Below are 68806 nucleotides of genomic sequence, written 5' to 3'. Positions count from 1 at the left end.
GAAAATAGATTTATATAATCAATTTTGGGTCGAACTGTTGTTACAATACTCTCTCGTTCATGTACGAATATTTTCTTACAGAGGCGCCATAATAATATTCCATACTTATCAAAAAAACGACAATCTCTATGCAACAAACATTGAAAAGAGGTTTGGCTGTACCCCACGTATCTCTCCGAATTAGTAATTAAAAAAAGACTTAGTTTTGAAATAATAAATAGATTTAAATAAGATTATCCAAATTAACTTTAATATTTTAGAGATTTGGTTGCATGAAATTCTCAAAGTGTTGAATTAAATTTTAATTTTTCACGCCCGGGGTGCCTTTCAGTTTGAAAACAAACGGAAAGCGGTGAAATTGTTTGTTTTTCTTTTTTTATGATAACGCCTGACCCCAGGAGTATTCCAGATCCGCAGCCAAACTACAGGGAATCCACTGTTCACCGCACGGAAGAGTCTCCGGCCCTATATTTGCCGGCTGACCACAAGTAACACGGAAGTCATCCGAGGCAACAAAACACACACAACAAATGAACGTCAATACCAACCAAGTATCTATTCAGTACCACCATTCACCACAGATTCATATTTATACAATTCGATATTTAAACATCGAATCCAATCTATTCAGTTAAAATGTTGTCCAACACACAGAAACAGGTTTTCTTGAAAGTACAGAGGTGCCAGAATCCACAGAAATCTTTTGAAACTGTTCCCCGACACAGAGAGGAACTTTATCTTTTAGAAAGCTACGAGAGGGGTAGAAGAGCCTTTTATTGTATAAAATTCAAAAGCCAGTTTCATTATTCATGAACCCATGTTTTCAAATAAATAATACTGAACCATATAAAAACACTCTAAGCTATATATCACAAAATAAACAAGGGGGTAAGAAGCTAAACCGAACAATGGGGGGTCGCAAGATCTATTCAACCGTACGTCGTACTGCGTCTGTCGCCAATACAGCATCGCCTTGCGAGATACCTGAGAAAATGGTGGGGGAGTGAGAAATAACATTGTTCTCCCCTTCCAGTTCTTTAAAAAATGATGATAGGAGTCTTGTAATTAAGATCAAGAGTATAGATCTTGTTTTAAATAGTTTAAAGAATTTTCTAACAAAAATTCAATTGATTTGGATATCTTTATACCGTTAAACGAGAAAACGCCTCATATCGACCATTAAAATTACAAATTTTGAAACCCTTTGATTATTAGGCAAATAATGTCGAAAAGATTTGAAATTTGATTTCTAAACACTTCAAGTGGTATAGATCATGTTTAACAGTGCCGATCGTCGATTCAGAGGCTTCATCATTGAAAACAAATGGGTGGCAACGGAGTCCATTTGCTATCGATAGTATTCTAACTCAACTCTCTCTCTCTCTCTCTCTATATATATATATATGAGAGAGAGAGAGAGTTGGACTGGGCTACTATTAGTAGCAAAATCCCATTGTTGCTACCAGTTTGTTAGCCTTTGGATCAACTCTTTTCATCATTTCTAACAATTGGATTAAATACTATAACCCGGTGGGGACCACTCAACCCTAGGGGGACCACTCAACTCTAACTAACTAATATCATCCTAACCCTACAATTTTTCATCCAATGGTTAAAAACATGATAGCAAAAAGAGGGTTTTACTATTAATAGTATTCCAGTCTATATATATATATATATATATATAAAATTTTCTACTCATTTCTTTTTAGGGTATAGGTACAGTATATAAACTATCCAGACACGACCCAGTCCACGAACATCTTTATTCAAAACTTCCAAAATATCTTATACAAATATACCTCAACTTTTTTTATTTTAAATATATTTCTTGTATGTTTCTCCATTATTCAAAAATAACCCTTCTATTAGTACCCGTTAAGTCATTTCGGATTAAATTCGTATAAATTTTTTATCACAGTTTAAAAAAAGTCAAAATACTTATTTTATCCCTAATTGAAGGTCAAATGAGAAAAGGAGGTGATAGCAGAATGACATATTTGAAAGGGCAAAAAATCAAAATACTTATTTTGCCCCTAGTTTAATAGCAAATAAGAAAAACTGGTGATAGTAGAAAGATATATTTGTAATGGCAAAATAATAATTTTGCAGAGATAACGGCTGTAAATAATGGTTCACTTAACACAATCTACCCTAGGATATATTTGAAAGAACTTAAAACATTAAAAGGACCGACCATCACTAGAGCAAGTGGCAAAGGGCTTGGTGGTTGGTACCCGAGACTCAAGTTCGAATTCTAGTTGATTCACATTTTCAGCTAAGTTTATTTCTAAACGAAATAAACGAAGCGGGTAGCGTGCTATCTATCTCTCAAAAAAAAATAAAATTAAAAGGGTATTTTTTATATTAGTCTTCTAAGTAGGACAAATAAGCAAGTCCGAGGGCCTGTTTGGCATAAATTCTGAAAAAGTGATTTCTCCATAATTGATTTTGGTTTGAAGAACTAAATTTGATTAAAAACTGATGAGCGTTAGACTAAGCTTAGATGGAAAGCAAATTTTTTAAGTAACTTTGTAAAGTTGCTTGGCAATAATTTTTTGTTGTTTCCAAATAATAATTTTTTTACTAAATTTTATTTTAAAATAATTTAAAATTTGAATTTAAAATTAAAATTAAAACAACAATTAAAATTAAAACTAAATTAAAACAAAAATTTTAAATTTTAAATTTAAATTTGCCAAAATTTAAAATTGATATTTCAATCTGAAATTAACAATGTTTTATTCTGAATTTAAAATCTAAATTTAAAATTTTAATTCAAAATTTTAAAATTTAAAATTCTGAATACTTAAAATTTATTGAAATATTTAAAATTTTGAGTACTTAAAATTTTGAATATTTCAACTTTAAAGAATATGAATAATTTCAAAATTCAAATTTTGCAAATAGAATAATTTTTTACTGTATATGTTTTTATACATAGATTGAAAATGTTGAATTTAAATAAAATGAAACCTAAATTAATTAAAATTTATTTTAGAAATTAAATTTGACAAAAATTAAAAATTTGATATTTTTAATCTAAATTTAAATTTTTATTTGAAAACTAAAATCTAATTTAAAATTTGAAAATTTTGAAATATTTAAAGATTTTAAAATTTGAATACTTAAATATATAAAATTTTGAATACTTAAAATTTTTGAACATTTAAAATTTAAGACCTAAAATTAAAATTCAATTCAATTAGAAATTTTACTAAATTTTGAATTTTAAATTTGAAAGTTTAAAATTTGATGTTTGAAATTTAAAGATTGAGATTTGAAACTTTGAATGTTTAAAACTTAATACATAAATCTATTAAATTTAAGTAAATTTAAAAATTTGACATTAATATTTGAAATTTAGATTTAAAATGTTAAATTTAAAATTTGTGATTTAAATGAAAATAAAAGTTGATAGGATTTGAGTGTCAAAGTCAGAACATCAGATTTAAGAACAGCGTTTTAGCTGTTTTCTTTTGGGCTCTCGAAAATCAAGAAACTAATTCTAAATTCAGAGATCCATATTCTGCAAAACGCAGGTCTCAACAGTTCTATCGATTAAAAACGATTTTTTGGGTTCAAGATCACTTTTTCCCAAAAATTAGGCCAAACATCACTCAGACTTGTTAGGAATATACAGTAATGTGTAACTTTTTTTTATTAGAATAGATTATTTAAACTTCTAAATTTTTATTGAACTGTTAGGGCGCTGTTTGGTTTCCGTAAAATAGGCCCCGAAAAAATTTTCAGTGAAAAAATGCGATTCTTAAGACATTTGTTTGTCCGTAAAAAATTGTTGGAAAATTTTTTTTTCCAGCTTAGCAAGGAAAACAGAGGGTTTTTCGTTGTCGCAAAGCAGACCAACTGGGATTGGGGCGGGTTCACAGGGGCGGCCGTCCACGAGGACGCACCCCACCTCGTGCGACGCGAGAGAGGGTGCAGCTGATTGCGGTGGACTCTCTCCCCCATACTTCTTTTTTATAATATATAATATATATAATATAAAAAATAAATAAATAATATAATATATATATTTAAAAATATATTATTATTTATAATATTTATTATATATATATTTTATATGTAGTAATTTATTACTCATTATGATATTATATTATATGATTTAATTGTTGCATATATATTTTAAATATATTTAATTTATAATATAAACTTATACTAATATAGAGAATATGATAATAATATATATATATATATTAATAATATATATAATAATAAAAAAATATATATTAAATATCTTTTTATAAATTTTTTCCTTTCAACCGAACAACAGTCATGAAAAATTACTTTTCTTTTCCTACAAACCAAACATAAACAACATAAAATATTTTTTCCACCAAAAACTTTTTTTTCACAGGAAATTATTTTTTCCACAGTTTTACATAGAACCAAACACACCCTTGCACTGACGCTTTCAGAATGATCTGTAAGTTCAAGCTTTCTTATTTCCTTTATCATAATTTTACTTTAATATAATAATATATTTTTAATGCATGCATGGAAAATATTTTAAAAAAAGGCCTATAGGTGAAAGGGGAATCTTCCTACATTTTATTTTAAAATATAATAAAAATAAAAAAGTAGGAGCTCAATGAAGTCACGTCACACCGCACTCTCTCCACCGAACCTCGTACCCTAATATTCGAAATTATTGCGTGAACCCGGTGCACCGTGAACCGCATTTGTTTGGTTGGTGCCTTGGTGGTGTTCCTGGAACAAGGGAATATCCCCCATTATATACCCAAATGCAACTTAAAAAAAAGAAAGATAAACTTTAAATATTACCCCTGTGGTTTCGCATTTCTCACTTTAGTATCCTATAGTTTAAACTATATCAATTTAATACCATGCATGTGGTTTCATTTTTCTCTTTTCGATCATTTAAATATATAAATAGATAAGTAAATATATTAATAAAATATTAGTTTAAGTATAGTATATTTTTTCACCAAAAGCTTATCATATAGTATAAATTGTATGGATATGATATATTATTTTGATTATTAAATTGTATTACATATATTATTATTATATTATTTTATTAATTTTATATAATATATATATTGAATATTACTTTTCTAAGGTTGTATTAAAATTAATACTATTATTCATTAAAAATTATATTATGGTAATATTACACATTATTAGATAATCCAATATAAAAGTTTGAAACTTTAATATATTTCCCGTAAATTTTATAAAAAAATAAATAATATTTTTGACCTTTTTAAATATAATTAGACCATATTGTTCTAAACGTTTTATCCATATGCTAATATCGTCCGGAACATTTCCGAGTGCATTCAAATATAAATTTACAGTCGTTCTATTTTTATGAGGATATTTCATACTCGACTAAGTCAGGATCATACAACAGACAGAGTGCGACTCTCCAGCTGATGACTATTGTAAGTGGTGGAGTGTGGCTATCCACAAGGTCACAAGGCTAATAAGATAAGTCTCATATCGCTTGGTACTTATGAGTTTGCTTGAACTAGATGAGGATGTCAGGATTTAAAGAGAGGAGGAATGTAACAACCCCAGATTTAGAATATTCTATATGTCAGATATTATAGGATTAAACCCCTTAATCTAGCTGTAGCATTTGGGTAGTGACTAGGCCCAAAAAATAAAAAAAATTAAATATATTATAACTTGAGTAAGCGTCACAATTTGTTCTCTAGCCAATTGCATTCAAAAGTCACGGCATCAAAAAGAGCAACGCCAACTGTGCACAGTAAAAAGTAAATCTTACAATTAAATCATAAAATGCAATCAAAAGTCTCCATCTCAAAAGGGACAGTGCCAGCTACACACGTAAAAAAATAGATGCAAATCTTACAATCTAATCATCCAAAAGCTTTCATGTTTGTAATATATATATACTAATTTCTATCAATATATTTTAAAAAAATATTAAAAATTTTTAAAGGACTGTCAAAACTTTTGAATGAGTGGATATAATATTTATACTCTATTTTTGGATGCAGTAGTATTTCTCTATCAAAAATCATAAATATGGTTAGGATACAGTTCTAAATGCTAAATTCTAAATCCCTATCTCCATATCTTAAGCCTTAATACCTTTTTTTCTTATGAAAACAGGCACGGTTAATACCTAAGTAAGCACGCTTTTGTTTTAATAGGGTAGTTCCTCAACTTTATCAGGAATTTCATTCTAGTCCTTATGCTTTCAAACTCAGCATTTGAGAACTTGAGCTTCTAATAATGTTTCATTTTAATCCTTATTGCGAGTAAAGTTATTGCTTTGCACTTATTCTTTTGAGTATTAGTGCATTATTGTCGTGCCCTGGCTCCTTTTTATAAAGCTTTTTCTGTCATAATACATTGCAAGCCAATCAATAATGAAAACAGAAGGAATATTTTCATGCCATAGATCTCGCGGTGCAATGGATAAAAGGAGAGGAAAAGAAAGATAATGAAACTCAATATTAAAATACAAATTATTATATATATAAAGGATAAAAAAAACCCCTTAAATAATTGTAGTAATTTTTTTAACTTATGGTTATCTAAATTTTGATAGCAGAAAGATATATCTTTGCAGACAATAGGACTTTTAAAGGAATAAACCTGATATCTTAAGTTTTATAAAAATATATTTACTATTTGGTATCATTGTGAGGAGTCATTGTAACAACCCAGCCCACTAGCAATAATAACTCGTTGGGCCCAACCACAGCCCAAAATGCTTAAGCCCAGTTATTATTACTAGTGTCTAAGTCTCTTATAAACCCAATGACAACCCCTTTCCCACCCGATGTGGGCCTATTAGGGTGTCACAGTCATATATAATTATCCCTAAATTAAAAGGATCATCTCATCCACATTTTAAAATACACCTTTCCCTATCTTCATTCATTGTCAATAGAACATAAGTTAGGCAACCTAAAAAGATGAACACAAAAGTCATTATCACGTACATACACAAATAATATACTACTATGCTTACAAATTTGATCTATTAAAAAAATAAAAAAAAAGAGCCACAGGTGAGTAAACATTGTTAGCAAAGTATTTTTTAATAAATCAAAATATATGCAAATTAATATAATTGAGCTTTCTGCAGAGCTGCAAATCAGCAAAGTATTTTTTAGTATCAGATTTCCTGGAATTTTCTGCAGAGCTGCAAATCAGGAAGCCACGGTCTCACAATGCTGGAATGAAAGAAGATGGAGATGGCGTTTCATAACTAGAGGTTTGGCGGCAAGTTCCACTTCCCTTATCCGTCATCAGACTACGCTGCTCAAAACCCTACTAGCTCAGTATAGCCCTTCGAACATACACGACAAACCAAAGTGGAGATGGACCAAGAACCAAATTTTTACAGTTAAGTCCCTTTACGATTTTATCACCGACGGAGGACAAATTAATCCTTTGTACGATAATCTTTGGGGGCTTAGAATCCCGCTCAAGCACAAAGTTTTCGTTTGGATCCTCCTTCGAAAAAGATTACCCACAGCGGACAGATTGATACGCCGAGGATGCCCTGTAGACCAGCTTTGCAAGTTCTGTGCGTTCTTTTCCAAAACCTGCGATCACCTTTTCCAGGATTGTATCTTTGTCAGATATCTTCTAATTACAGTAGGTGCTGTTATGCCAGCTGATTCGGACGCGGGGAATGTTCGGGGGCTTTGGACACAGATCTCCGAGAATCCAGATGCCGAAGTTCAAGATCGAAATGTTTAACCATTTGCGGCAATCTGGTGGGTCGTCTGGACGGAGAGAAATGGTATTTGTTTCCGCGATGTGACTCATACGCTTTCTGGGCTTCGACGCGTCGCTTCGTTGATCAGAGCTTGGAACGAAGCACTCTGAACCTCCCGGGTTTTTTCATCCGGCTGCCTAAGCACATTTGTTGTCCCGTTTTGTTGTTTTTCTATGTTTTATTTGTGTTCCTTTTGTTTTCTTTCAGTTTTTCCTCTGTCGCCGATTCATCTGGAGGCCCTAGCTGCTTCCATCATGTATGCTAAATTCATTTTGCTTAATGAATGAAGCAGGTAGCTTGCTACCTATTTCTAAAAAAAAAAAAAAAAAAAATATAATTGAGATTTTATACTTTACTATTTGGACCACTTTACTGTAACACACTCGACCTTTACAAATTGCGAGGTTCGAGTGTTTGATCTGTGTTCTGAGCCTTTCCTAAGTTTCTGGAGGGTCGTAGATAGCGTTCCGACCCATGGCTCGCATCCCGAGAATTGTGATTTAAAACTTAATACCAAAATCCAAAAGTTTGGATTTTTGGTCTGCTCTCGGGTTTAGCTCTGGAGGACTGTGTACAGGTACACCTTGATGGTTGTACCGGAACAAGCTTTTGTACCGGTACACCTTGATGGTTGTACCGGTATAGAAGGCCGTATTCAGCCAACCCGAGCCTAGGGTTTGCGCGTACATGATTTTATACCGGTACACTTTCCCGTGTACCGGTATACTTTGCTAGACTGCAATATGAATATTTTTGAGGAGTGTTTTTGCTATTGTTGCTTCTCTATACATACCCCACGCCCCTTAGAGGGTTCCCTGAGCTGGGAAACCGTGGAGACAAGGTAAGGAAGCCTCTCTCTTCCCCTCTTTGGATTTGATCTCCATTTTGCATGAATTTTGGTGGATTAATCCCTTCTTTTTCTTCTTGGTGCAATTTTCACCTTGGGAGAAGCTTGGACTTCGAGATTGAAGCTTGATAGGAGAGAGATCTTCAAACCTAATGGACTTTGATCCTTGTTTGAAACTTCTAAGAGGTTAGCAACTTGTTTCTTCCTCTAGATTCAAGCTTTGATGGTTTATTTTAGATAAAACCCTAGAAATGAAAACTTAGGATTTGTTTGGGCATTTTGGATTTAGGGCTTTTGGAGCTTGATTTCTTGGATTAGAACTTTTCTCTAGGTTGGTTTGGAAGGGTTCTAGCTCCCTTTTAGAGATCAAGAGAGACTATCACCATCTTAGGTGAGTTTTGCCCCTTTTCGTGATATGGTTAAAGATCAGCCTAAGGGATGTTCGTAACGTTCGTTTTACTCTCCTTTTATTACCTTTACAGTGCTAGGAGAATTGTGGACAACTCCTTTCGCGCAAACGAAGGATTCCGAGAAGACTTGGTGGGTTTGGCCTCACCAAAATGAGATAAAATTCTCATACGATGATCATATTTGTCGTAAAATGAAATTTCATGCATTTTCATACTAGATGGAATATTTATAAATTTTAGAATGCTTAATATGCACATGTTATGTATAATGCACATTTGGACCTCTATGTAGTAGAGAGCTATTCATGTTGGGATCATGCATCTGGTTAGCATTCTTATACTTGGATTGAGATCATGTTTCATTTAGTAAAAATGATAAGTATATTGTACTCTTGGACGTAGAGCTCATGCTTGGCATATGTATGAACTTAGTAAGTTAATGTCATAAAGGGGCATTAAGATTAGAATGTGCTCGGGACATAGTAAAACCTAGTGTCATAAAAAGGTACTAGTGTTGGAACAAGTTTTGGACATAATGAGATATATTGCCATAAAGGGGCAGCGAGTATAATGAACGGGTAAACCTTCACTTTAAGACATAGAACTAGACCGTTGGGTTGCTAGTGACTATTACCATATTAGAGACATGATGATCGAGTTCTTGAGACGATGACTATGCTTGCTTGCCATTTGTGCTCATTCGCACATGCTTGTGAGGGTCGCTCCCTACAAGCCGGCACTCCGGAGTTAGCCTACGCGACTTATGATCGCTCGTGTGGTATTGAGAAGCCTACGGGGCCGGGTGGGATAGACTCATTCCTCGAGTGGGAATGCTGGGGCTACCACGGGCACTTAGGCGGCACAAGCCAGATTATCTTGTGTAGGTCCTTAATTGGACATAAAAATCGACACGGAGTCATATAAGTAATAATCACTACTATATAGTTCATAGTAGTTGGATTTATTGGGCATTTGGACATGTAGTGTACTTGATAGTATTGCTTATTGCATTATAACCTACTTGTTTGCCATGTTGGAACATACTAGTCATGTATTGGCATATCGGACTATGATAGAATAGATGTACTCCTTGTTGACATCCTGTTTATTTGTGGCATTGTAGATTAGCATTTCATTACATGCTTTTTATATTCGCAGCTTACTAGTAGTTTTTTTTATCTACTCATGCTTTTGGGCCTAGTGGTGCATTTTGCTCAGGTCAGTAATTGCCCACTGGGAACTATAAATTATAGTTCTCACGCCTCCCCTGTTTTATGTTTTATTTTCAGAGCCTTCTGCTCCGGGAGAGGCTAGGGACCGCGACAAGGGTGTCGCCTCGAGCTACCGAGCGAGAGGTCTTGCTAGGTGGATCATTTTCTCCTTTTTGGTTTAGTCGGAGAGAATGAGAGCATTTGTACCCTACATAGAGACTACCATTTTGGATATTGTAGTACTTGCTTTGAGACAGTTTGATGTATTCACTTTATGTCTTATTTTAAGTTGTTAGTTTCATTTCTCTCTACTTGTTGTTAGAACTTAGCTGTTACTTGCTCTGATATCTCTAGATACTTGTTTATCCTTATTATTATCGCTATTGTTGTAGACGCCTTATATGTGCAGGCATATGGCGGGTCTGGGCATGCTACCGGGAGGGCCTCCGCCGGTCCCGGGGCGTGACAGATTAATTTGGTATCAGAGTCTAGGGTTGAGTCTTAGTGGACCTAGCAAACCTTAGGCCGGTTGGACTATAGGAAATAGGCTCGTGAGAAACGAGGTCTATTTGATTTGTAAGCGAAAATATTATGATTGGGTTTTGTGATAACTCTAAAAATGTTGGAGTTGATCGAAGGTATAGCTTCTAACTTCGCGGAGGGTTACGTTGGCGGCCGACAACGTAACATCAGGAGTTAGTAGTAAAGAACACTTCCTTACTTTCGCATGATTTGGGTACTTATTTGTTGAGCGGGGTTCCGATAGCGTGGGTTTTACTAACTTGCGCTTTTTTGTTGTTGTAGTGATAATGCCGATTACACGCTCTAAGTCTGTTCGGGCGTACAATGCGGCAAACTTAGAGGAGGTGGAGACTTCCGTTACCTCCGGATCCGGCGAGGTCCATGAGTTGAGGAGCCAGCTTGCGGCCCTCACCGATTTGGTTACATAGCAGGCGGCGGTGGCTCAGCAGCAGGAGGATGCGGCGCGTCGGCAGGAGGCGCGGATGAAGCGCCTGGAGGATCTTTTGCTGCAGTAGGCGGCAGCCAGGGAGGCTCAGGTCCCTACACCACCCGCGCCGGTAGAGGTGGTTGCACCCAGGGTGTCGTCCCCTCCACTCGACACTTCTCGGATGGCCCCTGCGGTGGCACCTCGGGAGGAGGACGTTGTGGCACCACCAGCTCAGGTGCCTTTGCGGTGGCAGTTTTTCCCGTGATGGTTGAGGGAGCGGAGCCGTATAGGCTCATGGATCGCCTCAATGAGTTCAGAAGGTGTAACCCCAGGATCTTCGATGGAGAGAAGGTCGACTACTGGATTGTAGAGAAGTGGTTGATGCATATGGAGAAACTACTCTGCGACACCTTCGTGGAAGAGAAAGATAGAGTTTGGCTCGCCACTCATCATCTCGACGGCGAGGCCTACAGTTGGTGGTTGGATATCCAGGATAACCCCAACACCGACCTTGTAGCGATCACTTGGAGGAAGTTCAAGGAGATTCTTCTGGCGCACTACTTCCTCGATAGCGTCAAAAGAAAGGTGGAGCAGGATTTACGCAGGTTGCGTCAAGGGGACAGGACTGTGGCCGAGTATGAAAGGGAGTTCTTTTGGCTTTTGCATTGCGTGCCTTTTGTCTGACGGGACGACGAGGACAAGGCCCGCATCTTCGAGCGAGGACTTCGGCCGTCGATCTTTCGACTTGTGCAATCCTCCAACCTCCAGACCTACCGAGATATGGTGAACCGCGCGCTCATAGTGGAGAGCGGCATGGCGGAATTGCAGGAGCGCCCTGAGGGCTTGGATAAGGAAAAGGGCAAAAGGCCCGCGGCTGAGGGTGCGAGCCAGACGCACTCTGGGAGCCCGCCGAGACATTTGAGGAGCCGGAGCCAGTCGCAAGGACGTGGCTTATCTACTCAGTGTGGAGGATCGGATTGTCGACAGGCTCAGTGCTGCGTGATCTGTGGTAGTCCTCATCAGCCACGGCAGTGCCCACGCAGTCGGGGCAGGTGTTACTTATGTGGCCAGAAGGGCCACTTCCAGACGGACTGCCCGAGGGGATCTGTTCCAGCGCCATCATCAGCATCGGCACCAGCTTCACCGGGTCCCAGCTAGCGGACGCCTTCTGCTCACTACCAGGCCGGGCGGCCACCTGTTCAGAGGCAGACGGAGAGGTCCGGACAGGCCCCGAGCGCACGCATATATGCGGCCCAGACCTAGGAGGTGGCAGCGGCCAAGAATGTGGTTGCAGGTATCATTTTATTAAATGACATTCGAGTTCGTGCATTATTTGATACCGGTGCATCGCATTCATTCATAGATCGGTTATTTACCGAGTTGCATGGCATCCCCTTTGTTTCCTTATTGCATCCGGGACATGTTGTTGTCCCCGACCACTCCTTGGACATTAGAGAGTTTTTGCCCTGGTTGCCCTGTTCGGGTAAGAAATTGGATCATATCCGTGGATTTGCTAGCTTTGCATAAACTCGGAGAGTTTGATGTTGTCTTGGGCATGGATTGGTTAACCAAGTACTTCGCCACTATCGATTGCAAGAATCGAACCGTGACGTTTAGATAGCCGGGGCAGGTGGAGGTTGTATATCGTGGATGCCAGAGTTCGCTGTTTGCAATGACGATTACCTCCTCTCGAGCTAGGCAGTTGATCAGCAGAGGGTGCGTAGCCTACTTGGCTACCGTGGTGTTGAGGGGTGATGCCGACGCCCCTAGGATTGAGGACATCCCTATTGTGCGGGAGTTTGGAGATGTGTTTGTAGCGGAGCTTCTAGGAATGCCACCTGATAGAGATATTGAGTTTGTGGTAGATTTCGTCCCCAGGACTACTCAAATCTCAAAACCACCCTATAAGATGGCACCAGCTGAGTTGAAAGAGCTGAGAGCATAGATGCAAGATCTTTTGGACAAGAATTTTGTTCGGCTGAGTGTGTCACCTTGGGGAGCACCGGTTCTATTTGTCAAGAGGAAGGACGGATCACTTCGCTTGTGCGTGGACTATCGTGAACTTAATAAAGTCACGATTAAGAACAAGTATCCGTTGCCGAGGATCGATGATCTTTTTTATCAGCTCCAGGGATCTAGTGTGTACTCCAAGATCGACTTGCAGTCCAGATATCACAAGTTAAAGATCAAGCCTGAGGATGTGTCGAAGACGGCTTTTAGAACACGGTGTGGACATTACGTGTTTACAGTTATGCCGTTTGGGCTTACTAATACTCCGACAGCTTTTATGGATCTAATGAACCGTGTTTTCAAGCCTTATCCAGACAGGTTCGTCGTGGTGTTCATCGACGACATTTTGGTCTATTTCCGAAGTGATACGGATCACGAGGAACACTTAAGACTTGTACTTCAAGTGCTTCGAGAAAAGAAGCTCTTCGCCAAGTTGAAGAAATGTGAGTTTTGGCTTAGAGTGGTGGCGTTTTTGGAACATTTGGTTTCAGGATCAGGTATAACCGTGGATCCTAGGAAGATCGAGGCAATCAAGGATTGGCTGAGGCCGACGAGTGTTATGGAGATTCGGAGCTTTCTTGGCTTGGCCGGCTACTACCGGAGATTTGTTGAGGGATTTGCAAAGTTATCTACTCCCCTCACAAGGCTCACGCATAAAGGCACCAAGTTCATTTGGAATGATGCGTGTGAAAGGAGCTTCCAAGAGTTGAAGCAGAGATTGACGACCGTCCCGATCCTAACCTTGCCAATTGCTGGAGTAGGGTATGTGGTTTATAGCGATGCTTCCTTTAATGGATTGGGTTGTGTTTTGATGCAGGGTGGGAAGGTGATCTTGTATGCTTCTCGCCAATTAAAGAATTATGAGAGGAATTATCCTACGCATGATTTAGAGTTGGCGGCCGTAGTCTTTGCATTGAAGCTATGGCGCCATTATCTTTATGCCGAGCGGTGCGAAGTATACACGGATCACAAGAGTTTAAAGTATTATTTACTCAGAAGGAGTTGAACTTGAGGCAGCGCAGATAGTTGGAGCTACTCAAGGATTATGATCTGACGATTCTTTACCACCCGGGCAAGGCTAACGTGGTGGCTGATGCGCTAAGTCGGAAATCGACGAAAAACTTAGCGATGTGTATGGTTACTCAACCGCCGTTAATCGAGCAGATGAAGCGGTTGGAGTTGGAGGTGGTGACTTCTGACACATCTTTGATGTTGATGACTTTGGTAGTGCAACCTACACTTTTGGAAATGATTAAAGAAAAGCAAGTTCACGATGTCGGGTTGCAAAAGATTAGAGCTAAAATGGTTGGAGGTTGCACCGGTGACCTTACCGTGGATGATCGTGGATTGATGCGTTTCCGTGGGCGGATTTGTATACCGGCGGAATCGGCACTTAAAGAGGATATTCTTCAAGAGGCACGCCGTGCACCCTATGCTATACATTCGGGAGGCACCAAAATGTATAAGGACTTGAAGTTGCTTTATTGGTGGCCCGGGGTGAAGAAGGATGTTCGTGAGTTTGTAGCTCATTGTCTAACTTGCCAATAGGTGAAAGCTGAGCACCGAGTTCCCGAAAAAAAATTGCAGAGCTTACCGATTCCAGTATGGAAATGGGAGAAGATCACCATGGACTTCGTGATGGGATTACCTCGCTCGCAGGCCGGGCATGACGCTATTTGGGTGATCGTGGATAGGTTGACGAAATCAGCTCATTTCATACCTATTCATACTACTTGGACTGGTGAGAGACTCGCACAGGTATATCTTGATGAGATTGTGCGATTACACGGGGTACCTACTTCTATTGTATTAGATCGCGATCTCCGGTTGTATCTCACTTCTGGAGGAGCCTATAGGATGCTTTGGGCACGCACTTGGATTTTAGTACAACTTTCCACCCTCAGAGCGACGGGCAGTCAGAGCGCACTATACAGACGCTAGAGGATATGCTTCGAGCATGTGTGATAGACTTCCAGGGAGGATGGTCGCAGCATCTACCGATGGCAGAGTTTGCTTATAACAATAGTTATCAAGCAAGCATCAAGATAGCACCTTTCGAGGCACTCTATAGACGGAAGTGTAGATCACCACTTCATTAGAGTGAAGTTGGCGAGAGATTGGCTTTGGGCACTGATGTGCTCCAGGAAGCTGAGGACAAGGTTCGCATTGCTCGGGAGCGATTGTTGACAGCCCAGAGTAGGCAAAAGAGTTATGCTGATAAGCGTCGACAAGACTTGGAATTTCAGATTGGAGATCACGTCTTCTTGAAAGTCTCGCCGACCAAGGGAATTAGAAAATTTGGAATCCGGGGTAAGTTGAACTCCCGATTCATTGGACCATATGAGATTTTGGAGCGTGTAGGCCCGGTGGCGTATTGGCTTGCTCTACTGCCGAACCTATCGGGCGTACACAATATTTTTCATGTATCGGTCTTTGAGAAGTACATCCATGATCCGGCTCATGTATTGAATAATACACCATTGGAGCTGAGGGATGATTTAAGCTTCGAGGAGCAACCTATGAGGATCTTGGCTCGCGAGGTGAAGAGCTACGGAACCTTGATATCCCGTATGTGAAGATGCTTTTGAGCAACCACGATGCACGCGAGGCCACGTGGGAGTTGGAGAGCGCCTTGCAGGAGCGCTATCCCTATCTCTTTCAGATAGAGTTTTGAGGTATGTTGCTTTTGAGTTTGGCGGACGAAACTCCCTCTTAGGAGGGGTGAATGTAATACACTGGACCTTTGCAAATTGCAAGGTTCGAGTGTTTGATCTGTGTTCTGAGTCTTTCCACGGTTTCTGGAGGGTCGTAGATAGCGTTCCGACCCATGGCTCGCATCCCGAGAATTGAGGTTTAAACTTAGCACCAAAATCCAAAAGATTGGATTTTTGGTCTGCTCTCGGATTTATCTCTGGAGGGCTGTGTACCGGTACACCTTGATGGTTGTACCGGAACAAGATTTTGTACCGGTACACCTTGATGGTTGTACCGTTGTACCGGTACAGAAGGCCGTATTCAGCCAACCCGAGCATCGGGTTTGCGCGTATAGGATTTTGTACCGGTACACTTTTCCGTGTACCGGTACACTTTGCCAGATTGCAATCTGGATGTTTTTTAGGGGTGTTTTTGCTATTGTTGCTTCTCTATACATACCCTACGCCCCTTAGAGGGTTCCCTGAGCTGGGAAACCGTGGAGACAAGGTAGGGAAGCCTCTCTCTTCCCCTCTTTGGATTTGATCTCTATTTTGCATGGATTTTGGTGGATTAATCCCTTCTTTTTGTTCTTGGTGCAATTTCCACCTTGGGAGAAGCTTGGACTTCGAGATTTGAGCTTGATAGGAGAGAGATCTTCAAACCTAGTGGACTTTGATCCTTATTTGAAACTTCTAAGAGATTAGCAACTTCTTTCTTCCTCTAGATTCAAGCATCGATAGTTTATTTTAGATGAAACCCTAGAAATGGAAATTTAGGGTTTGTTTCGGCATTTTGGATTTGGGGCTTTTGGAGCTTGATTTCTTGGATTAGAACCTTCCTCTAGGTTGGTTTGGAAGGGTTCTAACTTCCTTTTGGAGATCGAGAGAGACTATCACCATCTTAGGTGAGTTTTGCCCCTTTTCATGATATGGTTAAAGATCGACCTAAGGGATGTTCGTAACGTTCGTTTTACTCTCCTTTTATTACCTTTAGGGTGCTAGGGGAATTGTGGACAACTCCTTTCGCGCAAACAAAAGATTCCGAGGAGACTTGGTAGGTTTGGCCTCACCAGAATGAGATAAAATTTTCATATGATGATCATATTTGTCATAAAATGGAATTTCATGCATATTCATGCTAGATGGCATAGTTGTAAATTTTAGAATACTTAATATGCACATGTTATGTATAATGCACATTTGGACCTCTATGTAGTAGAAGGCTATTCGTGTTGGGATCATGCATCTGGTTAGCATTCTTATACTTGGATTGAGATCATGTTTCATTTACTGAAAATGATAAGTATATTGTACTCTTGGACTTAGAGCTCATGCTTGGCATAGGAGTGAGCTAATGTCATAAAGTGGCATTAGGCTTTGCATATGTATGAACTTAGTAAGCTAATGTCATAAAGGGGTATTGAGCTTGGAATGTGCTCGGGACATAGTAAAACCTAGTGTCATAAAGAGGCACTAGTGTTGGTACAAGGTTTGGACATAATGAGATATATTGCCATAAAGGGGCAGCGAGTATAATGAACGGGTAAACCTTCACTTTGAGACATAGAACTAGACCGTTGGATTGCTAGTGACTATTACCATGTTAGAGACATGATGATCGAGTTCTTGAGACGATGACTATGCTTGCTTGCCATTTGTACTCATTTGCACATGCTTGTGAGGGTCGCTCCCTACAAGCCGGCACTCCGGAGTTAGCTTACGCGACTTATGATCGCTCGTGCGGTATTGAGAAGCCTACGGGATCGGGTGGGATAGACTCATTCCTCGAGTGAAAATGCTGGGGCTATTACGGGCACTTAGGCGGCGCAGGCCGGGCTACCTTGTGTAGGTCCTTAATTGGAAATGAAAATCGACACGGAATCATATAAGTAATAATCACTACTACACAGTTCATAGCAGTTGGATTTATAGGGCATTTGAACATGTAGTGTACTCGATAGTATTGCTTATTGCATTATAGCTACTTGTTTGCCATGTTGGAACATATTAGTCATGTATTGGCATATCGGACTATGATAGAATAGATGTACACCTTGTTGACATCATGTTTATTTGTGGCATTGTAGATTAGCATTTCATTACATGCTTTTCATATTCGCAGCTTACTAGTAGTTTCTTTTATCTACTCATGCTTTTGGGCTTAGTGGTGCATTTTGCTCAGGTCAGTAATTGCCCACTGAAAATTATAAATTATAGTTCTCACACCCCCCTGTTTTATGTTTTATTTTCAGAGCCTTCTGCTCCGAGAGAGGTTAGGGATCGCGGCAAGGGTCTCGCCTCGAGCTAGCGAGCGAGGGGTCTTGCTAGGTGGATCATTTTCTCCTTTTTGTTTTAGTTGGAGAGAATGAGAACGTTTGTACCCTACATAGAGACTACCATTTTGGGTATTATAGTACTTGCTTTGAGACAGTTTGATGTATTCACTTTATGTCTTATTTTAAGTTGTTAGTTCCTTCTCTCTTTACTTGTTGTTAGAACTTAGCTGTTACTTGCTGTGATATCTCTAGATACTTGTTTATCCTTATCATTATCGCTATTGTTGTAGACGCCTTATATGTGCAGGCATATGGCGGGTCTGGGCATGCTACCGGAAGGGCCTCCGCCGGTCCCGGGGCGTGACATTTACTGTCCAATTTTTAACTCTTGGATGAAAAATTGTAGGGTTAGGATGATAGTAGTACTTTAAGGTTGAGTGGTTATCCCCTTCGGTTTAATGGTAGCTGGTTAAATAATATTTGGTCCAATGGTAGAAATAATTAAAAAATTAAATCTAACGGCTAAAAACTTTATAGTAAAATACTCCAAATACTATTGATAGTATAGTAACCGAATTCTCTCTGTATATATAAACTTATAGAATATTTTAATTCGACTTTCAAAAAGATGGAATATTGAAAAAAAGAGAGAGAGAGAGAAATAGTAATAAGGGTATTTTAGTTAGTTTATTAAAAATTCGGACCAAATCTGCAAAATCTAAAAAGACGACCTACTTTTGCAAAAACTCAAAATCGATGAATTTTTTATGCAAATTAGCCAATCTTTTTTTGAGGGGCCTAATGTAAAAAAGCCCTATTAATCTATATTTAGAAAATAATAACAACACCAAACTTGTGGTTGGTGGACCAATTAATATTTAATTAATTCAAACTTTTAATAGGATCCCTTCATATTAAAGTTAGTTATGTATTTAAACAAAAAGCACAAGGTAGTTATGGATTTAAATATTTTTTTTAAAAAAAAACACTTCTCATCCACACATCAAGATACAACTATTATTATATTATTGGATTCACTCCCCGTAGAGAGAGCTTTAGTTAGGCCACCTAAAAAGATCTACAAAATAGTCACTATCACCTACAGTAATGTGCTAAACTATGTTTTGCAAATTATTGGGAAAAAGTCAATAGTGACTGAAAAATAATGATTGAAAAGCTTTTCTAATAAATCATGCAGCAAGAATAGATATGATAATATTTTAAAGGCTAAATTACAGAAAACTCTCTGTCAAAATTCGATTTTTCACTTTTTCTTCTTATCATCTAAAAACCTACACTTTGTCTCCTTGTAAAATAAAAAATATTCACAAGAGGTACGGTGTGAACTGTGATGATAAAATGACTATTTTGCTCCTCACCATGTTCACATGAGAGAAGACTAGGGGCATTTTTGGTATAAAAAAAAATATAATAATATTTTATAAACGGAACCCTAACAGATTACTAACGGTAGGGGGCGAAGTGAACATTTTTCATTTTACAAGAGGGCAAAGTGTAGATTTTTAAATGATAGAGGGAAAAGTGAAAAATCGAATTTTGACAGAAAAGTTTTATGTAATTTAGCCTATTTTAAAAGGGCAACTGTCTACATATCTCTGAAAAGTTTCAAAATTTCTTATTTATCCCACTTAGATGGCTAATATTAAAAATACTCTTTTAATATTCCAAGTTTTTTCAAACATACCCATAAAGCTAGATTCTATCAATGAACAGTTAAAAATAACTGTTATATCTGTGAAATTACTATTTTGCCATTTCAAATATACCTTTCTAACGTCACCAATTTTTCTTATTTGCCCTTAAATTAGAGACAAAAGAGGTATTTTAACTTCTTTTTAACAATGGTAAAAATTTAATCTAGATTTAACCGAAGATAATTTAACGGGTATTAACGGCGGGATTATTTTTAAATAACAGAAAAATAAACAAGGGATATATTTGAAACAAAAAAAAATGTATATAAGATATTTTTAGAAGTTTTGAGGAATATATAGATAATTATTCCTATTTTAAAAATAGTAGGCAAAGCGATTACTTGTAAAATAGTGCTTAAAACAACTCTCAACCAAGCACTAAGACTTTCATATTTATACATTAAACTATCTCTAAACTTAATTTTTTATTTAGGAATCTCACTTATGTCATAATAAAATCTATTTGACCATTGAGTCTTAATCCAATTGGTTGTGGTCTTTATTGCTATCTAAATGCTCTAGGTTCAACCTTAAAAATGTGTTTGGATTTACGCGCCTCTCTTCTAAAATAAAAAAATAAAAAAAAAAATAAAATTGGACCACTTATTCCCGACCCTTTAACGATTTCATCGTAAATGATCCCTAAACTTTTAAAAGAGTTTTCTTAGTCCTTATATATATTTATTTTAGAGATAATTTACTAAGATTCTCCAACATATCTATATATTTATGTTGCATACATTTATTGACTATTTTTCTATTGCATATGATATTTTGCAAATCGATTCGAGCAATGAATTAGAAAAGTTATTGGTTTAAAACTCACTAGTTGGACACAGCTCAAACAATCAAATCAATAACATAAACATAATATCATAAATAATTATTTATTTATTTTAAATTGTAAATATTATGAATAAAGGTTTCTACACTCCTAGTTTGTTAGATATTCCACTATTAGCTTACTTATATGTTGGTCAAAATTTGAGAATATTTTGTCAAGCTAAAAGCATATTTTGGGCCCTTAGATCATAAACCAAGTGCTTCGAAGAGAAATCAGCGAATTCACTAGAAAGTAGGGCTGGCAAATGAGCGAGCCGGCTTGCGTTCGACTCGCGTTCGACTCGATAGTTGGCTCGCTCGAGCTCGACTCGAAATTAAATGAGCAGAGCTTGAACAAAAAAAAAGTCTCGAAATTCATTTCAAGCCGAGCTTGAGTATTACTCAGCTCGTTCGAATTAGGCTCGAAAAGTTTCGATACTAGTACTATATATATATATATATATATGATATATTATATTATATACTATAAATATTATTAAAAAATATAAATATTTATATTTAATTATACTATAGGCTTGAGTGAATAATGTGAGGTATCTACTTAAAATTGGGCAATATTTTGTTTGGCCATAAAAAACAAACCATAGACATAAATAAAAGGATAAAAAATTCAACTAAATTTATACTTCTTTTTTTCTTTCTTACAGAGCTCTAAATTTTTAATATGTTTCGTCTCTTTCTCTTTTTCTGGTCTCTCACCTAAGTGGTCAAGCCTGGAAGCCCTCCAAATTACAAGTAACAGTATATACCCGCCATTGCTCCCTTACTATTAATTGTTGCTTGAGAAAATATACAAAATATTTTTTAAAGTAAAAATTATTGTTCATTAGAGTGATTGTTTTGTTTTGTTATTGTGTCTTTTTTTTTTTTTATTTTAGTCTATATAGATTGGTATTTTAATCCAATATTATATCCTTATATAATTTATTTATTTTTGATGTATAAATAAAATGAATACATATGGAGATTGAAGACGAAAAAAAGGACATGTGAGACGGGAAAAGATTAGAATATTCAACTCATAATTTTTTTCCCATATCCTATAATACTACTATCTTTATATAATTGATTTTGTTACTTTAACTATTTGACATATTTTTGTATCAATTATAGATAATGTTCATACAAATTTAACTATGATCGTATGATGTTGAGAATTTCAAAGCGGCTCGTTTAGGGGCTCGAGCTCGCTCGGGACTCGAAATTTAGGCTCGCTCGAGCTCGGCTCGAATTAATTTCAATCCAAGCTTGAGCTTAAATTTAGGCTCGAAATTAATTTCAAGCCGAATTTGAGCCGAGATAAGCTCGCTCGAGCTCGGCTCGTTTCCACCCCTACTAGAAAGAAGTGTTGTTCAACGGTTCAACTAAAACTAGCTGATTCGATTAGTTCACCTCGATTTTACACCCTATCTCATTTTAAGGGCCAATCTAGATCATTTATATTATTGGTTTATTATCAGCCCAGACCGATCGGTCGAATATGAAATGACTTTTAAACTATTGAAACGTGGCGACTAAATTTAAATCTTACAAAAAAAAAATTACAATATCAAATTCCAAAATCAAAATTGACAACCTATATACATTGACTAAATAATGTATAACAAGAAAAAAATAAAAAGAAATTACCCAATTTGAGATTAAGTTGCACAATTTTAGACTAATCTATAAAACCAGTCTCAAATAGGGCAACTTCTTTTTCTTCGTTCTTATTTACTTCTTCTTTGTCTTGTTATGTATATTATTGTTGTTATTGTTATCACACTATGAAAAAGCAATATATGGTCAAGTAGTGCGCAGCCCCTTGCGCTGCCGTCTCACCCACGTTTTCATTATTTCCTCCACCACAAATCTACTGCTGAGTAGGGCGTCGGCGGATTGCCCTAGGAATGAACCCTTTGGTATGTAGCAGTATGCCATTACTATCCCTGTATAGCAAGAAAGGATTATAAGGTCAAGTTTTGCCTCTACTACCACGCAGGGCGGAGATGGTGGCAAAGACGAAGAGGGCGAGGGAGGCGATGGTGATGGAGAAGAAGAAGGAGATGTTGGAGAGGTTCTATAGCACTAGAGTGCGCTGTGGGTAGAGGTGGTGGAAAAAGAGGAGAAAAACAAACGAGAATAAAATGAGTGAGATAAAGAAATAAGGACAATTTTGTCACTTTACTTAAAAATTAGATTGAATCTACAACATTCAAAAAAGTGACCCACTTTTTAAAAATGCAAAGCAAATAAATTTTTCAGGCCTTTTTGTATTAAAAAATATACTAGTTTTGCTTTTTTACAAAAGTGAGTCATTTCTTTTGTTCTACAGATATGAGTCGAATTTTTCAAAAATTGACTAAAATACTCGTGCCTTAAATACTCCACCTCTCCCTCCCCTATTCTCTCCTTGCGAACCTATGTCTCTCCCGATGGCGGCAGCCTTGAGCACTTACCCCTCCTTTGCTTGCTGTGCACCAACTTTTTTATCGCGTCTGTATCATGGTGTTCCTCACGAATGAGAGGAAGACGATGAACTTGTTCCGCTCGTGGTCTTGGCTGTTTGGAGCTTTGTTGGAGACAGAGAATAAGGTGGCTAGGAGGATATCAATGATCTTTGGTCAAGGATGCTTTCAAAGTATGTTCATGAGTATAGTCGACGATAGTGAGGTGATAGCAGTAGTGAGAAAGAAAAATTTGGTGGACAAATTAATATTGCACTATTTGACAAACAAAATTGCACTATTTTATCGTTTATTTTACTTATCAAAGAATATAACTTTTTTTAAAAAAATAATGCAACGTCGCACTGTTCGACCAATTTTTCTTTCTCAGTATCGCCATTGTCTTGCTGTTGCGGACATGCTCACAAACCCATGTGCAAATATACTTTTTGAGCATCCTTGACTAGTAACCATCGCCCTTATTTCCGTCTTAGGCGATGCTCTGAGCGGCACCGCCTTCGTCTCTATCGCGGCGACCTCGCAGAAGGAGGCTGAGAGCAATCACGGCGGCGAGCAAGTCACGTTTCATCATCATTGTCTCGCTCATAAGCGAGGTTTGGGAGAAGCGTGGCAGCGATGTAGGAGCGGTGGAAGAGTGAGAGAAAGCGGAGAAGAAGGAGAGCAACGAGGGAGAGAGAAAATAGGGCTATTTTAGTCCGTTGTTAAAAAATTCAGTCCGAATATGTAAAAATAAAAAATTGGGCATGTTAAAAATAAAAAAAAAAATAAAAAAAAAACGAAAACTGGTGAATTTTTTAAGCAAAATGGCCAATTTTTTATGCAAAAAAAGCCAAAAAAAAACTATCTGCAGAATTATTTCCAAAAGTTCTCAAATTAAAAACAATTCTAAAACGGGAAGAATCCAGCTACATACATTTGTTTTGTTTTGTTTTTTCTGCCTTCGTCTTCCCCACTCCTCACCAGCTACCTCACCTGCTCCACAGTCCCCCTCCTATTTATTTATTATCATTCAAGAAAAATACTATCCTTTGCCGACACTACTACTCCGCCTCAAGCAAGCATACGAACCACCCTTTTTCCCCCTTCCTCTTCACAAAAACAGCAAAAACAGCTGTAATGCGTGATCACGAGCTCAAAACGAGGCCCCAAATTAGAACCCAAATGAGAAAATTCAGGTGAGGAGAATGAACAAAGCTTAACTTATCATTTCAAGATTACCCACCACACTCATGGCCACATTGCCGGCTGCACATGCCCTCATTCTCCTCCTCCTCCTCCTCCTCGCCGCCCCGGCGGCCGAATCCGCCACCGACTCATCCGACGGTAAAACCCCTCTCTCTTCTTCTGACAGACAGCATTCTGCTGACAGCATTCGTGCCAATTGATCGGCGCTAGTTGGTTGTCTGTTGTTCTGGCAGAAGGTTTTGTGTGGGGTTTTGGAGTGAGACTCATGATCTTGATCTTGCAGCTCAAGCACTCACTGTGCTGTACAGCTCCCTGAACAGCCCACCGCAGCTGTCCGGCTGGACGTCGAACGGCGGCGATCCCTGCGGCGGCGGGTCGTGGAAGGGGATCTCGTGCTCCGGCTCGGCTGTCACTGCCATGTACAAAAAAAAAAAAAACGTTCTTGAATGATTATATTTCAATTTCTTGATTCCTGCCATTCTGATCTTAGCTGCATTTTTCTGTTAGGTAACCAAAAAAAAAAAAGAAAAAATGATTATCTCTGATTGGCATCCTCTCAACTTCGAATTGTTTCGATTTGAATTTTTTGTATTTACCGACGGATTCTCGTTGCTATTACCTGTTAACTGCTGTTCGAGTTTCATTCGTGAAAAGTAATTAAAGTTGATGGAGTCACCGATGAATCGATAAAAGAATCTCCAATTTTTTTGACTCAAATCACAAAATCAATAATTAGGGGGGTTTCGATTGAAAAAGATAAAATGGCCTATAGTTGAGGGAGCCATAGCACCTCTTATTAGTTGTCATGGAGTTCTTGTTTGTTTCTTTTTATTATTATTATTATTTTTAATTTTATTCTTATGTTTGCTGCAACAGCAATCTCGCTGGATTGGGTCTAAACGGCACCCTCGGATACCTTCTTTCAAACCTTTTATCGTTGAAGACGCTGTGAGGATACTCATTTGTGATTTTTCTGTATCTATTAGATTCATGCAATCAATTCGTTATTGAGTTACAATCTTTTTGCATTTTTGCCGATAGGGATATAAGCAGCAACGGTATACATGACACCATTCCTTATCAGCTGCCGCCGAATCTCACTTACATGTATAAATTATCTTTTGTTCTTCGCACTACTCCTCGTTTGAAGTCTCTTTTTAACTCTCATGGTGTTACTGTAACGGACTCGTGATGGTACAGGAATCTTGCAAACAACAAGTTTAGTGGGAACCTTCCTTACTCTATTTCTAAAATGTTTTCACTTAACTACCTGTAAGTTTTTTTTTTCTTTTTTTTGGTTTTATTTCGCGTATTGTAGAACAATTTTGTTTCATTAGCTAAAAATTTGTAACTATTGTTTGCAGCAATATCAGTCACAACACACTATCTCAGTCAATTGGAGATATCTTTTCAAACCTCACGAGCTTATCTCAGTTGTAAGATCTTTGGTAACCCAGGAATCTTCATCTATATTTTCTTTTTCGACTTATTGCATGTTTACTCTCAATCTTCATGATTACTAGTAGCGCCGTGTGGAACATCGTTGGAATAATGTACTTTATATTCTATTTTTCTTATGAAAGTTATTTCGTCGTAGATGAATCTCTGGTGTAGTTGCTATATATTTCTTACACAAGCAATGGGCACCAGGTTTGAGAATTATTATACATGTAGTGTTACCTTTTTTTCCCCTTATTATTATTATTATTTTTTATCCTTTTGAAGGAATGAACTCCATATCTAACATTGAGGCAACATGCTATGTGCAGAAGACGGAGCATGTAATGGGTTGAGTTGGTAGTGGTTGCATAGTTGTCTGTGGAGCTTTTTTCTTATGCTTGTCTAGAGTGATTAGTAAGCAACGAAATTGGGTAAATTTTTTAAGCAGGTTTATTTCGAAAGAGACCAAGTCCTCCAATTTAGGCAAGGCAAACATATAGAAAATGGTGCAGACAAGTTCGATGCATTTCCTATGAATCGAGCCAACACACACAACAAATTTTAAGATATTAAAAATCTAGTTTATATTATTTCTCTCACTGAATAATAGACTATGATATTGTTCATGGCAGCTTCCATCTTATTTAGAGGTCTTCTGTTAGAGCAAGAGAAAATGTAATAACTCGGTGAAGTTAAGAGGGTTGAAAGGTCAGAGAAAATTATATTCCTGTCAGGCTGTCACGTACATTTCTCTCTGGAAGATTAAAGAAGATGAACTAATTAATTTGAAGGTTCTTGGCAAGCAATCTGTCACATCTCGCATTGGTATTGTTTCGTCTATGTTTCGTCTCCCTAGTTTGAATATTTTAATCTGTCTCAAAATTACAAATGATGTGACCAAAAAAATTGGTTGGTACTCTGGGTTCTTTATGTTGTCTTTATCTGAGCTTAACAAGGAAAAGATAACTTCAACCAAGCAGGGTATTGTGTGGTCCATAGCCCTGTAGAGCTTGAACATGATGGATACAAATACAACTTTGTTTTAGTCTTAGTGATTATCTATCCTTATAATTGTTGGTATAGTAGATCAAATACTCAGCGACTGGTATAGAGATGGAATTTTTTTCAAACTGTTAGAATTTTATGATTTTCATGGCTCGTTATGCTTTTGGTACTTCTTTCTAGTTTTCTGAAATTTGCCGTTGTACATGTTCTAATCGAATGTAGTGCTGAAATTGTGTTGATGTGAAATAAGGCCCCAGGGGCTTGTAAACCAAATAACTCCAAACCATCTTAGGCCCTAGGTACTGGTTTGGACATTAGAGTTGTTTTAAGGCTCTTAGATGGTCGACGGGATAGTTTTAAATAACTGGTCCAAATCTGCATTAAGAGGGGAAAGATCTGCATCAAGGATGGGAAAATAAATTCTATCATACATACCTCACTCGAATGGATGGACCCATCATCACCGGTGGATACCAGTAACACTGCTTTGAGATTCGGACCTAGTGATATTTGATGGTGATGAAGGGTGTGTATGAGTGTGATATTTTTCCTCTAAGATGGGCTTTCCAGAAGGAAAAGAGAACAGAACTCTATGTCTTCGTATGATTATTGTTCATTAACCATGTCCGGAAAGATATTATGGGCCTTTATGTAGTCCTGGAAAATCCTAACTGAGAACAGCTAACAGTTTAAAGCAAGCCGTATCTGTTTAAAATGAATCAACATAATGTTAGGTATATTATGCTCCTAAATTATGTAGCAATATTCTAGCATTCTAATTCAGTTGACCAACTATCTCTCCATGATTGCTACAATACCTGTGCTATAGCACTAGTCTTATCATACTACCGCAATACATTAGCAATATTATCGTACAATTTTTCTGCAGTTCTGCAGTGTCGCTATAGTTTGTTTTGTATGGATTCTTCCTCTTCATGACAAAAACCTTACACTAGACGTTACTGAGCATGTCAATGCTTCATTGCCTTTATAATTTCACCTTCAAGGTTACGTAGCTTGGCATCTCATAGAGTTTTTATTTGTGGTTTTTTTCCCCCTACTTGTATTGATATATTAAAGTGTCTTTGATATCATGCTTAAACGTGAATGAATCAAATGACACGTTCTATATATGTGGCTCTTTGACTGGTTTTGACATATTTTTGTTATGCCTTTTGGAACACCATGGCAGGGATTTGTCTTTCAACAGTCTGACAGGAGATCTTCCAAATTCTATGGGTTCTCTATCAAATCTTTCTAGTCTGTGAGTGCTTCATATACTCAAAAGCCACTGCAACTTTGACAAATCTTTTCCACCATTGGCTGAGAATTGCGTCCGTCTTATATATCTGGTAATTTTATGTCTCTTGCAGGTATTTGCAAGACAATCAATTAACGGGCTCAGTGAATGTCCTTGCTAACCTAAGCCTTAATACCCTGTATGTTACTCGTTGTGGATCAGACTTGTATTTTGCATACCCACGATGTATATAATATCCTGTTTTACAGGAACATTGCCAACAACAATTTCAGCGGCTGGATACCTCAGGAATTCAAATCAATTCCAAATCTTGTGTAAGTTGGTGTATAGAGTTTGACATCCTTTATTTTCACTTAGGTTAAGACTTATCCTATTTCTTGCTCCAATTCTTGTCTAGTATCGAGGGGAATTCTTTTACTAACAACCCTGCTCCGCCGCCACCTCCATTCGTCCCATCTCCACCTGGTATACCACATAATGATCGTAATTCGACCCAGCAACCGACGAATACTCCACAAAGTTCTTCTGGCCAATCACCTGCTCTAGAACATGAGGATACGAAGCAAGGCTTGACAGCAGGTTCAGTTACTGGGATAGTCGTGGGCTCAGTATTTGGTGCATTGTGTGTATTACTAGTGATTGTTTTTGGTCTCTTTAGTGTCCATAAGAAAAGGAATGGCGTGAGAAATGATGCAAATGATTCTTCAGCATCTGTGGCATCTTTGAGCGTTCGTACATATGGAGGTACCATAATTTTCTTTTATCTTTTGACGATTTATCGTTTCTTTCCGCTTTTCGTAATACATGCACTTATCTTTTTTCCTTTAATTATTATCTTTGTTCACTTTGAGCTTCATTAATGCTATCCTTTCATCTGGTATACATCGTATATTATGGTAATTCGTTATGTTTACCCTCTCAAAGTTTTTTCTATGTTGATTCATTTTACAACTTCATAAGATCGTTTATTTAGTATAAATATCATCACCTGCATTATTGGTGTACTGTGGTACAGCAGATTCTTAGCGTTGCACCACATTATTTTACTTCCATATATATTTCAGATTGATAGGAATGCTAGCCAAGCTGTATTGGTGATTACTTGTTATCAAATTAATTTAGTGTTCTGGGGGAGCAAACTTTTGAACAAGATGGTGCTGTCAATGATATGAACAAAAAAACTACATAGAGATGTCCACTAACAATTCTCCAGTGCTGATTTCTTGCTTTCGTTTTCTACTATCTATCACTAACACACGTGGTATATAGTCTAGATCATAGTGTACCAGTTGACGTGTTACTATTCTACCAAAGACAAGAAATTGTTCGAGAAATTTTATCATGTTATTTTTATTTGCTTGCCATGTTCAAGGTTCAGTTTTCAGTTTGATTTTCTAAGTAGTATACTCGTCTTTTTTTTTTTTCCCCTTGCATCTCCAATGTCTGAAAGTTGCCCCTAGATTGTGAACAGTGAAGCCCCAATGTGGCGTAGTTTGTGAAAGTGAAGCCCCAATGTGGCGCCTATAAGAATACAAGATCTTAGGCGGTTTAGCAACAAAATTACTACATTTATTATATTACTTAAGAGTCTGTTTTTGGGGCTGCAATATGTGTACTGTATGTGTTGTTCTCCTGACACCTCTATTTTCAGCTTAATGTAAAATTAACTTCATTACGTTCATTGTATTGCATGATATACAACTCTATTATTACCAACATATGCAATTATTTAGATGCACATATGTGTGGAAGGGAGCATCAAGTATTATCAACCAATTTTTAGATATTAAAAATCACATTTTGTAGACAAGGGGGTTATGATATTACAAGTAACATAGTGCTACGATTATAATGCACAGCCTTAATAACAACTTTGTTCCGGCAATAGAATTGGTACTTCTGGTGTCATCATTTTTCGCCAATAATGATTAGCGCGATAACCAAAGTGTACAACTTGTAGGGTATTCTAATTTCGAGATATCTACTAAGGACTTTGGGCCAAGTTTTAAAGTTTCAGAAACCAATGGTCTCATAGTCTTAACATTTTGGATTGTGCAGCGACCAGTAAGGAGGCTCAAGTGGAGAGGCTCCACGGTGCTTCTATGACGAGTTTGAAACCTCCACCTGCTGAGAAAATAGTGGCTGATAGGGTTGACACGAAACATGGGTCAGGGAGAAGACCGAGAAGTCCCATAACTGCAACTTCTTACACAGTTGCTTCTCTTCAGATTGCGACAAATAGCTTTAGTCAGGATTGCCTTGTTGGTGAGGGTTCTCTTGGTCGTGTTTACAGGGCAGAGTTTCCCAATGGAAAAGTAAGGAGCAAGTCTTAACCTCTCTTTTATTTTTTATTGCATTATGCAATATTTGAATCCTTTGAATTAGCAGAAACATATTTGAAGACCCTCTATTTCTTATATCTTGTCATCTGATAAATATAACTGAAAATAAGGATCTAAGACTTTATGAACTGCTGCATGGTAAGTAATATAACCTAAAGATCTGTTGTAAGGCTGACAGTGATATTACTCTGCTTTATATTTCATTGTCCTTGTCTCATCTTAATCCATCGCATATGTTAAATGACTTGTAGATTGGTAGTTCTTTCTAGCTAAACACTGCTTCATGTTAGAAATTAGTTTAATTTACTTTTTCCTTCTAGTTTTCGACAAGAATTGTTCTCAGTATAATATATATTGATGTAAGGAAATGACAAGACATATTTAATAGAATGTTTGCATCACGCCTTTAGTTATTACATAATGTGGTGGGTTTGTCTGTCGATTGGATGCAATGCTGTTTTATATGCTGGTTATCTTATGCAATGTTTTTGGCTTTACTCTTTGAATTCTCACAATACGTTAGCTTTACTTTAAGGCTTTACGGCTAGCTTTATAAAGTTTTGGCATCAACAGATTGACCTGATATGATATAATTTTGCAAACGTTAGGTTGCCATGTTGTTAATGCTAAAATTTCTCACACCAAGTAGAAAGGGAAGAAAGCAATGGGCATTTGTGTACAACTTTATGCTACTCATAGGCTGCATGCTTTCAACCCTGAATTGGCATGTGTGCCAAAAAAAAAAAGTCGAAAATAGTATTGCTCTAGATTTGTTCTTAATTTGGTTTAAATTGAGTTCATGACCAAACTAGTAACTAATTGGGCCTAATCCACTAACCCAATAATAAGACCATCTAAATAAGTTCACTCAAAAACTCTCTCAATGACTTAGAAATGTCCTTGTCTACAGACTAAACTTTACAAATACAAAACATTGAATAACTTCAATATTTTCTTAAAAACAGCGCGTAAAGTTTAAGGAAAACACTTTCTATCCCTAGCTCTAGCATTGCGATGATGATCTGTTGTCTTTCTATGCCTGTTATCCTTTTGAAATTTCTGAACCCTTGAAAGTAAAGCTTTTCTTATTCCCTTTTTTAGTTTTATCTGCATCTCTGCTTCAAGCTTTCATCATAATTCTAAGAGGCCGTTTGGTTCAAGGTTTGTAAGATTTCGGAAATGTTGTATATTTTATATTTGAAATGAAAAGTTTGTTAGTAACTTATCAAGTCATATGGGTTGGGAGGTTGTTAAGAACTAGTATATTCTTATTAATGAACTGCTAATGATTCCGATCAAGTATAGAAATGAAAATACCTCCTAAACCATGATAATCTAGTTATCCTATCACCTAGAAATCTACAATGACTTCGCTACTTTACTAACACCTTCTACAACTGCCAACTTGAGTTGAATGGTAATGATTTGAATATTTTCAATAGAAAATATGGAGAATCACCGGAATATTAGAAACCATGACCAAACGGGGCCTAAGTGTTTAAGTGCATGAACTACAATTAAATCTCACTAATAGTTATATATAACTTAATTTTATTTGGCGGCGGTGTTTCTTATTGTCCCATACAAAATCAAGATGCAATCAATAGTTCGACCATTCTCTCTATCCAGGTTTTGGCTGTCAAGAAGATCGACAGCGCAGCACTTTCATTGCAGGAGGAAGATAACTTTCTGGAGGTTGTTTCAAACATATCACGACTTAGGCACCAAAACATTGTGAGTCTTGTAGGCTATTGTGTTGAGCACGGGCAACGGCTTTTGATTTATGATTACACTGGGAATGGAACACTGCACGATATGTTGCACTTTGGTGATGACGGCAGCAAGAATTTAACCTGGAACACACGTGTGAAGATAGCACTTGGGACTGCTCGGGCCCTTGAGTAAGTTGCCAGTGATTTTAGTTTAACTTTGCGAACCGGAGTTATATACACGACTTAGTTAAGCATGTACTTTTGTAATTTCTCTCTAGGTACCTTCATGAAGTATGCTTGCCTTCTGTCGTACATAAAAACTTCAAATCAGCAAACATCTTACTAGATGAGGAGCTTAATCCTCGCTTGTCAGACTGTGGATTAGCAGCCTTAACACCAAATACGGAGAGACAGGCAAGTCATTGTGCGTCCATTGTATTTCATTAGCATCATTAGACTATTCATAATCTCTAATCATGCCATATGCTATCAACATCGCCTTCTCTGACATTTCAGTGCTTCTTAGTTTGTATTAGAAATTGGTCTAATTTACTGAACTTCTTACCTTGAAATTTTAATAGGTATCTGCTGAGATCGTCGGTTCATTTGGTTATAGTTCTCCTGAGTTTGCAATGTCTGGAGTTTATACCATAAAAAGTGATGTATACAGTTTCGGAGTAGTTATGTTAGAGCTATTAACCGGTCGGAAGCCGCTAGACAGGTATTTCGTCCTTACCATCCCTTATATTTTGATTGAATTGAAACACTATTATTTAATACGATATTTTGTTTCTTCCTTTCTCCTTTTTTGGTGGTATTTCAGTTCTAGAACACGATCGGAACAATCTCTCGTTAGTTGGGCTATACCACAGCTCCATGATATCGATGCACTTGCAAAAATGGTTGATCCTGCATTGAATGGAATGTACCCAGTAAAATCTTTGTCGCGTTTCGCAGACATAATTGCGCTATGCGTGCAGGTTTCTCTCTCCCCCCCCCCCTTTCGTATGCTGTGCTTCTTCTAGATCTACTCTGGGGCCTGCTTGGATGAATAGCTTGTTTTGCATTTCTTTCTTGTTTACTCAAGGAGCACGTGGTAACTGGTTTAGAGCCAGTTTGGTAGAGCTGTTCTGTGTGATGCATTTATTTGGGATGCACATTGAAATAAGCATCTTGGAAGATGCTTCCACAAAAGCAGTGCGTAACAGCATAATTGTATGATAATTGTTCAATTGCGTAAGTGGAATGCTATAAGCTATCCAACAAGGTCATTTCCTGGGCACCGTGTGCTGGATGTAGCTTTCATCCATGCGACGCACACTCAAATGGGCCTTAATGTGATGAAAAGATGTTATAACTGATAAATCACCTCGTAGGCTGAATGTGTAATTCTACATGCTAGCAAAATTAAAATTTTACATAGTCAAGAATCAAACTCATTGGTTGCAAGCACAAAAGCAAACAACCTGATCTGCATAAACCAGGTAACTAATCTACAACATCTTACTTATAACACTCTCCCAAATATGGTGATCATCTTTCATCCTAAAATGTTTCTATATTAGTGGCACAGTATTTGTGGCAATTATTCAGTGCGATGCTCTCCTGATTTTTGCAGCCGGAGCCGGAATTCCGCCCTCCTATGTCCGAAGTCGTGCAACAACTTGTTCGGCTGATGCAAAGGGCAAGCATAGTGCGAAGGCGTTCCGGGGAGGAGCTCGGATATTCCTACAGGTTGCCAGACCAAGAGCCAAGTTTAGCCGACTTATCATTTTGAATCTCAAGTTCCTTTTCCAGGCTGCAAACACCCAGTTTTAAAATCATGAAAGGGAGGCTGCGTAGCGAGCCACTCAAGAGCTGCAAAGGTTAGTTTCTGTCGGCATACTGATTTTTCGCCTCTGTTCACAAGCAAATTTGTATACTCGCAGGTATCGTACGAGAGCCTGTGCGACAGACATGTATAATTACTCCAGTAAATAAGTTTAAATTTATTGGTTGAGAACAAGTGTACCGCCGCTGTCATTAGTAGACATTTCAGTTTGCAGCTTTTAGCTAACCCCCTTTTCGTTTTCGCTGTTAATCTGCTATCCAGAGCTTTCCAAGTTAGCCTTTAGTCCGGTAAAAATTGAAGGAGCACAAAAGACCTAAAGATTGTTGTCTGTGATGACATACTGTTGTTACTCTCCAACTCTAGTTTTTCTTGTCTTTAGAAGTTCTTGATAGTCTTTCTTGTTCTTTCTCCAAAGATGGTTCTTCACTGTGGTTGGTAGTTTTCCGCTTTCGCATGACTTCTGCCCTCCACCGTCGACGCTATTGGCCTGCTGGATTTCTTGCTGAATCTGGTTGTCTGGATATCTTTCGTGGGTCTCGAATGTCACCATTTTCTTCTCCCCTGGGGGATCGTCATCGGCGGATTCCATGCCAATGCTTGTTACTTTGTTCTTGGTGAGTTTGCTGCCACTGTTGGTGGGGGGTGGGCTTTGTAGCCTCGGATTATCTTCTATGGGCTGTCGGATCGTTGGTACTAACTATTAATATTAAAAACTTAAGCGGTTAGAAATATACAATCAATTCACCTCAAACGTACAAATATAACGCCCATGGATTTCGATTGTGATTCGGCCTAATTAGTTTCACGCCACTTTGAATATGATTCGGCTCAAATCAACCTCTCACCGTTTCGGACATGACTTTGTCCAACCTGAGCTCCCGTCATAGTGTAGAATGTTGGCCCTTTTAAGTCAACATAAGTTTGTTTTGAGTTTCTTTGAGTTTCGTTTGGATGTTAGAATAAAATATTCAAATAATTGAAAAGTGTATTTTTAAAATTTTACTAGTTTTTTTGAGAGAGATTTTCACCATCCCAATGTAGAAAAATTTCAAACCAAATATTATGATTATGGAGGAAATGATATATTATACCGTTTTATCAAGATTTGCTCTGTCTAAGGGAATGATTTTGGAGGAAATGATATATTAATTTTTTAATAGATATTTTGAAATGACCCACTCAGATTTGCTCTTTTTTATTAGGATTCCCCTAAGTTTCAATTTTATAGAATTAAATGATTGAGTCAAAAAAATATAGCTATTAAATTTAACAAGTTTAATCATATTTACCAAATAAAACTAAAATAATTAGTGTTTAATGACTAGAAGAACCATTAATTTTAACAAAACTATTACACTAAAGCAAGTCAACAACAAGAGATAAAAAATGTATAAGACTACCCCTACTACATGCCATTTTGATATAGAGCTCTCAACTTTATTTATTTATTTATTTATTTATTTATTTTTCCTGACACCCCCTCAATCTCGAATTTTGTTATGAAAATTTTATTAAAAATGCTCTTAACTGTAACTATTAATTGGTCTAATGTTATTCACTAAGTGAATTAAGTTATTAAATTTTATCAAATTCATAATTTTTTGGATTAGAATCACTTAATTAATCCAAAAGAATTAAAAGGTAAAGAGGTCTGTGACACGGACACCCTGCTTTCTAGGGGGACCATCCAGTCTAAACCTACTCAGTCATAATATACTTAACTCTTTTAACTTTTTGAGTCTAATCACTGTCTAAAATGCTATAGACGGGTTAAGAAACTTACAAATACTATGCGATGTGAGACTCGTCTCACTAACCTTCGCTGACCTTGTAGGATGACTCACTCCACCCACAACGGTCGTCAGTCGGGAAATAGCGTTCTGCCAGCTATATGATTCTAACTCAGTCAAGACTTATCTCACACTTCTTGCTGGTAATTGACTCTGATATCAACTGCGACGCCTCATATTTTAGGAGGTCACCTATCTTAAAGCTCTACTATAATCATAGCACGCTCAATCCGACTATTGTATTTGGACAGTTACTAGACTCCAAAAGTTAAGAGGATTAAGTATACTATAACTACAGTAGTTTTAGGATGGGTGATTCCCTGAAAAAATTCGCTTCACAAGGTCTTACTTAACGAATAGAAATTGAGAAGGCCATTTCAAAATGATTTTTACTTGGAAAGGTTTAAATACATTCTTACTTTCGAAAAATCAAAATTAAGTCTCAATAAAAAAAAAAAAAATGTAGCGCACTGAACTTTTGCAAATTGCGGAATTCCAGTGAGAGAATAGTGCTTGATACTATTCTGAGGGACATGACTGAGTTTAGAGAGCTTAGAAGAGTTTTCGAGGCTTAATAAGCGTGAAAACGAACTCCGAAGATCAAATTCTGCAAAAGTGCAGTATTTGTGTTGAGTACCGGTATTGGACTTGAGGTACCAGAACTCAATTGAGTGCCAGGTTGGGCAGCTCTCGGGTTCTGCGGAACCAAGTGGTGAGTATCGGTACTGGGCTTAGTACCGGTACTGCATCGGACGAGTACCAGAACACAGTGGAAAACATAATTTTTCAACATTCGGGTTTTGCGGTACTAGACACTTGGTACCGAAACTGATCGTCGAGTACCGGTACACGATAGTATCGGTACTCCAAATCGTGTACCGGTACTCAATATTGCAGAACCTGTTTTGTGCAGGACGCAATTTCTGAGTTTTGGAGGAGCTTTTGGGGTATTGTTACAACTAGTATAACACACCCTACACCCTCCTCATTTTTCTCTTGTTGGCTAAGGTTAGAGAGAAGGAGGAGGTAAGTTTTCTCTCCAATTCCTCTTGGATTTTTTTTCCCAACCCTTTGATTTCTAGGGTTTGATCTCTTTTTCATCATCTCCTCTTTGAATGCAAGCACCTTCACTTGGAGATGAGCTCGGGATTGAAGAGAAGAGCTTGTTTGAGGATTAAACTCCAACCCTAGCACCACATAGCTTGGTTTGGAGCTCTATTTGAGGTTAGTATTACTCTTACGTGCTCTATTTATGAATTTTGCAAGAACTTTGGTAGAAAATCTAGTTTGGAAAGAAACTAGGGTTTGTTTTGGAGCATTTCTTAAGCTCCATTGGGTTGATTTGAGGCTTGGACAAGTTTTACTTGGTCAAAGGTAATTTTCATCTAATTTTTATTTGATTTTTGATGAATTTCGTGGTGAGCTCTTTAGAAGCTCGTAACCCCTTGAAAATTTTTCTTAGGGTGCTATAAGTCTTGGGGACAACTTCGTTTGCGAAATGATCGAGCTCTCGAAGGTTATCCGGTGGGTTTGACCTCACCGAAATAGGTGAACTCTCCCTATGTCTCCTATATTGTTGTAGGACTAATTTGATGCATATTCATGCTAATCTTGCATACATGTTGTATGTGAAATTTTGCATACTCTACATAGTAGAGAGGTATGATGATAATTTGCATATTATGCCAAGGTAAGTGTACGATGACATCAGGCTTCTCCTATGCAATTAGAGATATGCATGTAGAGATGTGTGGTAGTATCATTTGGACACTACATTACTAGTTCTACTAGTAGGCTTGAACTTGAAAATAGTAAAGCTTTATTTGCTATTGTTAGTGAGAAAATAGGACATATTGCATGTTAATGACAAAACGTAAAGTTATGCATGTTGCACTTAACTTAGTTAAACAATTAAGTGGGCATTATGACATTGTACTTGACCTCTAGGTTGTTAGTTGCATTCCATATTCTAGGCATGACGAAAGAGATTTCTACGCTTGTGGGCATATAAAGGGCAATTGCATATCATTGCTTAGTTGAATAAAAATTGCTTGCATGATAACCATCATACTCCATATAGTGGAGGCTTGTGTAGCAAGGCATGTACATGACTCGAATCATGATCTAATTGACATCCTCGTAGTTCATTGAATATGACATTAGTAAGTTGTTCACTTTATACTATAGTGAAAATAGTATACTTTTGAAACCCTTTTTTGGGTCATGAATGAAATAAAGAACCGTCCTTGATAGGATAAGTGAGATGTAAACCAATATATACTTAAGGCATGTTGTGTATTGGTAGAGACATACAGCTAAGTTAATTGAGAATGCAACATGACATACATGTTATAGTACCCGACCTTTAAGTCGATGATTGTGATTTCATATTTTAAACATGATGATTGTGATATGTGATTTTTGGACTTGATGCTTATGATCACGCTTGCTTGCCATTGTGCTCATTCGCACAAACTTGTGAAGGTCGCTCCCTACAAGCTGGCACTCCGGAGTTAGCCTTTGCGACGACTGATCGTCCGTGCGGGATTGGGCGCCAAAGTGGATTGCCGTGGGGAAGGCTCATTCCTAGATGGAGAATGTTAACTATTATGGAGCCATTAGGCACGACACAAGTCGGGATGTTACCATGTGTAAGTCCCTCGTTAATTACGTAAAAGTAAATAAACTTGACATAGAACATCACACTAGATGATGCACATATAGTAGAAGAACAATTGGGTTATTACCTTATGACACTACTTAATGCATTCATAATAGTTGGACATTCATGATAGTTATTATTTACATTGACACCCTTAGTGGTAGCAAATCTATACACATGTTGATTAGTATAGAAAAGGTAGCTATAAGATGATAATGAAAGGTTTCTTTTTTAACTATTGCTTGTAGCTTAAAGATAGACAAGCATGTAAATTCGCAAGTACCAATACTTGTGCATATGGTAGTTGATAAACCATTTACATGTTAGTAGACATTATTATATTGAGACATGACTATACTTGAATTTGATCAGTTAACTGTTGCCAGTATGCCTATAATTTTGCATATTATCATGTCTTAGTTGACCTAGTGGTGTATTTCGCCACTCTCGGCGGCTTATCCACTAGGAACTATTGTTTAATGGTTCTCACCCCCATTGGTTGTTTGTTTTTGTGTTTCAGAGCCTTCCACGGGGGGTGAGGTTAAGATCGTGGCAAGAGTTTCTCGACTAGCTAGAGTCTCTTCGGTGTTACTATAGTCGAACCCATCAACATCTTTCATTTGGTTTAGCCGAAAGATGTACAAATGTATTATGTTTAGAGATTTTCTAGTATTCGAGTTGTACCATTTATTTATACCTAGTGTATATCTTATAATGGTGTTTTGTACTAGACTCCGTTATGTAGTAGATTCATTTATCTGTTCTGATCGCCAAGTTTAGGATTCATTCCTACTTTCTTTCATTGTTGTTATTGTTGTAGACGCCTTGTGTGCATCGGGGGTGCTTAGTGTACATGGTGAGTCTGTGCACGCGTCGGGCGGGCTTTTGCTGGAGCTCGGGCATGACAAAAAATTAAGTTAAAGGAAATATTTTAAAACAAGTTTTAGTTGAGGCGGTCTCCCAACATCTATAAAAAAAAGAAAAAAAAGCTTCTTGTACATCCAATGAGGAGTGCATAATATACAACTCACTCATCCTAAAGTGGGGTGGCCTTCACTAGTCACATCAATTTGACTAGTAAAAAAGAAAAAAACTTCAAATACCATCTCTGTGGTTTCGCACTTTTTCACTTTAGTATCATGTGGTTTGAAGTGTATCACTTTCGTGCCCTGTGATTTTATTTTTCTCTTTTTGTTATCCCATTCAATAATTTTTTTCATTACATCAGTGACAAAGTTAAGACTAAAGAGTACTAAAGTGAATATTCGATAAACTATAGGTGGAGTATCTGAAGTTTTTTGTATATGATTTAATGAAAAGTTAACGGAGGGGCCGACGAAAAGAGGAAAATGAAAACACAGGATACTAAATTGATACACTTTAAATCACAAGGTACTAAAGTGGGAAAGTGCGAAACCACAGGTGGTATTTGAAGTTTACCCTAAAAAAATTTTCATCCTAAAATGAATGGGATGTATGATATACATTCTTTGGGATGTATGTGTAGTATTGCTCAAGTTATTAAGAAGGATATTTATAATTATTTCTTGAGTTTAAGAATATATTTATGATATTTTAAATTTTAGGGGACTATTGATAAAATTTTAGCCTCCCAAAAGAGCATGTGTGAAATTTTGCCTTCTTTTTCTCATCATGACCTGGTAAGGGGCTCTTTCATTTGTCCGCAAAATATAGAAAAAAAAATTCAAAAAAAGAATTTATGAATGTAGTGTTCTAGAGGTTTAGATAGGATTGGCTACAGTATTAGTGACTGGTCGACATATTTGGAGAGTGTCGGACTGAGTCGGAGTCGTTTCTGCACGAAATGGATACAGAAATGGACCCGGCGCACTCAAATAAGCAAAACTGGAGTTTTGCCAGATTCGGGCGCCCAGAACTGGATTTGGGTCGCCCAAAACTTGAGTGCTGGTCTGAGCAGAACTGGAAGCCAATTCGGATCCTATGTTTCGGGCGCCCAGAAGTGGGTCCGAAAGTTTACTTCGTGAATATCGTTTGCGCTGACACGTGGCTGGTGGTAGGTGAGGTCCGCCAGAGCCGGATTTGGGCGCAGCACACCGCGAGTGGAGGAATCGAAGGGAAGCAACTGTGTAGCCTGGATGTTTCGGACGCCCAGAAAGGGATTTTGGGCCCCCGAATGTGGCCGTTTCTATAGGGATCTAAGGTTAGCAGTTTTTGTTCCTGGGGCTTATTGGACTATCCTAAACCCCTATAAATAGATGGAGTACAATCCTGATGAATCTTTTCAATCCTCTTTCACAGTGAACCTTTAATCAGTATTCCAACTCCTATAATCTCCTAAAATTTATCCAAATTCCACAATTCCAGCTTGAGGATTTCAGTTCTTGCAGTTTCTAGCAGCGACCTTCGGCGTTTTGGCTCGTGTGCGACGTAGGAGAATCGGATTGCTGTGAAACTTGATTTGGTGGTTAGAGGACTTCTTGGAGTTTTCGTGGAGCAAATTTGACATAAATTGATTGAGGTTTGTTTAGTTAATTTCATGTGTTTCTATGCTGCTAGTGGTTGGGACCTGATTTTGAGTTTTCTTGGTTTTTCATGATGCAATCTTTGGAGGAAGTGGGATTTTGGACCTGAGGGTGATACTCCATCATAGTTCACAGGTTTTGGAACCATACTTCCCAGATTTGAAGAATTGAAGGTGAAGTTGACATTGGATTTGGGATGAATTTTACTTAAGTACTGAATTGGCAGGTTTTAATGCATTATATGGTGATTTTTGAGTGTAGATTCTTGGAGTAGCTTAGTTGCTGGTTGAGGGTGTTTCGGTAGAGGCTCCCAGCAACGTCGTGACTCCTCGCTGCCGTAGATTGCGGTAGAGGTGGGTTAATCATCAAATTCTCCTCCTAAGTTTAGTAGTTGACGTACAACATGTATGTTTAGTCTTTTGTATATCATGTAATTAGCTCAAACTAGTGATTTTGTATGCTTATGAAACCTGAGTTTGGAGTTTAAAATGTTAGTTAAATATAAATGTTGGACTTGGAATTGACTTAGGAGAAAACTGACGTTTCTATACTGTCATATGTTAAAACTATCAGATTTAGCTTTAGGAGCCGTAGTTTGTTTGTATCACCGCAGTTTGTGGGCGATGGATACCCATGATAGTGTAGAATAAATTTACGCTCGTGCTGAGATGCCGAGCTTATTTTTACAATAGTGTTTAGGCTGTTTCGGACTGTCGGGTGCCGTTGAGGTTGACGGTGGACCCAGACTACTGTTTTTGCATCAGATTGTGCCGAGGGCACGTGAGTTTGGTTGTTAGACCAGTTGGACCATGTTTACTTGGATTTTAGCCTGTGAAAGCCTGATTGAGCTCGACAAAGATAAACTTGCATGCTCGGTTGGGTAGCGCCCACGAGTGCCACTCCGGAGTCGGGCTTTGTGCGCTTGCATTGGTGTCGTTTTGTCCTGGTTGGACTTGCTCTCCACGGACGGCTTAGTGTGAAGGTAGCTATATAGCTTCGACATGCGGGACGGGTGTTTTTACAGTCCCTGGGATGGGTGTGTTCACAGTCCCTAGTTAGATTGGGTCAGAGATCACATTGTTCTACAGATAGTAGTGTCGGATCATGATAGTATAGTGGCATATAACTGTAGATTATTTTCAGTTATTTATTATCATTGAGTATATCATCTGTAGACTTGGTGGGTAAGCCGATGAGTTGAGGACGGTACCCACTGAGGACTATTTATTTTTGCAGTAGTTCTCACGACCATTTGTTACCCTCTTTTGCAGAACCTTCGATTCCGACTGCTGCTACTACCGAGACTGATCGTGGCAAGTTAAGCCCAAAAAAAAGATCGAGTTTGGCATTGAAGCCCATTAACACATTTGAGAAGAGAAGGCAGAGGCTGCTATATTTAAAAGTTCTGATTTTATTGTCTGATATTTTTAATTTATTTGATTTGAGCTTATTAGTGACTTTTTAACTTCAAAATTTATTAGTGACTTTTTAACTTCAAAATTTGAATGCATTATTTATCTTCACGAATTTAATGAATATACTTTATGCAATTTACATAACTCTGAATTCATTAAAGTAAGCAATATTTAACTTAGATTTTTGTATCCGATAAGCCCATCAAATTTAAATCAAACAAACTGAAAAGTTGGGTATTAAAATTTTAATTTGAAAAATTGAATAGCCCAATGAGAATGATCCACAATTCAAATAAACTTTATATATTTTTTTCTTATTTACATTACACGCCGTATTTTTAGTATACAAAGGAGTATAATTTCTATTGCACCTATTTCTTACTATATTTTCTGAGGTCGTTCATATGTTGTGAGTGTTTTTATTATTATTATTGTAAACTAAAGTTTTTCTCTATGCTATTTTTTAGTTTACTATAAACAAAATAGATTCAGATGAAAAAAAAAAAAAAAAAAAAAAAAGGCGCAGAATCTCATTTGAACTTCTCTTTCATTCTTTCTTTCTTTCTTTAATTTCTTTCTATTTTCTTTGCCTATATATGTTCTCTACATTTATCAAAACACAAAACAAACCTCTACACCCTGCTCCAACCCCACCAATGAACCAAAAATAAAAGGAAAAAAAAATGAAAAAAAAAAAAACATAAATCACTAAATCTCTACTTGTATGAGGATGTCTGAGGTTGCAATCCCTGCAGCAGGTGCTGTTGTTTCTGCTGTTTCTGCTGCTGTTGTTTCTGCTGTTTCTGCTGCAGTTGACGGAACTTCGCGAAAACCCCTACGACGGGCGCGGTGTTGTATGTACAGGCCTCGGTCTGCATGTAGTTGCTTCTGCGGTCCCTGAACTCGTCCTTGGCGTCGGGCCCGCCGACGATGGCCCCGACGAGCATGTTAGGGTTGTCCTTCTGGCGGCCGAACCACACGTCGAACCCCTGCGCGCACCCGATGAACGCCTTATCCTCCTTGTACGCCACGGTGGACGCCGCCCGGTGGTGCACGCGCCCCGGGTACTTGTCGCCGAAGCCGACCAAGTAGCTCACCCCCATCGGGTTGGCGCCGAGGATGTAGTCCGCCTGCGACTTGGCGAAGGCGAGTACCTCTCCGGGCTCGACGGCCCCCCCCTGCGGACACCGGAGCACGCCACCCCCGCCACCGCCGCCGCCACCGCCGCCCGAGAGGTAGTCGGAGAAGGCGGTGAGCAGGAAGGTGGCGCCGGCGACGTACTGCAGGTTGTTCCACTGGCGGACGAAGAGGAGGCCGCCGGGCGTGCGGCGGACGTTCGCGCCGCCGTCGCTCTTGTTCAGGCAGGAGCACACGTAGTGCTCGGCTTTCGAATTATACACCTCTAGTATCTTCCTGTGCCTCTCTTCCAGTGCATCTCTTCTCTCCAGCAGTAGCTGAATATTGTGACAAAAATAAAAAATAAATAATGTTAGAAATTAAGCAAACACTAGTTAATTTACAGATCATTTTGATTCCATCATCCAATTTTTATGATTTTAATTTCGCCTTCTAATCTTTTAATATGATAATTTAATTTCTCTCTCCTTCTTTGTGGTTTAAAATTAATGCATTGGCTTAATTTTGTTTTCTTTAATTATAAGTAATGTTATATACTATATATATATAGAACAATTCATGAGTTTGCAAAAAACACATGGATTATATAATGCGAGGGCAATTCCAACCTAATTAAATTAATTATTATTATGTGAGAAAAAATTAAAAAAAAAAGCTTGTGATCACAGTTTAATTTGAAGTCAACTTGTGATTTATGTGCATGATTTAAATTAAAATTAATTAAATTTGTTAGCATGCATCCAATCCTAACTAATTAATCCTAAGAAAATCTCAACGCGGTGGGTCCGGTTCGGTTCGATTCGGTTCGGCTTTTAGAAAAATCAAAATAGTAAACCCGCCAGCGAAAACCATAACCCGAAATCGAAACTAGCTCAGTTTGAAAACCAAAAATATCATAACCGAACTGACCACGAAAACGATACCCGAAGAAATTGGAACCGAAAATTAAAAATTGCTACTCTGTCAATAATCAAAACTATATTAAGTAAAACTCAAACTTTAAAATATCATGTTAAATTCGATTTCAGATTTTTCAAAAAAATTATATATAATCAGATCGGGATAAACCAAACTGAATCGACTGAAATATTTTCGCTTGGTTGTTCTTTCTATGTCAATATGGTTCAGCTTTGAAAAAACACAAAAAAACAAAATATATAGTACATTAATTAGTTTCTTTCATATTAATTAATATTTATATTATATTATATTATATTATATATAATGTATAAAAAATTTAGTTGATTAGTTGATTCATGCAATTGAGTTGACTGGGTTAGTGCATTTATGGTCCCCATTTTGAACTGTGTCTCAAAGCAGGTTTTTGTCACCTGTTTTGGATTTTTCGTAACCTTCAACAACCTCCTCCATGCCCCATAAAATAAAAATATTGCTAGTATGAAATTGGAAATTTGCGTTCCCATAGTTCACACGGATCATATGAAGATAAAATTAGAAATAAAAAAAGAAAAATAAATTAAAATTGGCTAGAAATTTTATTGGTGAGGCATGAAAACGAACTGAGTGAATAGATAAACTTTTTAGAACTTATCAAACCCAAAACCCTACCTAACTATGACTTAATTCCTATCCATTATTATATGTATATATGAGAAGGAGTTTGAGTAATAATATGGGATGGGATTATGTTTGGTCAGATGAGTATCTTGAGTTGAGTTAGAATACTATTAACAGTATTTGAGCTTTTTTGGTATCGATATTTTACCTGTTAGATCTACACTTTGATCAATTTCATTTTTTAAATCATATTATTCAACTAACCACCAACTCGACCTTAGGGGGACCACTATCATCTTAACCTTTCAAATTTTCATTCAAGAGTTAAAAACTTAATAGCAAAAAAGGTTAAGTACTATTAATAGTATTTCAGTCCAATTACCGACTGTCCCTAACGCAAGTGGCAAAGGGCTTGGTGGTTGGTACCTGAACTCTCAAGTTCGAATCATAGTTGATTCACATTTCTAGCTAAAGTTTATTTCTAAATGAAATAAACGAAGTGGGTAGCATGCTATCTATCTCTAAAAAAAAAAAGTATTTCAGTCCAATTTCTAGTCAGATTGATTATACGACGCCCTACTTTCCCGAGATGGCACTCATCATAAAACTATTCTAGCTCCAGCACACTTAACTCTCTTTATCTATAGATCTAATCACCACCCAAAATATTATAGTCAGATTATAATTAGTTTAGTCTTATTATATTTGATATATAGAACTATTTAGAACTATTCTCGCTTGTGAATTTCTTCATATATATATATATATATATATTGGTACTAACCAAATTAAAGTTGGTTTATGGGTAAGTTTGGCTCAAAATATCTATTAAGTCACGAAAAAAATAAAACTTGTAAACTTTGTTTGAGTTGTNTATATATTAAGTCACGAAAAGAATAAAACTTGTAAACTTTTTTTGAGTTGTTCACATTTCATTCTCCTCAATGTTGCGACTCCTAGGCTGATTCCGTAGGAATTAATTTAGCTAATTATACAATTATTAGTAGTATTAGTATTAGGGTTAAATTTTAAAATATTAATATTATTATTGTTATTGTTGATCTATGTTAAATCAGTGTGATCTATGCACCTAACCCAATCTGACCCAATTGACCCCCATGTCACAGTCAAATTAAAACTTAAATTGCAACCACAATTTAAAATGATTGGATTCATAAGATTTTGATTATTTTAGCTTAAAATATTAAATAATAATAATAGTAATATTTTATAAGTCCCCGCGTAACAAATTAAGGCTCCACGTGCATGGACAATACTAATAATAATAAAAATAATAATAATAATAATAATAAATCATACATGCATGGATTGTGAATAAAAAAAAAATAAAAAACACAATGGTGAAAACTACTAGTCAAAAGAGTAGGAAAAGAGTCTCTTTTCTACGCAATCACAATAATTAAAAAAATAATATAATAATTTGGTAAATTGTATGGAGACCCTTCGGCTACAGGGATTTTTAAAATGATCCTTCACTATTATTTTTTTTAAAAAAAATGACATTTTGCCTTAGTTTTCAAATTTTTCTGATTTGATGATTTAATAATTGTATTAGCTATTGAAAGTTCATAATTAATTTTAATTTTATTTGTTGAAATATGACTGTAATTATTCAATTTGATGGAATTGCTGACAAAGTTAACAACTCCTTTAATATTAAATAATATCAATACAAAAGAATCGAAAATTAAGAATACAATTTTACCTAATTATAATAAAAAATTTTGTTAAATTTTAATGGTTTTATTAGTTTTTACCAGTTGACTATTTTAATTAATATTATTTACCAAAAAATTGAAAACTAGCAACTTGGAGAAATTATTAATGATTTAAAGTGATGTTGATTAAAAAGAATATATATAGTTGGGGGTACTTTTAGAATGGCTTATAATGGAGGGACCTTCATGCATTTTTATTCACATAAATAATAATTTTTATTCTTACAAAATTCAAAGGCATGGAAACACTCTGTCCCAAAGAATAATAGTACCTCCATAATAATAATAATAATAATAATAATAATAATGGGAATAATTAAGAAGGGGATATGGTCAATGTAGAGCCCCATAAATTAAAAAAAAAAAAAACCAACAATAATTTTATAGACACGATTCAACATGTAATCTCTTTAAACCACTTTCTATTTATTTCATCTCGATTATTACTTGGACTCAGTTTCAAAGATATACAAATTTTTATACGAAACAGCCATTTATTTATTTCTAACTTATAATATTAAAAAATAATTAATAATTTAAATACTGTATATGTATTCAAAAAATAACTAGCTAGGCCATTTAGAATTTGAAATTATGGACTAAGTCTACGTAATTAATATCGAAAAGAAGACTATTTCCTTCCATCACTAGCTGGCATCGTAATCGTATAATTAATTAAATATTTTAAAAAATAGTACAATTATAAGTGTGACTATTTTAAATTTTGACACTTTATTATCGCTTATGGTTTGTACTTTACTATGTTTCAGCTTTATTTGCAATATATAATAATTAAAGCTATTAAATTTGAGAGAATTATTAATTAATTAATCCAATAAAACCTCTATTCTACTATAAAAAATAAAGTTGAAAAGTATATTTCGACGCCGCCTATAATTTGATCTTTATTTTTTATTTCTTTTTAAATTATATATATATATATATTTTTTTTGTTTGGTTTGGTGAGGATGGTAATGACGGAGGAGGAGGAGGAGAGGAGATTGCGGTCGTACCTTGGAGGCCAGGACCTGAACGCCGGCATACTTGATGTCCCAACTGAACTCCGACACGGCCCAGGTGGTGCCGCCGAACGCCTCGGCGTTGTCGACGGCGTAGTCCAAGTACTTGACGTCCCCCGTCGCCCGGTGCAGCCACAGCGCCGCCCACAGCAGCTCGTCGTAGTACCCGCTCACCGACGGGTAGTAGCTCTTCACCACGCGCACGCTGCCGTCGTACTTCCCTCTGTACTTGTCCCCGAACTCGAACAGCTGCAGGCGCGCATTTATGGTCGAAAATCACTTTCAGTCTGTACGTACACGTACGTAGAGCTGGACCGCGAAGACGGCGAATGGATAATAATAACTGACCTGTTCGGCGTGCTGCAGCAGCAGGAGAGAGTAATACGGGTCGGAGGATCTGAACACGAGGGACGCGGCCGCCATCGCGGCGGCGGTCTCGGCCGCGACCTCCGACCCGGGGTGCTCCGCGTCGATCTTGTACGCCTGCCGCGACGTCGTCATGTCCTCCGGCCTCTGCCAGCAGTAGTGGTCCGTCCCGCCGTCGCCTACCTAAACATTAAACATTTCACTACTTACATGACCGAGAATAGAAATCAAAAAGGAAATCAAATAATTGAATGGAGAGAATATTGGGGGTACCTGGACCCAGAAAACGTTGGGCGCCGTGTGGGCCTTGATGAAGTAGTCGGTGCCCCACTTGATGGCCTCAAGCGCGTGCCCGAACTCGCCGGCGGCGGTGACCTGCTCCTGGTACTCCAAGACGCTCCACGACAGCATCGTCACGGTGAAGGCCATCGGCAGGCCGAACTTGACGTGGTCTCCGGCGTCGTAGTACCCGCCGACCAAGTCCGCCTGCGCATCATACGTACACGCATTCGCCGTGTGTGTGAAAATTCGGTGTGTTTTATTTTTCCCAAAAGAATCGAAATGGTATTGAAAAAAAAAAAAAAAAAAAAAATTGAATGGGTGAGAACCTACTCCTTGCTCGAGGCCGTCGGTGAGGCCGGAGTGGCCGCGCCAGGCGACGCGCTGATTGTACGGGAGGTGGCCTGACCGCTGCGCCTCGAAGTACAGCAGGCTCTTCGACAAGGCGTCGCCATAGTCCGCCGCGGCCTCCGCCGCCGAAACTAAGAAGAAGTTGATGATGCTGATGCAGAAGAAGAAGGAGAAGGGGAGAGCAGCAAAACTGGGAGAGGGGCATCTACTTGTGGTTCCCTCATCCCCTTCCATTCCCAGAAATTTGAAGAGAATCACAAATCTCTAGTTGATTATGATTATGATTATGATTATTATGGTTAATGGTGGTGGTGATTAAAGTAATGGAAAATGTATGTGGCCTATGATGGAAAGAAGCAGTGAGTGGCTTTGAATTGTGGGGAAATGGTACAAAGGGAAAGAGGCAAAGGGGAGGGGGATCTACCAACTCTGTGCTTCCCAAAAGAGACCCTCTAACAAATCCCACCACAGTGTGTAGAGATTTACTGATATATAATGTTTGTGGGTTGAGGGAAAATTGGAGAGAAAAGGAAAGAATCTTTAATTAAAAATGAAATGACTCAGAGAAAAGGTTGGGTGCATAAATAGGTGTGCAATGCATTGCATGCTTGGAAAAATAAATATTTCTATTATGGAGACCCCCCAACTTACTCCTTTCCTAATTAACCTCTTGTTGTTGTTGTTGTTCTAGTAATGCTTTGTTTAATTATGTGTTATGTGTATGACCAGATCCAACACCCAGGTTGGGAATTTGGATCTGCTCACTAGAGATGTAAACGGGTCAGATTCGGGGCGGATTTTTAAAAATTCGAACCCGAACCCGACGGATTTTAAAAATTCATATCCAAACCCGAACCTGACCAAAAATCCGAAACTCAAACCCGAAAATTTGAACCCGAAACAATTATTTCTTTTTTCAATATTTCAAAATATATTATATTAAATCTAAATTTTTAACAAATTCAAATATAACATCAAACTTTTATATATATATTATATATAATATAAAATAAATTCGGGTTCAGGTTCGGATCGGGTACAGTCAAAATTCATATCTGAATCCATACCCGTCGAGTTTCTATTTTAATATCCACATCCAAATCCATATTCATTTAGCATCGGATATATCCGTTTCATTCGGGTTCGAATTCGGCTAACATTTCGGGTATCCATACCCATTGACATCCCTCCTGCTCACTCTGACTATTAACACCTAATTAAGAATTGAGCTTCTCTGCTTTTAAAATTACCAAGTCATTGATTGTTGTAGGTTTTCGGCCCTTATAATTAAGGGATGTGCAGTTAGGATAATAGTGATCCTCTAGGGTTGAGTCAGTGATTAGTTAAATAGTATAATCTAGCAGATGAAAATGATTAAAGGAGTAGATATAACGACGAAAAATTTATAAGCACCAAATGCTTAGTGCTTTTGAAAGCACCGGAGCCGGACTCCCTAATTAATAAGAGTATTAATAACTTTCTGTTTTTCTATAACCCTTTTTTATGCTTTCAGTGGCGATAATCTTAACAGAGCACCTGACAAATAAAAAATCTACCGTTTTTGTTATGCTGTGTGAAATAAAAATGAGATTTTAAGTCTCCAAAACATAAGCCTAGGCTTGTTCTAAAATTCTAATTTTAGTAAGAAAAATTATTATATAGAAACAATTTATTGTATTGTATTACAGCTCTTTTGTATTTATGTTGTAATGTTACTATTGGATGAATATATATATATATGGTATGACCAAATCCAACAAGGTTGGGGCTTGGAGATCAATAATTGAGGTTTATAATTTTTTAGAAACATCTTAATTAGGAAGATTCTAAATTGGGTTTAATTTTTCCTTAATAACCTTTTTAAAATAATTCTAATTATATTATAAAAACTTATATTGTGTTGCAACTCATATATATTTTTTCACTAACCATAGCAACTGGTATGAAATCATATCATGTTGATATAATACCAATAGATGAAAATAAAATGATGTAACTCTCTTTCCTTCTCACAATATCTAATCATGTTGTTGATAAGAGACTTTAAATGAAAGGTAGGTAAAAAAGCATAATGACCTGCTAACCATAGGCTATTTTGGAATATCATTTGATCTTTATTTCAATTTTTAAGATATATATATATATATATATATATATATATATATATATATATATATATATATATATATATATATATATATATATAGGATAAGAAGTGTAAAAACTAGAATTCTATAGTTGGGTTTTTACATTAACATATATAAAATAAGAATTAGGCTAGGATACTNAGATTTACTGATATATAATGTTTGTGGGTTGAGGGAAAATTGGAGAGAAAAGGAAAGAATCTTTAATTAAAAATGAAATGACTAAGAGAAAAGGTTGGGTGCATAATAGGTGTGCAATGCATTGCATGCTTGGAAAAATAAATATTTCTATTATGGAGACCCCCCAACTTACTCCTTTCCTAATTAACCTCTTGCTGTTGTTGTTGTTGTTGTTGTTCTAGTAATGCTTTGTTTATGTGTTATGTGTATGACCAGATCCAACACCCAGGTTGGGAATTTGGATCTGCTCACTAGAGATGTAAACAGGTCGGATTCAGGGCGGATTTTTAAAAATTCGAACCCGAACCCGACTCCAAATTCGGAATTCGAATCTGAACCCAAACCCGACGGATTTTAAAAATTCATATCCAAATCCGAACCTGACCAAAAATCCGAAACCCGAACCTGAAAATTTGAATCCGAAACAATTATTTCTTTTTTCAATATTTCAAAATATATTATATTAAATTTTTTTAAAATACAAATTCAAATATAACATTAAATATATATATATATATATATATATATATATATATATATATATATATATATATATATATATATATATATATATATATATATATATATATATATATATATATATATAATACAAAATAAATTCGGGTTCGGATTGGGTACAGTCAAAATCCATATCCGTCGAGTTTCTATTTTTTATATCCACATCCAAATCCATATTCATTTAGCATCGGATATATCCGTTTTGATTCGGGTTCGGATTCGGCTAACATTTCGGATATCCATACCTATTGACATCCATACTGCTCACTCTGACTAGTAACACCTAATTAAGAATTGAGGTTCTCTGCTTTTAAAATTACCAAGTCATTGATTGTTGTAGGTTTTCGGCCCTTATAATTAAGGGATGTGCAGTTAGGATAATAGTGATCCTCTAGGGTTGAGTCAGTGATTAGTTAAATAGTATAATCTAGCAGATGAAAATGATTAAAGGAGTAGATATAACGACGAAAAATTTATAAACACCAAATGCTTAGTGCTTTTGAAAGCACCGGAGCCAGACTCCCTAATTAATAAGAGTATTAATAACTTTCTGTTTTTCTATAACTCTTTTTTATGCTTTCAGTGGCGATAATCTTAACAAAGCACCTGACAAATAAAAAATCTACAGTTTTTGTTATACTGTGTGAAATAAAAATGAGATTTTAAGTCTCCAAAACAGAAGCCTAGGCTTGTTCTAAAATTCTAATTTTAGTAAGAAAAATTATTATATAGAAATAATTTATTGTATTGTATTACTGCTCTTTTGTATTTATGTTGTAATGTTACTATTGGATGAATATATATATATATGGTATGACCAAATCCAACAAGGTTGGGGCTTGGAGACCAATAATTGAGGTTTATAATTTTTTAGAAACATCTTAATTAGGAAGATTCTAAATTGGGTTTAATTTTTCCTTAATTACCTTTTTAAAATAATTCTAATTATATTATAAAAGCTTATATTGTGTTGCAACTCATATATATTTTTTCACTAACCATAGCAACTGGTATGAAATCATATCATGTTGATATAATACCAATAGATGAAAATAAAATGATGTAACTCTCTTTCCTTCTCACAATATCTAATCATGTTGTTGATAAGAGACTTTAAATGAAAGGTAGGTAAAAAAGCATAATGACCTGCTAACCATAGGCTATTTTGGAATATCATTTGATCTTTATTTCAATTTTTAAGATATATATATATATATATATATATATATATTTCTATCTAACTATATATTTCATTACTAAATAAATTGGTAGCTAATAATCATCAAACCAACAAATTAATCTTCAGTTTTGTTTATTTTCTAAAAAATACTCTAAAATTCAACTTAGAAAAAGAGTTTTGGTTTTTTTTTTTTTTAAAAAAAAAAAGAAACGTTTGGTTTGTGTTATATAACATTGAGATTATGGTTCGCGTTATACAATATTAACAAATAATGTGAAATGAAGTTTACGGAATATTTCTGAAGTATACAAACCAAATGCTGTAATTTTTTTTGTTCAATTTGTTGAATCAAATGGTTACTTTNGAAAAAGAGTTTTGGTTTTTTTTTTTTGAAAAAAAAAATGTTTGGTTTGTGTTATATAACATTGAGATTATGGTTCGCGTTATACAATATTAACAAATAATGTGAAATGAAGTTTACGGAATATTTCTGAAGTATACAAACCAAATGCTGTAATTTTTTTTGTTCAATTTGTTGAATCAAATGGTTACTTTTAAAAATTTGACTATTTTGAAATTTTTTTATCAAATGGAACTATAAATTTTGTTACTAGATAAGTTGCTAGCTAGCTAACAAAGCCACTAACTTTGACAAATCTTTAGTCACACTTTCTTTCTAAAATGACTCTAAAATTCAATTTAAAAAATTGCCCAAGAAAACAATAAAAAGTTAGGAAACATTTGATTCGCGTTATACAACATACAAATAATGTGAGACAATTTGTAATCTTATTTCTTGTAATTTAGTTAGCTCGAATTTATCATATTTTTATTTGATTCACACAATATTGTAATGTCAAATTTTGAATTATTTTAAAATAAAAATTAGCAAAAGAAATTATTACTCGCAAGCAATAAAAAGAATTTTACCAAACAGTTTTATAAAATTATTTCAAAAAAATTATTTTTCTACTAAATTGAGCCAAACGCTCAACAGCTTTTAGCCCAAAATTAATTCTCTAATCCAAAATTAATTCTGCATAAATTACTTCTCCAGCAGCTAGGCGAAATAGGGCCCTATGTTTCATTAGTTATATCCGCAAAAATCTTTGTAGGAATGCATATAATTCCCTCAAACAAAAACAACCAATATACATAATTAAAAAACTAATTTAAATTTAAATGTTTAACTCAAATTATGAAATTAAGTTACAATTAAAATTTTAAACTTTATTTCGAACTTTAAATTTAGAGTTAAAGTTTAACTTTTGGATTAAACTTTTGCTTTCAATTACAAATAAAAGATAAATTTGAATTGTAATTTGAAATATAGATGTAACATAAATTTGAATTTAAATTCAAGTTTATTTTCAACTTTTTGAATTTGATTTTTTTTTGAATTTTAACTCAAATTTTAATTCTGAAGTCAAACTCAATTATGTTCAAATTGAATTCGAACTATGGATATAGTTTTATATTTTATAGTTTAAAAGTTTACATTGAATTATAGCTTACTATTAAGTTCAGCCTTCCAGGCAATAAAATCGGAGTACGTCTCTTGTACTTTTAAAAGTACAAAGGCCTCCATACTTATAAGTTATTTTTAATGATAGGACATGTGATTTGACAACCGGCTCCGTTAGGTATAATCTATCATATTGGAACTATATAGAAACCAAATTTCATAATTTTTTGACATCATTTATCAAGTGATCAAAAGGTCTCAAAATTGACTATTTTAATGATCGATGTGGTACATTTTTAAGTTCAACGGTGTAGAACAGTCCAAGTTATATGAAACTTTAATAGAAAATTATACTTAATATCAATAGTAAGGTCAATACTTGTGATTTGAAATTTGAGTCTTTTATCATTATTTTTTATGAGATTTTTATTTTCAGCAGTTCATTTTGAGGCTATTCGTTTACTAGACAAATGAAGTCACAAAAATTATAAATTTTAGTTTCTAGATAGTTCCAATAACGTAAATTATATCTAACGGAACCGATCGTAGAATCGGATGTCTCATTCTTAAAAACAACTTATAAAACCTGAGATCTCCGTATTTTCGAAAGTACATGAGCCTAGCTCATAAAATCCTCAATTTAATGAAGTAAAACGTTTGAAAAAAAAAAAAACAAAAGAAAAGTTCAGGTCTCGTTTTCAAATGACATGATTTTAACTACTCTTCTCCATTTTGATGTGCTCCAAATCTCTAATCCTTTTTTTTCCTTTCTTTCTACACTACACACCAAGCAATGAGTGCATCAAAGTCACAGCTCTAACAAAACCTGCATATTTAATTATTTGCTCTGTATATGCTTCTGACTCATGATGTCATTCAAATGATTGTAATTTGCAAATTGGATAGATTAGATGATTAGTTCATTCAACAATAATTTTAGCTTTTATATGTATATATGTATATATATATAGTCCGACTGAGGTGCTTCTAATAGCACCAAGCATTTTGTGCTATCAAGTTTTTCATCGTTAAATTTATCTATTTGACTATTTCTATCCGTTAGATCATACTATTCAACCAATCGCACACTCAATCCTACCTGACCACCATTATCCTAACAGCGCATTTCTTCATCCAAAGGTCGAAAATCTAATAATATTAATAATGTAGTGCTATTAGAAGCATTCCAGCCTAATTTTATATATATATATATATATATATATATATATATATATATATATATATATATATATTATTGGATGATTTACTTGGAAGGGAAGGTGCAAAGAAGACTCAATGGTTTGGTGATATGTCACAAAGGAATTCCTGATGCACAGTGGTCAAATCTCACATAAAAATATATATTTTTTTGTTGTCACATATTCAGGCAAGTTAGTTATCATTTAGACTTGCAATATAAGCTGAGACTTTTGGGGCCGCAGATGTCTCCATCTCCCATTTATTTCATATTGACATTATGAGAAAATAATGAGTTAAGTTATTAAGAAGCCCCCCTTAATTCAGGCCACATTTTCCACATGCTTGATTTTCTTTGGGGCCATTCAACATGCAAAGCAAGTCTCTGTGATCAAGTGAAGAACATCAATTTGGACATAATGAGTAGAGAAAATTTAGGTAAGTTTGGCTAAGTTTCTTGAATAATCCGTAAGCTTTTAGCCATGTCTTATTTTACTGGTCGAAGATATTCGATATTTTCAAATTTTCGAAGCATGTCACTTTAAATCGTACTTTAAGGACAGATTATTCAATACACGTGGTGAAGGTATATATCTGTGTACCACAAATTCTATTTTGAATCAATCCATCATATTTCTAAGAAAAGAAAAGATTACGACAAATCAATAAATAGTAAGATTTAGTTTAATATCTTGTGATAATATATTGCATCATTCCACCCTTACTATGTCTCAAACTCAAAGGAAAAAAAAAAAAAAAAAAAAAAAAAAAAAAAAAAAAACCCACCATTCTTGAACTGTCAAATATAAAAGAGGATGTTCATGTTATGGCATATTGCATGGATTTGTGCACGGACCAAATACTTGTGATTATCAATGACTTAAAAAATTTGGTCGGCCAAGTCGGTTTGATCAGTTCGACTGTGATCCAGTTTATACAGCAGTTTGGTTTAACTATTTGAACTAAATAAGACAAAAAAAATCACTTAGAATTGTTCGCATCGACAATTAATTCTACCATCGAATCGGTGAATCAGTTCGATTTTAATCAAACCGTCACCGATTTTTTTTTTTTAAAACAAAGTTTTATATTGAAATCTGGCGACTTAAAATCAATTTTGCTGATTTTATTTTTGAATAACACAGATTAGTTTTATATAAAAATAAAACTTGAAAACTTATATTATTACTTAATTTAGTCTAGAAATTAGTATTTTATAATTAAATGCTAGTATATGTATATTTTTCTTATAATAAACTATAAATCATAATTAAACATTTATGACATTATGCTGATGTCACCAGTTCAGCCAGTAGTTGACTCATTAGTTAAACCAGTGACCGCCAAATTTATGGGTAACATTTCCGGATCACTGTCCGACCCGATTTTCAAACTATTGGTAATTATTTCTCAAAATTATCAAACAACTCAAATCAAACGAATTTAAAATATTAGACAAGAAAAAGAAAAATTAAACAAAATTGAAATTAGTTATTTCTGCTTTTAATTAATTAATTACTAAAACTAAGCTGTTACATCATAGAAGTACCTTAAACACTTTGTCTGAGCTTGCTTTAAAGTCAAATTCAATGTCCTTTAATTGGGGCATCATCATCTAAGCACAGTGTAGAAGCAGAGCACCTATACACAACATCTATATTTATCTATTAGTCCACACAGTTGTTATCTCTACTTTTTTATCCTTTTGTAGTTCATTGATTGAAGTGTACATATGTAGTTCATTGATTGAAGTGTACATAATTCAAATGAAACCGAAACCAATTAGAAATACGTTACATCCCACCCCCTTAAACTCAAATTGTGGGCTCACACGTGTAACGACCTAACCATTAGTAATAATAACTCGTTGGACCCAAACTATCAGTCCAAAATATTTAAACTCAATTCCGGTATAGTTTATCATTCCCAACTCGTCCCGACATAACCTATTATTCAGACTCCGGCTCAATTCGCTAACAGTAATAACTCGTTGGGTTTAAACTACTGGCACAAAATACTCAAGTCCAGTTATTCTTACTAGTGTCCATAATCTCTTATATATATCAATCATATTAAAATTTTGTGTTATTTCATATAAATTCTTGCAAATATAGTGAATGACAAATATATTCCTACACAATTTAACTTTCATATATTGTCCTTATAAAAGTTCTAATACTTTCAAATATATCTTTGTCGTTAGAATTCGTTAGAAAATTTTAGTTAACTATAGGTTAAATACTTAATCTTGGTTAGTTTTTGACATTTTTATCCCTCTTATATTATACTGTTATGGCTTTTGAATGGATATATATATTTATGATAGTAAAATTGAAAATATAAACTATTCTCTAATGGTAACAAAACAAAAGAACATATTTAAAAATATTAGAACTTTTGTAAAGACAACATATAAAAGTTGAACTTTAGAAGAATATGTTTGTCATTCACTATATTTACAGGGACCTGTATAAAATTAACCCTACAATTTTCATCCGATATAGAACTATTGGGGCGTCACGACACATCTTGCAAGGAAACTATTTCTCCATTAGGATATCAGAAGTTCCTAAGTTTTGGGACTCAAACATTTGCAAAAATGGGCGGCTAATTAGCAGAGAATTACTGCGCGACTTTAATTGTAATATTTTGTCAAAATAAAAGTCCAAGTTTGGTTGGAAAATCCTTTAACACACGTAATTCTTTAGGCCAATTTGACCTGACTTCCTCCGATTCTGCTTTTAACCGTCGCAATTTCTAAAGAGGATTTAGAAACTAGAAAAGTTAGTATGACAATCCCGCCGCACCAGAAAATAAAAATTATATTGATTTTCGAGCGCACTTGATTCGATTATTATTATTATTATTATTATATAACATTGTAAGATTATTTCAATATAGCCAGATGTCTAACATTTCGATATACTCAGAAGATAATGCTTTCTGTTGGTGTAAAATCCAAAATCTCTAAATCTCATTTAGTTTTATAATTATTCTCATTTATTGTTTTTTATTATGTTAATTAATTGGATGGATTAAATTTAATTTATTTCTTCTTTATTTCACATTAAAGCATGAATTAAATGGAATTAATTATTGGAGTAGAATATTGGAGTATCCAATGTTCTATTCACACCCTTTTATATAGTACTCTTTCTACTATTCATGACATGAACATTGAAAAGAGAAATATTGGAGGACATATATTTTTCTATTTATTATTTTTATCTATTTGGCTTTGATCTTTATGTCATCGGGTGTTGAAAGAGTCTTCGTCAACCTTCTTCACGATCGTGCTCGCAGGAGGAGGAATTCCGGTCGTACCTTGGGGTGTTGTTCCCGGTTAATCCCGTACGTAAGGACGGGAATACGCCTTAGGGCAGTGCCTCGCATGCTTCCGGATCAATTAAGTATTTATTTGGATATAGCAATTATCTGTAAGTTGTATTTATAATAAAATTTAGTTAGACTTAAATCACAATCAGATTTTCGTTGCGGTATTTGTTCTAACACTTTCAAAGTAATATTGCACTATTTGCAAAGCTATGTCACCGATTAGGTTAAATACTGGATGAACTAAATACAGTAATCCTGATAGGACAGTCCGTAATACTCGCATGATAAGCCAACCAAAACGCGCTCTTAGGTTGTTCATGTAAATAAGCAGTTTACAGTTATGAAAATAAAATATAGAGTACAATCCCACATATAAATGGAAAAGGTGAAGGTTGTTGGCTATTTATTATTGGGCTAAAATAGGCCCAACTTCTTGTCCCGTGACAATAAATCTAGAAGACTACTAAGTTGAGTTGAGTGAGGCTAAGAAGTTGAGTGGAGGTGTGGTCCACAAGAGACCTAACGGCAGTAGACCCAACAATTAATAGACTCAACATTCAGATGGGTTGAATCAGATTGAAACCTGTGAGTGCTGTGGTTGAGTCCTTAAGTGCGATGAATACGCTCTTCTTATCAGCACGTACTTTTGGGATAGCTGGTTAGTATTTACGATCCACAAATAGTATCAAAGCCAATGGCGCAGATTCGATTCTCATATGTTGCATTAACAATGCAGGTAAATAGGTCCAACTTTCTGTCCCGTAACAATAAGCCCAGAAGACTAATAAGTTGAATTGGATGAGCCTGATAAGTTTGGTGGAGGTATGGTTCACAAGAGACCTAACGGCAAAAGACCCAATAATAAACTCAATGTCCATATGAATTGAGTCAGGTCGAAACTCGCGAACATTATGACTGAGCCATTAAGTGCGGTGAATACGTTCTTTCTATAGCATGTGCTAAACTTTAATTAGGTACCGTTTGGTTCAGGTATAAGTAAGAACTAGCTATTACAGGGATAGATACAAGTATGGGAATAAAAAAAATAGTGTTTGGATGAAAATTGGGTTGTTCCGGGGGATAAGAATAATTTTAGATAGTTTGATATAGAAAATGGAGATGTTGGTGGGAATAACCAAGAACTACTATTCTCGGATAAAAAATTAACGTTTGGATATAAAGGTGGGAATAAGGACCTATTCTTATCCCTATCCTCTAATCAAACGCTGAAAGCATGTAATTAGTAAAGAACAAATTAGGAGAAAAAACGGCGGAAAAAAGCAAGCACCCAGAGGTTATTCTTGATCGTGCTCCTCTCCTGGAATCACATGGAAAACGTTTTATCTACTAAATGGAAAATAAGTTGGAAAATGACTTTCTACAGGGTAAAATCAAACTAAAGTAAAGAAAAAAGAAAAAAAAATCCGAACCTGTTGGCAAGTGAGAAAGAGAGCGATGACCTGACGAGGTTAGAGAGGAAAAGAGAGACGTGAACGATGACCTGAGAAAGTTAGAGAGAGAAAAAGGCACGTGGAAAAGAGGAGAGAGAGAAAGAAGGCTTTTTACGTATGAGATATATAGGGTAAACTTCGAATATCCCTCGTGGTTTCACATTTTTTTCATTTTAATTAGTACTCTATAGTTTAAAGTACATCAAGTTAGCCCACGTGATTTCGCACTTTTTCACTTTAGTACCCTGTGGTTTAAAGAGTATCAAGTTAGTACCTTGTGGTTTTATTTTTTTCTTTTTATTATCTATTTTACTGATTTTTTTCGTTAAATCAGTAACAAAGTTAAAATTAAAGGATACTAAAGTGAATATTCGATAAACCTAAATAACATATCTGAAGTTTTTTAGTATATAATTTAACGAAATATTAAGAAAGAAAGAAAAAATCAGTGACAAAGTTAAAACTAAAGAATACTAAAGTAATATTCGATAAACCTATATACTAAAAAACTTCAGATATGTTATTGATGCACTTTAAACCACAGGGTACTAAAGTGAGAAAGTGTGAAACCACAGGGTACCAAATTAACTAATACACTTTAAATCATAGGATACTAAAGTGAAAAAGTATGAAACCACGGGGGTGGTATTTGAAACTTTTCCTATATGATATTTTAACAAAAAAAACTTCATTATGATATGTAGGGGTGGAAACGAGCCGAGCTCGAGCGAGCTTATGTCGGCTCAAATTCGGCTTGAAATTAATTTCGAGCCTAAATCTAGGCTCAAGCTCGGCTTGAAATTAATTCGAGCCGAGCTCGAGCGAGCCTAATTTCGANATGAGTACGAAGCCAATCGTACTCATGAGAGTATAGTAGCTGGACTTTATATTCGAATAGGGCTTCTATACTCTTATGAGTATAGAGTCCTTTGTACTCATATATATATAATATATATGTATATAAAATATATATCTATAGAGAGTTGAGCTAGAATGCTATTAGTAGCAAACGAGCTCCGTTGCCATCCATTTGTTTTCGATGATGGAGCCCTCAAATCGACAATCGGTACTGTTGAACATAATCTATATCACTTAAAGCATCTAGAAACCAAATGGCATGCTTTTCCAAGTATTGTTCTCTTGTTCAAGTGGTATGGATCATGTTCAACAATGTCGATCGTCGATTTGGAGGCTCCATCGTCGAAAACAAATAGGTTCGTCGAAAACAAATAGGTGGCTACGGAGCCCGTTTGCTACTAATAGCATTCCAACTCGTGTGTGTCTAGCTACTTGATAGCATGGAGGCCTCTGTGCTACCAAGTTGTTTTCAATGATGCAGCTTCTGAATCGACCGATTTCATTAGACTTGATCTACGCTATTGGAAATATTTGCGAACCAAAATTCATATTTTTTTTACATTATTTACTAAGTGATCAAAGGGTTCCAAAACTGATAGTTTTAATGGCCGAGCTGATACGTTTGTAAGTTCAACGGTGTAAAACAATCCAAATTACGTCAAACCTTAGTAGAAAAATTCTACTTAACATAAAGAGCAAGATCAAAACTTTCGATTTGAAATTTTAAGTCTTTTATCACTATGTTTTAGGAGATTTTTATTTTCAGCCGTTTACTTTTAGACTACTCATTTGATGTATAATGATGCGGCTTCTGAATCGATGGTCAGTTCCGTTAGACTTGATCTACGCTATTGGAAATATTTGCAAACCAAATTTCATATTTTTTACAACATCATTTACTAAGTAATCAAAAGTAGAAAAATTCTACTTAACATAAAGAGCTAGACCAAAACTTTCGATTTGAAATTTAAGTCTTTTATCACTATTTTTATGAGATTTTTATTTTCAGACATTCATTTTTAGACTACTCATTTGATGTATAAATAATGTCGAAAAATTATAAAATTTGGTTTCTAGATATTTCTAATAGCGTAGATCAAGTCTAATGGAAATGATCATCGATTCAGAAGCCGCATCATTAAAAACAACTTGGTCGCACGGAGGTCTCCATGCTATCGATAGGATAGTAGCCTATATATATATATATATTTAGAGTCCGGCTACTATACTATCGATAGTACCAAGCCCTTGGTACTATTGAGTTTTCTACCGTTAGATCTACCCTTTGATCATTTTCTCCCGTTAGATTATACTATTAAACCAACCATCCACTCAACCCTGGGGGACCACTATCAATTTAATCGGAGACCACTATCATCCTAACCGCACATTTTTCATCCAACGACCGAAAACTCAATAATACTAAGAGCTTGGTACAATTGATAGTATAGTAGCATAATTCTATATATATATATATATTCGAGCTTTTCGAGCTTTTCGAGCCTAATTCGAACGAGCCGAGTAATACTCAAGCTCGGCTTGAAATGAATTTCGAGCCTTTTATTTTGTTCAAGCTCGGCTCATTTAATTTCGAGTCGAGCTCGAGCGAGCCGAATATCGAGCCGAACACGAGTCGAACGCGAGCCGGCTCGCTCGTTTGCCAGCCCTAATGATATGGCACATTTGCAAGTTATTATATTGTCTTTCACGTGTAACGATTTGTTAGCTTGTGCCCTTGGAAAATGTAGTAACTAAATAGTGCAGTTTACAAACTACAAGATGAGAATGTTGTTAAGGTTCTTTTGTATTATTTATTTAATATGATGATATTAGAGTAAGAGATTTTGAGTTCGAATTATTTCAGATTTTCAGTATTATTAATTTTCTTTCCTTTAATTCAAGTTCACTTCATGAACCTAACAGAAATTAAGTCTCGAGTTCAGACGTGAATGGCGAAAAATTTCGAGCGCAAACGTGAATGGATGTGTTAATATAAAAATTTTTAAACACACCCTTCTCTACTTACCAGCTTAAATTTTTTAAAAAATAATGATTATTTTATATTATTTAATAATATAAAGCTTGATCATAATGATTAAATCCCATATTATGTAAAGTATAGCACTTGGCTATTATTTAAAAGTAAATTGCATAGGGGTCTTGTTTGAAAATATGAGTATTGCATTTTTATTTTTTTTATTCAAAAAGTTTTTGTTAGATGAGCAGTATGATTCAAACTAATGCCCAAAAATATACACTACAACCAACTGCCAAGCTATTTTTTTAAAAAAAAAAATTATTTTATAGGTAAAATATATTATCATAACAAGTTATGATTATTATAATTAATCTCACGGCACATGATCATTAAGAGAAAAAATGAAAGAAATCTTCCTAGCAAACAAGTTATTATTAGATTACTTGTTCAAGCATCCATTCTGTCATCTCTATTTTACGACAAAAGAATTTTCTTTGAATTTTTTAAGTATACATCTACATCACCGACACGATTATAAGTCTCGCGTGTCTGTATCAGACATATGCACATCCCTACCGAACTTTTGTTCGACGTGGGCGCATCATGAAAGCGCATTCATGGCACATTCCATTAAAAAAACACATTTTACTTTCCTAATTTCATGCATATATTATATAAGATATTAAATATTTTAGTTTTTTATTCATTCTTTTTGACCGATATAAATAAAATACGTATAGTAAAGAATTTTTTTTTCTTAAAATAAATTATCAATAAAAATTTTATTAGCTTTCAATCGTATAAAAAATATAATAATATTATATTAAAAATTAATATTTTATATATAGTAAATATATTATTATGTTAATAATATTATTATTTTTTAATAGCGGTGTACAGTCGTATTCCTGTTTTGATTTTTTTTAAAGCTGCCGAGTCAAGTCGCCATGTCCAAATCATGTCATGTCTTCGGGTTTCATATCTTTTGTCCGTATCTGTAACAGTGTGGCGCCTATATATATATATATATATATATAGAGAGAGAGAGAGAGAGAGAGAGAGAGAGTTGAGCTAGAAAGAGAGAGAAAGAGTGGATCTACTCCTTAATTACTAGTTGATTCACATTTCCAGCTAAGTTTATTTCTAAATGAAATAAACGAAACAGGTAGCGTGCTACCTATCTCTCAAAAAAAAAAAAAAATCAAAAAATCATTATACAACCCTACAGTTTTATTCCAATGGTATATATATATTTCACTAAATGACATTACACCTTACAACATAATCAAATAAATGCACCAATTAATACCTGAGATCAACGGCGAGGTACTTCTCAAGATAAAAAGACAAATTAATCGATAATATTCGACTTATTGCTTAGCGTAACGAAACTTTATTTATAGCTAGAATACAAATTAAGTAAACTGATGTTGGCATGTTCTACGGGGCGGAACAAGAAGAACACGTAAGCGATTGCAATTGGAAATTAAGAAGCACGCGCGTTTTTCCGTGTCGCGGAGTTGGATTGTCGACAGTCAGGACTTCGGACGGCGGCGACGCCTTTCTTTGACTCCGGCAGTCAGCCCATCCGCGAGAAGATTTGCAGCCAGTACTGCTGTCTGCACAGTCAAATTTCCTTCCGGACAATAATATAGTTAAGAACAGCTTTAGTTAGCTCCAACCTGAGACGCCGGCACCGGCCCTCAAATTCTATGCCGCTTACGTTAAGAACGATTGGTTTCAGTTTAGAATAACGTTTTTGGCATATTCATTTCACCGGTTGTCATAATTTTTAGACTTTTGCTTATTTATTCTTTACTACTGTACTATTTAAAATTTTTAAATTTATCATGAAACTGTCAAATATCCTTATAAATCTCAAATTTCATTAATAAACCTTAGAACCTACTTGGTTCGTTGAAAAATATCCCACAATTTATTTTAGGGTGTATTTTTTTTTTCCATGTGTTTGATTTGTAGAAAAAATAGATTTTTTGATAAATTATTTTTCATATTTCACGAAAAATTTTCCTTCCAAAGGTTTTGAGAAGTAAAATAGAGAATTTCTCTTTTTCTAATACACTCCAACCGTCATTCATGTCACGACCCGGATTTCTCGTTTCTCCGGGCACGCCGATAAATCCGCCGTATACAAAGAAATTTTTTCTGTATACAAAGCGATAACTATATCTGTAATCATACAATACTACAACTAGTAGTATAGAGCTACTAGAAGAAATGAAATATATATATAAACAACAGGGGTTAACTATACATACAAAGAATCTAGGTAACCAAAATACTCGCTCCAGCGAGAAACAACATCAGTATGTATACAAACCCAAAAACTATAACTACCTATAGCTGGTACTCCTCTAGCTCTGCAACTTGTTAGGAATGGCTCTAACTCGCAACACCCTTTCCACGATTAGACTCAGCAGCAGCAGCAGCAGCCGCCGAAGGAGAAAGCTCTGCAAAAGATTCCAACAACTGGGCATGAGAACTACTGCAAAAGAAATAGTCCTCAGTGGGTACCGCTACCTACCTCAACGGCTCACCCACTAAGTCTACAGATGTAAACAAGTATAGTAAGAAAGCTGGAATAAATCTACAGCTATATGCACCTATACTAACTCAGTCTAGCACCCACTATCTGTAGAAAAGTACAATCTGACCTAATCTCATTAGGACTGTGAACATACCCATCCCACCTGTCGAAGCTATACTATCTAACACCAAACCAGATCGTCAGTGGAGAGCAAGTCCAACCAGGACAAAACGACACCAACGCAAAAGCACAAAGCCCGACTCCAGAGTGGCACTCGCGGGCGCTACCCAACCGAGTATGCAAGCGTGTCTCTGTCGAGCTCAATCCGGCTCTCACAGGCTATAGTCAAATAAACAGTATCTAATTGGTCTAACAACCAAAAGACACGTGCTCTCGGCACAAGCTGATACAAAAATTATAATCTGGGTCCACCGTCAACCCCAACGGCACCCGACAATCTGAAAAAGTCTGAACAATACTGTAAAAATAAGCTCAGCGTCCCAGCACGAGCGTAATATTATTCTACACTATTCTGGGTATCCATCGCCCACAAACTGCGGCGATACAAACAAATTACGACTCCTAAAACAAAATCTGGTAGTTTTAACATATGACAGTGTAGAAGCGCCAGTTTTCTCCTAAGTCAAATCCAAGTTTAACATATATTATTTAACTAATATTCTAAGCTCCAATTCAGATTTTAGAAACATAATAAATCGATGAATTGAACAATGAAACATGACAATATCCACGAATACATGCTAACAATAGAACTTAGGAGGAAATCCGCAAAATCCGGTAAGCATCACTTTGACCCACCTCGAAAAGCTAATCCAACCACGGCTATAGTTAGTTAATTCGGATTTGGTAAAAATTCGATACGGCTATAATTCGGATAAAATTCGTTTTTTAATTTTTAAATTCATTGAAAAATACGGCTAAAAAACGGGTTTAGTAATTATTTGGATACGTGATTTATACGGATATTATACGTTAACCAATTAAAAATTCGGAAAAAAAAATCCGGCTATATAATAAATAAAATTTATATATTTAAAAATAATAATAAATAATTACAAATTTATAAATAAAATATTATATAAATATTTCTATATAAAAATAAAATAAAATATATAATAAATGAATATATATTTATAAAAAAAAAATTTTTATATATATATATATATATATATATATGAGAGGGAGGTCCACTGTGCACCTCCCAATTCCCAAAAGCTCCGATGAATCCTACTGTTCATCTTCCACTTTTCTGGAGCCAGCCTCGGGCGAGGACATAGATCCGCCGCCGCGGCCCTCGCTCCCGGCGACGGCAAGGGCGGCGGAGGACGACGACGACCCTAGCGGCATCGACGAGAGCGGCGACGATGCGAGCGGCGACGAGCGGCGACGACGCGAGCGGGGACAAGCGGCGACGACGCGACCCTTGGCAGCAAGTCCGCGACCGCGCGATCGCGATTTTTTGGGCGAATTATTCGCGAATCGCGAATAATTCGCAAATAATGATTTTTGATGAAAACACCGCGTATTTTTTCGAATTTTTTGGAAAAATACGAAATTCGTCGTTTAATTCGCATTTTGAAAAATACGCGAATAATTCGCATATTAATCGCGAATTTACTAACTATGACCACGGCGAGAAGTCGAAAGCTAGGATGATGTGGGCTGGAATACTATCAATAGCATGAAGTTATTGGTGCTATTGATTTTTTATCCCTTGGATTGATAAATGGGTGGTTAGGATGATGTGGGCCCCTTAGGGTTGAGTGAGTGGTTGGTTGAATAGTATAATCTAACGGGTAAAAATAATTGAAGGGTTAAATCTAACGGTGAAAAACTCGATAGCACCAAGCCCTTAGTGCTATCGATAGTACCCCAGCCGGACTCTATAGAGAGAGAGAGAGCGAGAGAGAGAGAGAGAGACAGACAGAGAGAATGGCCGGTATGCTTTTGTAAGCACAGAGCCTTTCGTACTTATAAGTCGGTTTCGATGTTGAGACTTTCGAATCGACGATCGGCTCCGTTAGACTTGATCTAGAGTATTTAAAGTACCTAGAAAATAAATTTTACGATTTTTCGATATCTGCCTAGTGATCGAAGGTGCTCAAAATCGACGGCTGAAAATAAAAATCTTACAAAATGTGATGATATGATATTAAAATTTTAGACCAAAGATATTGATCGCATTTTATATAGTATAAAAAATTTTTTATCAAAATTTTACATGATTTGGATATTTCTACACTGTTAAACTTGCAAACGGCTCACCACAACCATTAAAATTTTGAGCCCCTTCGATCCCTAGGCAAATGATATCAAAAAATTGCAAAATTTATTTCTAGATACTTCAATAAACCTAGATCAAATCTAACGGAGCTAATCGTTGATTCGCAATTCCCAATAATGAAAACGACTTGGAAATACGGAGGGCTTCGAGCTTTCAAAAGCATACTAGCCTCATTCTATATATATATATATATATATAGAGTACGTCTCCCGTACTTTCGAAAGTATGGAGGTCTACGTACTTGTAAGTTGTTTTTGATGATAGGACATCCAATTCGACGATCGGCTCCATTAGGCATAATCTATGCTATTGGAACTATCTAGAAACCAAATTCTATAATTTTCCGATATCATTTACCAAGCGATTACTGGGTCTCAAAAATGACTATTTTAATGGCCGATGTGGCACGTTTTTAAGTTCAACGGTGTAGAAGTATCCAAATTATATGAAACTTTAATAGAAAATTCTACTTAACATCAAGAGCAAAAACAATACTTCCGATTTGAAATTTGAGTCATTTATCACTGTTTTTAATGAGATTTTTACTTTCAGCCATTCATTTTGAGGCTACTCGTTCACTAGGCAAACGAAGTCAAAAAATTATAAAATTTGGTTTCTAGATAGTTCCAATAGCGTAGATCATGTTTAACGGAACCGATCGCCGTATCGGACGTCCCATCAGTGAAAACAACTTACAAGTACGGAGGCCTCCGTACTTTTGAAAGTATAGGAGCCTAGCTCTCTATATAAATATAAACTAAAATTAACTCAAATAAAACACACAATGCAATTGAAGGTTCACATTAGCGTTTAAACTTATATTTTATTCAATAAATATTTTATCCAGCGAAACTTAATATTTTGATAAATATAAATAGAATTTGAATATGAAATTCATAAGAAACCATATTTGCATCTTCTTTTCTTTTTTTTTT

General features: G+C 35.9%; 3 protein-coding genes across 3 annotated transcripts; 2 read left to right on the top strand and 1 right to left on the bottom strand.

The window, feature by feature from the left end:
• Positions 22917 to 23910, top strand: LOC109720266. Its single transcript, XM_020247255.1, has 2 exons — positions 22917 to 23324; positions 23625 to 23910. The coding sequence occupies exons 1-2, from the start codon at positions 23189 to 23191 to the stop codon at positions 23843 to 23845; spliced, it is 357 nt and encodes a 118-aa protein (XP_020102844.1). The 5' UTR covers positions 22917 to 23188; the 3' UTR covers positions 23846 to 23910.
• On the top strand, positions 24097 to 34176 carry LOC109720265 (protein STRUBBELIG-RECEPTOR FAMILY 8). The gene is made up of 16 exons (XM_020247253.1): positions 24097 to 24474; positions 24620 to 24755; positions 25213 to 25284; positions 25378 to 25443; positions 25537 to 25608; positions 25701 to 25772; positions 27974 to 28045; positions 28155 to 28220; positions 28291 to 28356; positions 28440 to 28786; positions 30101 to 30357; positions 32014 to 32285; positions 32375 to 32510; positions 32678 to 32817; positions 32920 to 33076; positions 33715 to 34176. The coding sequence occupies exons 1-16, from the start codon at positions 24381 to 24383 to the stop codon at positions 33871 to 33873; spliced, it is 2184 nt and encodes a 727-aa protein (XP_020102842.1). The 5' UTR covers positions 24097 to 24380; the 3' UTR covers positions 33874 to 34176.
• On the bottom strand, positions 42836 to 49255 carry LOC109720264 (endoglucanase 7-like). The gene is made up of 5 exons (XM_020247252.1): positions 48690 to 49255; positions 48351 to 48563; positions 48060 to 48260; positions 47706 to 47960; positions 42836 to 43752 (listed from the first exon to the last, which is right to left on the bottom strand). Exons 1-5 carry the CDS (start codon positions 48939 to 48941, stop codon positions 43015 to 43017), a joined length of 1659 nt encoding a protein of 552 aa, XP_020102841.1. The 5' UTR covers positions 48942 to 49255; the 3' UTR covers positions 42836 to 43014.

Source organism: Ananas comosus, linkage group 14, assembly GCF_001540865.1.
Source record: "Ananas comosus cultivar F153 linkage group 14, ASM154086v1, whole genome shotgun sequence".
Classification (NCBI taxonomy): Eukaryota; Viridiplantae; Streptophyta; class Magnoliopsida; order Poales; family Bromeliaceae; genus Ananas; species Ananas comosus.
This window is presented reverse-complemented; position numbering and strand designations above follow the sequence as displayed.

What these genes read in the sequence shown, in the direction of transcription:
- LOC109720266 (XM_020247255.1), top strand. Translation starts at nt 23,189, where the DNA reads ATGGTGTTCCTCACGAATGAGAGGAAGACGATGAACTTGTTCCGCTCG. An exon ending in TGGTCAAGGATGCTTTCAAA is followed by an intron (nt 23,325 to 23,624) that starts GTATGTTCATGA and finishes TTTCCGTCTTAG; the next exon opens with GCGATGCTCTGAGCGGCACC.
- LOC109720265 (XM_020247253.1), top strand. Translation starts at nt 24,381, where the DNA reads ATGGCCACATTGCCGGCTGCACATGCCCTCATTCTCCTCCTCCTCCTC. An exon ending in CTTTTATCGTTGAAGACGCT is followed by an intron (nt 25,285 to 25,377) that starts GTGAGGATACTC and finishes TTTTGCCGATAG; the next exon opens with GGATATAAGCAGCAACGGTA. An exon ending in CAGAGTTTCCCAATGGAAAA is followed by an intron (nt 30,358 to 32,013) that starts GTAAGGAGCAAG and finishes CTCTCTATCCAG; the next exon opens with GTTTTGGCTGTCAAGAAGAT.
- LOC109720264 (XM_020247252.1), bottom strand. Translation starts at nt 48,941, where the DNA reads ATGGAAGGGGATGAGGGAACCACAAGTAGATGCCCCTCTCCCAGTTTT. An exon ending in TGCTGCAGCACGCCGAACAG is followed by an intron (nt 47,961 to 48,059) that starts GTCAGTTATTAT and finishes GCGCGCCTGCAG; the next exon opens with CTGTTCGAGTTCGGGGACAA. An exon ending in TTCAGGTCCTGGCCTCCAAG is followed by an intron (nt 43,753 to 47,705) that starts GTACGACCGCAA and finishes CACAATATTCAG; the next exon opens with CTACTGCTGGAGAGAAGAGA.